This window comes from Dermacentor andersoni, chromosome 3, assembly GCF_023375885.2.
Source record: "Dermacentor andersoni chromosome 3, qqDerAnde1_hic_scaffold, whole genome shotgun sequence".
NCBI lineage: Eukaryota > Metazoa > Arthropoda > Arachnida > Ixodida > Ixodidae > Dermacentor > Dermacentor andersoni.
In genome coordinates this window covers 154940935-155013023 of record NC_092816.1, presented here as the reverse complement: position 1 = coordinate 155013023, position 72089 = coordinate 154940935, and the positions used below count along the sequence as shown (strand labels likewise).

The window sequence follows — 72089 nt, the reverse complement described above, 5'->3', positions numbered from 1 at the left end:
AGCAGTTTCTAATTCAGAATAGCAATCATGAAGTTCGGCTTGGTCGCAACCGTATTGCGTTACTGCAACTACTTTCAATCCTAATCCTTAACTGAAAGTATCTAAGAACTACGCAGAAGCCTAAATGCATTATTATATTATTAGAGGGAAAACAGCAAGAGGACTACATTTGGAGAGATACTATACGCACGGTAGAAGCTGCAGACAATATTGCTAATCGACCGACGATACTCGGAGGCTATACATGACATCAGTAGCTCAACATCTTTGTCAAACATCGCCCTAACAGTCATGCAACGATAATTTTTCAATAAGCCTGGTAGCTCAACGTGGCCGAAAGCTCATTTGGTCCTTCCATAGAACTTCCGCTTGAGCATAGCTTGCCGGTTCACTATATTGTTACGCGAGAAGACGCAGACGCGACTCTACATGCAAGTAGATTCACAGATCTATACGCTACTGTTTGGCAAAAAGGCAACAGCGCGCGCTAACCGCTAATCGTCGTCGTCGTCTGCGCACCACGGACCTTTGACGTCTTTGGACATCAGGAATACTGGCCTGTAGCAATAGGAACGGCTTTTGAGTGTGATAAATTTTCGAAGCTATTTGTGATAGGCCTGTTTCCTTGGAAGTCGCTGCACGGTGGCGGTGAAGCCGGTAGTGCAGCACCACGGCGCGGTGACGCAGCTTCATTTCGCATGCACAGTTCTCGCGCGACGCCTGCTGCTGCGATGAATGTTGCTTCGCGAGAAGCGCGCACCAGCGGTGCCGTTCGCCGCTCTCCACCAGTGGTGCTGGAACTACACCCTTAGCTGGGTAACCCTTAGTATAGGTGCACAAATTCGCATTTATAAGGTACATTGTAACTAATATATTATAAGTTACATTGTAACTAATACAAAATATAAGGTACATTGTAACCAATATAAAATAAAAGTTACATCGTTACCCTTGAAAAATATGCACCTTTAGAGGTTACGCTGTACACACTTAGCTGGGTAACCCTTAGTATAGGTGCACAAATTCGCATTTATAAGGTACATTGTAACTAATATATTATAAGTTACATTGTAACTAATACAAAATATAAGGTACGTTGTAACCATTATATTACAAGGTACATTGTAACCAATATAAAATAAAAGGTACATTGTTGCCCTTGAAAAATATGCAGCTTTAGAGGTTACGCTGTAGTCCTTTATTTTCTTAAAGCAAATGTAACCTCTAAAGATGTGTTAAATTTAGGGGTTACTTCAGTAACTTATACGGATATTTTCTTCTTGATTGCATTCTATTTTTACAGCCAAACTAGAAAATTTGCACTGTTCCACTACAAGATATTGCCATATCGAATTGGGGCGATATTGTCATGCCTGCCAGCTGGCTATGTTCTCACCTCAGATTATAGTTATGCTGGTGTTTAAACTGTGGGACTACAAAAGAAGAGACTTTCACTGTCAATGCATTTCATTAAAGCTTTAAAGAGAGCATGTAATTTGCTCGGGTTGGTATCGACCCAAACATTTTTCTTTCAGTCCCTTAATTCAAACTTCTACATGACAATCTGTGGCGAGGAGAAATCAGAGGCAACTGACAGGCATCGCAATGTTGGCCCCATTCGAGATGCAGAACATGTTCGATCATGACGCCATGGTAGATTTTATAGATTAGCTATAACAATACAGCGCAATCACAATAAAGACATCTGAATAAATAGCCGAAGTAACCCCTAAATTTAACATAGCCTTTGGGGATCAGTTCCTGCTTGACTGCCAATATAACTTAGCTGTAAGTTTCTAACATATACTGCCTCTGAGTTAATGTCCCTCTAAAATATGTGGAAGCCAAAAATACCTTCAGTTCCTAGAGTTTTACATACTTGTGCAGAAAAGCCACTATTTATTAAAAATCCATCTTCCAAAGGCACAAAATTACTTGAAGTACACTCAATGAAGAAAAACACTTGGGGAAGCGACATATGCATGAGTATTGTAGATTGGCCATAATAATTAAGTTCAGGTGAGCAAAAGCATACTGCAAAGCGCTGCTGGCAATAATATTGTGACAATGAGTTGTTTTAATGTAGCTGAAGGCAATGTCATTATTTCACTTCCTAATTATGCACCTAGCCTTTGTAATAAGCTGTTCCGTTTAATATTCTGTGAATGTTCTCGAAAAATAAGTTGGAGTACTCTCTCAGGTACGAAATTCTTTATTACAAGTTTATTGTTCAACAAGGTCTGATACAAAGATACCATCCATGAGACCTCCCATATACAGTCATTGAAGCACAACTGTGTGAAATGACAAACATCAGAATTGATGCTATTTAATAACTGCAATACTAGATTTCTGCACAGGCACAGAGATATATACCGATCTGCTCATTGAGCAAAGGGCAAATAGAGTGCATTACATTTTGCAAAACAACCATCTACGTGGGTGAGTTAAATGCTTAAGCTATGTTTATAAGAAATTCTGAGGCCTATGAATACACAAATGAAATAAAATTAACCAGCCTTCACCACAAGGGAGAGGAACAAATGACTAGAGCAAGTAAATGCACTGCTTGTGACTAGAAGTAAACAATGTATGACGTGAAAAAAACAGCTGCTTATGGTGTAAGCCTCTCCCACCTTTGGAGCTAACCAACCGCATTGAAGTAAATCGCACACTATGTTTTTTTTTTTTTCTTTCACTTCAGAGTGAAAAACATGGAAAGCAGCGCGAACAGCACTACTCCCTAGATTGCATTTTTACTGCTTAGGAGCGCAAAGAGACGTTTCAGACGGGTAGAAAGCAGTCCTTTCACTAGCTTGTCTCCTGGCAGCACAATCTTTTTGCACGAGAGCAAGCATTTGGTAAAATGCAAATGGATATTCTAGGTTCTTAACATAATATGCCAAAAGGCAAAAAATAAGTGCCCGTTGTATTTCAGACGTGGAGACAGTGATGACTTCGGCTTGGCTGCCAGCAAAAATACATATCTTGTCAGGAGCGCTGTAAATGTGAGGTGCTGTTACTTGGAGCTCATCAGCTGGCAATGCCATCTATGAAAAGAAATTAAAGATGACATAAACCACTGCCCGAAATTTATTTATGTAGTTTAGAGCACGGCATGCATGTCGCATTTTCCCACATAATAAAACAAAGAGATGTACGAACAAGGGCAAAAGGAGAGAAGTCAGCTAGGAAAGCTGGCACTAGTAAACCGGGCAGGTGTGTTACTCACAGTCAACATGGATTGACTGTGCCTTAGTAGTTTGGATTTCCTAACTCACTGAAAACAACTAACGCTCAAAACTCGCATCTCTAGCCTAGTGTAGGTTGAGCCAGTTCCCCCTGCGTTGTTTTCTTTATTGTTCGCATCTCTTACCAAAGTTTTTCGTGGAAGAAATATCTCCACAAAAAGAATGAATAAATTGCCCTCCTATCTGTTTAAAAAATTTTATTCAGACCAGGATATAAGCAGAACTTATTTATCGTCTGACATCTGTAGCCCATTATATTAATGCTCGTAAATGAAAGGCAAGAAGAGGTCGCACAACAAGCAAGACAATGCACAAGATCTTCTCCCACGGCATAGATGTAAACCACATATCGGCACCATCAATGGCATATTAACCAATATATATATATATATATATATATATCGGGCTGGTACTGGTAGTATAAAAAAGAAAAAAGATGGTACGCCACACACTGTTATTGCACAGTACATTTTCCGAACGTTTCGCTTGGACAAAGGCTAGTCCACCAGTCAAAATGTACGTCGCACTTTTTTTTTCTTTATACGCACTCATGTTCACTATACTGACGTCACTACATATAAACGATCTGTCCAGACCAACATTACTTGCAAGAAAACCTAAGCAACAACTATTACTATTAGAGCCAATTAGATCAATTTCATTTTATACACATTAGGACACATGATTGTATATGAAAGCTGATGAGAATCGTCGTAAAAAAGCAGGGCTGTTCAAGCAGCAGTACTTTCATATAGAATTCAAATATAATAGAAAGATGAGCCCTGAATATAGAATCAAATCTATTATATATGCATGAACTAAAGTACAGTGCGTAAATTGAGATTTTCTGTCATTTGGTTTCAAAGTTGTTGCAGTTGTCAGGATGACAAGCAACTTCAGAGAGAGGCACTAACTCAAATTCCTTTCATTTCTCAGGACACCTGCACTGTACCAGCATACCTCAGCTTATTCTGGAATATTGTGGTCACTTTGGTCTACATCTGCATTCTTTTCAGCAAAGATGCATCCCAACGACACTACACTAGCGGTAAATATCCCTGAACGGCAAACCGGCCTCCAATGACGTAGAACGTCTACCGCGCGAGAGGTGTCTAATGTAGACGGAAATTCGGCCGGCGCACCGCCCGCCACCAAAGCCACCTTGCCGCCTCACGTCCGACGGGCCAATCGACGACCGCGAAGCTGCGCGCCTCCGCCACCGGCAACGCAAACATCGGCTGCAGCTTCTGTTCCACGCAAATCCCCGCAAAATAATTTCCACTACATAAAGTGATGCGTACATTGTACATGTTACGCAAAACAATATCCACTGTCAAACGTTAAACACGAACGAGAGCACGGATACCTATCCAGCTCCGCTGCACTGCATGGCTCCCGACGGCAGACGACGGGCGCGGCTGTGCTCGCATCACTGCCAACGGCGCCGCTAATATTAGCGTATTTTCTGCATTGTGTATAATCATTGCGAAGAGCGACAGCAACGGAATGAAATATTGCGGCTTGTGAGCGTCGGTGATTCATTCCGAAGCGCCATAAGCCTTCGCTTCGACGTGAACCGGAAAAGGCCTAGCGACGATATCGGCGCCGCCGGTATCGATGAGGGGCGGTAAGGCTGCCGACGTTGCCAGAACGACCACTCCTCGGTCGCTACTTCGCTGTACGGATGCGACACGAATGGGTCCCGGCAACAACATATTATCACATCCTATCTACGGCAAGTAAATCTCGCCGTTCGCGAGGAAAGCCGCCGTCGAACGACGGCCCGCGAACGGCGCGCGGCGGCCTGCCGTGCCGGTAACGTGGACGTGTGTCGTTTTTGAGCGTGGAAGAAACACGGATGCATTTCCGCGCATATCGCTGCTTACCCTTTTGCTTTCTCTCTCTCTTTTTTTTCTGCACTTCCCTGACCTATAATGAAAGAAAAGCTGCAGCCTAGCTATATGCTGAATACAGACAAACCAGTACAATGCAAGTACACTTACCAAGTTCGTCTATTTTCCCATGCGATCCGGGGCTGCCGTCGCAGTAGTCACAGCGAAGGTTCGCCGAAATGAGGACACTGAAGCGCTCACAGTCACAAAATGGCTCTTTGCAGCGGCCGCGCATTATCCCAAACAAGTCTCTGTTCGTCACTGCCATTGCCACTGACTAAATTGGCGCCGAGACTATACGCGGCGTGCACGCCGATGGCCGCGCCACTGGTGGCGGCCTTGCGCAGAACGCATGGGAGAGGAGCGAGCCGCGCGCCGTAGCACGCCGTAGTTTGTTGCGTCGCTGATAGTGCTTCTCCGTCTTATTTGTGTTTTCAGAGCAAAATAAGCAACACCCTTCGCATGTGTGGGATGGCCAAAGCTTCCGAAGAATGTCGAAGAAGAATTGTTGCAGGGTGGGGGGGCTCAAATACCGGCGAAAACGTGCCGGTGATACGGTTCTAATTATTCCCCGCAAAGCCTCATCAGCAGGAGCAACGGTGGCAATGGATCGTAGCTTCGGCGCGAAATTTCTTGTTCTCATCCTTTCCTTTGTCGCTTCGGTGTTTTTTTCTTTTTTATTATTACTTTTTTACTCAATTGTAGTTAGACGGGTAAGCGACGAAGTTCGTCTGCACTGCAACCTGCGGTTGAAAGGCATTTCGCTAAAGTTCGGAATGCCGTTTGCCGCTTATATTGTTTTCCGCTTCTTTACCGCGTTGGGCTAGCTAGGCAGCACGACTGCATGAGCGCATTGTTTTGCATGTTAAAGCTACAGAAGTTTGCAAGAACTGAAATTGTTATTTTTATGTGGCCCGGTAAATCCTCGCACCAGCTGTCTCGCACTTCATGTTTTTACATTTATTTTATGCGTGGCTTCGCCCATGTTTAACTGTTGCTAGTTGCTTCATGCATAACTCTTGATTCGTTTGAGCTGCGAGGTTTTCACCCTGCCTCGTTTGTAAAGGGTATAAATCACGCTGTGTCTTATCGGAATGACACCAAGGAAGTGCTTCTTTAACAGCTTTATTCATTTCGCCCGAGGGCACCTTAGATATTGTGGTTTTTTGGGAAATGTGTTTAGAAAATAGGTAGCTCAGGGCGAGGATTGCTAATAGTTACTGCATATGGTATTTTTGTTCTATTTTTCGCTGATCCATTTTTCGCTGAGTAGTTCGCGTCACATCATCATACCTTGATGCTGCCTGAGCAGACTTAACACGCCGAGTGATTTGTTTGTTTCACAACGTAGTCGCTTCTTGCAAGTGAATTTTGCACTCAGCTGAATTATTTCTTATTATGATTACGCCGCATAGGACTAAACCCGGCCTTGCCGCCAGCGCTGTATCTAATTTGACTGGCGCTGCTCTGCCTTTAAATATATCATGTGGCCATTCTCTCTAGTAACATTTAAAAAAAGTACTGCAATGTTAGTCACACTATAGCTTTGTACGTTTCCAAGCAGTTCCCTTAGGGAATTTAAAATTGCAAAAACTGCAGCGCGAACGGCAGTTCATCGGCGGTACAGCGCTAACACGCGCTTTTATTAACCCGTGCGTTTGGTGGCTTCGTTGACTATAGTGTACGCGTTTCTATCAATAAATTCGCAATTATTCTACTTCAGGCGACTTTCACTACACTTATTCGGCGGCGTCACATGTATTCATCGGCAGAAAAATCACAACGGTATATGCAGACATCGCACCGTGCGGATTTGTTATCTAAGTCTGCACTAACGACGGGTGCTTATTATTGAGGTACAGAAGCAGCATTACGGCAAGGGTAGAATTAAAGAAAAAAAAAACGGTCGAGACATCGCATTAGTCAACAAAATTTGTCGGCTAGTTTACATGAGCTCCACTTCATGTAAATGGTCTTCATGGCGTTTGTCTGCGGGACGCACCTGGCGCGTATGTGGACCATGTTGCCCCAAACACCGGTAACACCTTGTTCATACCCGCTCCCACAGAGGTCTGCGTCTTCCCTACAGCTGTCACCGCAGAAGAAGCAGTCTGGCGCCCGAACAAAGGAGAAATTGCAGCCGCGAACTTCAGTCACCCTTGCTGCAAAGCGTTGTCGTCTGCTACTGCTCCCACGCGTATTGTTGGAAGCGCCCGCTAGGTGGCTATCAGTGGCGCCTCTATAGGCGGTGCACGCGGCCTATAGCAACAAAACACACATACACAACTCACAACGCCATGTTTGCAACTACTTCCCGTCATGCAATGCTAAAAATATATACGGAAACGCGGAGAGATGACATAAGAACATGGCCGCTACTTCTGTACTGAAGTACAGTAACTGAAGCACGATTCGGACATTCTGATCCGGCTGCACATATTCAAACGAAAACATGTTCGTTGAGAGTAAAACGAAAACACAAACTTATGGACATAGTGCGCTCTTGGAAACAATGCTCCTGCATTGAACAGAATTATTCTTTATAGCTATCATGGTGGTAGAACTTCAGCCAACTGTACTTTTCATATGTCTACACGGCTCCAGGGTAATGGAGTGGCTGTATGCGGCTTTTCCGTGCTGGGTTTGCTGCGCTGACATGCATTGGCGCGTTGCATCAACCGTGTTGCTGATGTACAATATAGGGAAATGTGGCGTGTTGCAGACGTTGACTCGTACCGTTGCTGAGTGCACAAAAAATAATGGGAGAAACGTGCCAAGCGTTTTAATGATTGCATTTTGTTTGCTCCGAATTCGCACCTCGGCTGCAGAGATTCTTTGCTAAAATGCTCATTTGATATATCTTCCGTTGGGGCAACACTCATTAATTTCTTTGGACGCTTTCTAGGCAACGACGCATTGCGCTGGATGGCTGTAATATGAGGAAAATGTTCGTACATCAGTCTGCGATTGAGCTTGCTCCATGAATGCACCCAACCAAATTCGCACTGAGTAAACACGGCAAAAGGCCCTTCCAGGTTCCTACCATATAATAATAATAATAACCATGCTTCTTTTTTCTCGCCTCATGAAGAAGGCAGAAGTGCGAGAGGAGCATTATTTTATGATGTTATAAGCTAAACGTATGTCAAAAGGGCTCCCCAATCCGTGAATGTGAGACCCATGTGTCGGCAGCGGCATGCGACGGCAACGAGATAGATTTGTGCAGGACACATGTAGGGTCTGTGAAAAGCGCTAATTGTATATAATATTTGCTCAGTCGATGGTTGTACTTCCGGCAAGAATCGTCATTAGTCTTGCAGAGCGTTCTTTTCCCGTGGCCTACTTCCGATATGCGGCTCTGCCGGTTCGATGAGTAATTTGCTCTCAGTCAAAATTTGCGACTGAACACCCGCACAAGTGCTCATCAAGTGGATCAACCATGTGTGCACGCAGGTAACTTATCCTTCGCTTTGTTAATGTGTAAATTGCGAACTTCCCCTCCCTATATAATGTCTGCGTGGGGTCTCGGTTAAAGGTTACTAAAATTCTATAGGTTACAATATAGAGGTTACATGCTGGCAGCAGATCAATGTAACTAATAAGCAGCACCCGTCTCACTCAGTTTCGTCATTGTAACCCTTAGCATGAGCAATATAATGAAAACATCAAAAGGACGGTCGAAGTAACCGTTATTTTATTCGTTACTCACGTTTATAGGTATACTTATAGGTTACCAAGATTAGAGTGTGCTCTCGATTCATGTTTCGACACGTTTGAGGTGTATCTTTCGTCGTTCTTCACGAGCGATGCCAATTCTCTATTTTTGTTTATGGCGAAAGAAAACACTCTGCTTATTGACGTTTCCTTTAATTTCATTCCCTGTTCGAACGCAGTTCTCGAACCACACGTGTCCAGAACTGTAGCCGAGGTATTCGTGTCACCGAATTTTGGCATTAAGCGGCTCTCTCAGCGGCTCAAGCGTGTTCACGAATGCCGCCTGGCACCCGCCAACTTCTTGGACATGCGGATGCTAAGGTCCGGTTAACCAGTCATTATTGTCTTTCAATCAATGTCTCTAGTCGCTTGTTACGCTCAAGGCTGTCAAGCCGAAGGATTGCGGCCCTTTGAATCTAATAGAACTGGGGTGACTTCTGAAGGAAGGAGCGCAAAACCAAACCATGACCTCGATAACGACGTGCCAAAAGTAGAAAAAGACCTGAGTGTCTTGCCAAAAAGAAGTATGCACTGCAATTTTGTCCGCATATCCAAACTCACGTTATCTCGACCACGTAGAAGACGCAAAAATTAGGAAAACAATAGCACGTGCGAATCAGGGCGAATCAACACCACGTACACGCGATTTCGCGTCATGCGATTGGAAGTAACGCGTAACGAGTAACGCGTGGGAACGCTGGTGTGGCGGTGCGCGGACGCGTGATCATGCGGCTCTGTTCATATTTCGCGCGTTTTATTTATAACGCAGAAGAAATAATGACGCCAGACATAGCACACTGAAATCAACCAAATCGGATGTTTTTAAACGCAATTGTTATTTTTCTATGAAAATTTGCGAACTCAATTCACGAATTAAAAAGTTCGTTATTTATTCTCATACAATTATCGATATTTCACTTATGAAAAAAAAAAACTCCTCGTGCAGTACATCACTGCTGACAGAATACCATTGGTTACATCGCCGTATATTCGTTGGAAGCAATGGAGCGCCATGGTCAAAAGCGAAAGTTTGATTCTGATAGCCGATCATCCATTATGCGCGAGACATTTCGTAACACTTCAGCTTCTAGCTCAGTTTGCGTGGCGTGCATTAGCCAACGTAGGATCTCCGGATCGTTAATATGGTGTCACTACAATATTTATCCGCACTGCGGCAAAGCTAGATTACGATTAGCAAGGAGTCTAGGTCGAGCGCGTAGTAAGCACCTCATAGCACGTCACATTCAAATTTATTTTCATCTCAAGGAATTCAGCCACCTGCAGTGTAGATAGACTATCACACGTTCCCATACTGAAGGCAGCGCTGTTACAGATGAGTTAATTTCAGTGTAGCTGCCATAATCGCGCCTAAACATGCTAAGGAATTTCCGCGTCCGAAATAAAATATACACAGTTTGTACAGAGTTGGAGCGATCGGACGGCCGCGGCCAGAAGCGCTGATTGGGCGGGAGTACACAGCCGGCGTCGTCGTATTGCAGGTACCTCTCCGGTTCCATCAAGCAGCCAAGGCGACCCGCTTCTACCGCCGCTCGCAGCGACACATACATCAGCTGAAGCTTGCTTTTCACATGAAATAGTACTTAACAGAACAATAGTATTTAGAATGTGCGCGTGTTTCATAAAGCAGCTACCAGTACTACCATTACACTAATCCACAAATGGGGAAACTTTAATAATGGAAAAATTATAGGCGCAATAACTTACTTCCAGCATTATATAAAATATTCCCCAAGATAATTTTCAATAGCGTAAGGGCAACACTGGACTTCAATCAACCAAGAGGACAGGCTAGCTTCAGGAAGGGACACACTACAGTGGATCCCATCCATGTCAACAATCAAGGAGTCGAGAAATCCCCTGAGTCTCTCTCTATGGCTTTCATAGATTACGGAAAGGAATTTGATTCAATAGACATACCAGGAGTCACAGAGGCATTACGTAATCAAGGAGTACAGTATGCTCACGTAAATATCCGTTAATATCTTGGAAAATATCTGCAGAGATTCCACAGGTACTTTAATTCTGCACAATAAAAGTATGAATATACCAATAGAGAAGGGGGTCAGACAAGGAGACACAATCTCTCCAATGCTATTCACTGCGTGCTTGAAGAAGTATTCAAGCAATTAAACTGGGAAGGCTTTGGGGTGAGGAACAATGGCGAATATCTCAGCAACCTTGTGTTTGCAGATTATATTGACCTGTTCTACAACACTGGGGGCATGTTACAACAAATGATTGAGAACCTTAACAAAGAGAGCGTAAGAATCCAGTTGAATATTATTATGCAGAAGACAAGGATAATGATCAATAGCGAGGTAAGAGAAAAGGAGTTCCGGATCGCCAGTCAGCCTCTTGAGTGTGTCTCTCACGTGTTGACCTGTGCACCATGGGGCTCGGGCTCGTAGCGGGGGTAAGGAGAGCCTGCTCGTGCGGTGACTGTGGCTGCGCCCGTAGAGTTGCTGGCGTCGCTTCCTTCGTTGTGCACGTTGGGCTGTGAAATTCCGTAGGCGAACCCCAAGCAGCTTCGCCTCTTTTCGATGGCATGACCACAGACGTTGCCCTATTTTCCGATTGCGAAACCACCGGGCACGTGTCTTGCTCGTTGAAAGGTTTCGCTGTTCGCCTAAGGTATCGACGGTTTCTTCGAAGCAATCTTTCCTCTTCTGTGCGAACCAAGTACGAGCGTGGGCACACCAGCTTAAACACCCTGCCTTTGACGCGCCGGCTGCGGTTAATCATAGCTCGAACAATATCACCTTCTGGATGTGGTCGCAGCCGCTGGCCTCTTTGCAGGTTCTGGTTATGTTTGACGCGCTGCAACTCGGGAGAAAGTAGAGCGTCAGGGATTCGTGTACGAAGGCTTTGGCGCATCAACAGCTCCGCTGGCGACCTGCCGTCTTCCAGTGTTGAAGTTCTGTAGTCTAATAGTCCAAGCCAGGGACTGTTTTATTTTCTGGCAGTAAAAACAAGTTAATAAATTACTTTGGTGCCTATTAGCCTTTAATATCTGTATAAGTAGGCTTCTTTTTATTGAGTTATGTAATTTTTCTATTGCTATCTGCTGTATGAACACTAGCATGATAAGGTTTATTGTTTTTGTTTTCTTTTTGTTCTTTCTCTCTCACCCTCCTTTTTTGCCATGTGTTGGTTGCTGCTGCTGCTGTCACGAGAAGGTTTAAGGCTAGTCAAGTTCCTCTTTCACAACTTTTTTCCTTATATCCTCCATAAACTTGTATATTTATGAAAATAAAGTTCATTCATTTCACTGATTCATTCATTTCATTCAGTCGTATAACATCCGTCTGCCTATATAAATGGTTTATTCTCAGCCACCTCTTTCTGAGGTATGAGCGAGGCAGCTGATGGAAGTCCTTCGTCTGCCGCTGCTGCTAAGCGAGCTGTCCGAGCCCAGGCCCAACCCCGTCCCCACCAGAATCCAGAGGTGTGCTGCGCCGAACAAGATAGTGGTGCAGAAAGTCGAGCATGTATCCGTGTATTTCTCCGACCACAAAGCTTCCTTCGTGACAATGAAGAAGTGGGAGTGGAGTGTTTCTTGAAGAGGGAATGTGTGTCATGAATAAAAAGTTGTTTGTAACTGCGCATACAAGTCTTGCTAGAATTATTTGCTTCAATATACCAAAAAGCCGAATCAGATGAATAGCTGCGCTCACTCAAATTTCGCATTACCAAGTAACATAATCGTCGGCAATTTTTTCGTGAATGTCGTTGTAGTCAACGCATTATGCAAGAGTGCGCGCACTAAAGTAGCAGCGTCGAAACGTCTCGCACGTTGTCGGATGGCCGAAGCAAAAATATATTTTCCCCCGCGAACAAATTTCTCTCGTTTCTCCGCGACCGGACCTCCGCGACCAGCGAGAGCCATGGATCAGGAGCGTGCGCCGCGTGAAGTCAGCGTTTTTGGGCATCGTAGCGCCTTCATACGCGCGCAGCTAGAACGTTCTTACAAGTTGCTTGATTACATTACAGCCCTAATGGAACTGAATGGAAGCCAACGACGCGCGAAAAAATTGTGGCGTGCACTCCTTTGGCGATGATAGTTCGACGATCCCTACGGCTGCGTCGTATGGGCCAACAGCTTTCCCCGCTGGCCTATATACTCCAAGGTCAATGCTGCCTCCAGGGACAGAAAGTCGCACAATCAACGCACGAGCCGCTTAGGTTTGTGGTGCAAACGAAAGGAAATTTATATCTCGCTTCTAACAGCATAGAGTATCACCGCGAAATCGTTTGATACACCTTTTCGAGAAGGAAAAGCGCTCACAGAATGGCAACTGTTCTGGCCATATGCGAGGTAAGCGATTTCCTGAGCGTGTACATATTTTTTCGTCCATGTCGTGTCCAGCACACACGTCATTCATGCTCATGTCTTGGTGCGTCATTAATGTCACGTGATGAATGCATGCCATTCGTGCCATCTTGCCGTGCCATTAGCCATATGTACGCATGTCGCTCATGCCATGCCATGCGTGCTTGTCATTCATATGACGACATAAATGACATGACGTGTATGCTATGTCATTCAGGTTGTGTACCTCGTAATCTTTTAGAAATCGTTGTAGGCGCAAGAAAATAAGACACGGACAACCGGATAAAGGACGCGAACAGGCGCACTTTGAGACTTTCAAGTTTCGTGTGCGCAAACCACGAACACTATTGGGAGAAGCGTAGACGCTGCAGCCATTCAGACAGACCCCGCACTTGGCGCCGGAATACCCAACGAACAATCTTGGACGCGCGCTGGGCATGTCCCAAAGATGGTCTCACGAATCCAAATGGTTTCGCCACTTCCCAGGGCACAAAGCCGATATTGCCGCGACCCCATCTGTGCCCAACCACGCTGACGATAAAGACGACGACCTCGTCTGTGCAAGCGAGGCGCTAGAGAAGAAGTCTGGAGTGAGCGCTTGCCCGAACTCTATCGAATAAATACCGCTCTCCGCTCTTGTCTCCAGTGAGCCGTCACACTGGTGGACGTGCTGGGTATCACATCATCACCTAATGATAGGGACGACTCCTGCGAGTAGCCCTGCGTCCAGCCCTTCAAGGCATCATCCACGCGTCGAGACACCTGTGCACCGCGCAAGCTGCCGCCTGCAAGGTCTGTGCCCGGAATTCGGCTTCTTGCAAGGAACTTTGCCAGCGACCTCACCGACTCAGGAAATGGCGCTTGCAAGTCCAACACAGGTGACCATTCAAAACAGTCTAGTTCCCCACTAGCTTCCACGGTGACACGTATGAAGACGCCGAAGACTGGCTGGACCAGTACGAACGCATAGCTAAGGTCAATCAGTGGCGTCCGGGCCAGAAGCTTTCCAATGTGTACTCCGCTCTTGAAGGTAGCGCAAGGACGTGGTTCCAAAACCGCGAGGCACATTTGACAACGTGGGACGAATTTTGCCGTCGGCTACTTGACACCTTCGGAAGCACTGATCGCCGCGATAATGCACAACGCCTTCTCGAGTTGCGCATTCAGAGGCCCAACGAAAGTGTTTCGATGTTTGCCGAGGACATGTCTCGTTTGTTTCGCCGCGCGGATCCCAACATGACTGATTCGAAAAAGCTGAGCCATCTCATGCGCGGCGTCAAAGAACAGCTATTCGCTGGTCTTGTACGTAACCCGCCTACAACAGTACAAGAGTTCATTAAGGAAGCCACAGCAATCGAGCGGGCGCTGCAGCAGCGTTGCCGGCAATACGAACGCCTGACTAACGATGCGCCTGCAGGAGCCGCAGTACTGACAGTGACAGACGAGACCTCGTTGCGTGAACTAATAAGATGCATTGTGCGCGAGGAGATTGCGAAGCAAACTGCGACACCGAAGGAGTTCACTGTTGCTTCGGTAGCTGAAGTTGTCCGCCAAGAAAACCGGCAAGCATTTGCATCACCTGAGCCACTCCCTGAACCTTGTCCCGAGCCACGCTTCGAGCCGCGCGCATACAGCTACGCAGACGCTGTTCGTTGCCCGCTTTCTACCGCGCCAGTATAGCAGTACCACCAGCGGCCACCCATTGCTGCCTGGATACAGAGGGAGCATTTCAGGCAACCCCAGCTTCCCAGGACCGACGTATGGCGCACCGCTGATCGCCGACCATTGTGTTTTCAACGTAGCGAACCAGGGCATATTTATCGTTTTGCCCTCATCGCCAGGGTGGCACCCAGGAAATGTCACCTGCCACACCGCGACAATTTCCAGAGAGATATCGACGCTTCGACGACAGTGTCACTCGGGAACAAGGCAGCTCAGCTAATCTCCGGTCGCACTCGCCGTCTCCGTTGCGTTGTTCTTCGCCGAACCGTCGCAGTTTCGCCGACGTGGTCAGAGGCCGCTCTCCAAGCCCACGGCGGGGAAACTGAAATCGGCGACCTCCGGGGGGAAGGTTGCAAGTCGTCGAACCGCCGAAAGACCTCCAACATTACAGAGAAACGAGCAGAGCAATCCGTAGAAACGGAACGCCGACGAATTTGTGAGTGCCGACCTACTCTTAACGATTGATGGGCACGACGTGACAGCTTTAGTTGATACTGGCGCAGACTTTTCGATAATGAGTGAGCAGTTGGCAGACCGGCTTAACAAAGTCAAAATGCAATGGACGGGCCCTTATATTCGAAATGCCGGGGGCCAGATAATGACACCTATAGGAAAATGTACTGCATGACTCCAGATAGGAAATGCAGCTTTTGTCGCCATTTTTATTATTTTAAAAGAGTGCTGCAGATCCCTCATCCTTCGAATGGACTTCTTGCGCGAGCACTGCGCCGTGGTTAACATACGGGACGGCGAGATAACCTTGTCAACTAGTACAGACACGAGCAAAGACGAAGAGCGCCAACGTACATCGTTACGCCTCGCCGACGACGACGTCTGCATACCACCACTATCATGCAGTCTTGTCTCCGTCAGTTGCGGAGAACAATTTAACAAGGACGGTGTAGCCGAACAACTAACTGCACTTCTGTTCCATCAAGGCGTTGCCATAGCTCGCGGTATGGTTAGCCTAATCGGTGGTCGCACAGAGGTACTTCTGACAAATTTTGCCAATGAACGCCGGCACATCAGTAAAGGCACCGCTGTGGCGTACTTTGATGAAATTGACCACGTTCAACACTGCTTTGCTGTCAAAAAGGAATCGACCACCGATACGATGCCACATGCACCCGTCGTCGATGTTGACCCAGGTTTAGCGCCGCAACAGAAACAAAGTCTCAGGGAACTGCTTGATGATTTCAAGGACTGCTTCTCTACAACCTCCCGAGTACGTCAGACTCCACTGACGAAACACCGCATCATTACGGAGGAAGCAGCAATACCCATCCGACAGCATCCGTATCGCGTGGCTGAGAAAGAGCGGGAAGCAATACAGCAGCAAGTCAAGAAAATGCTAGAAGATGATGTCATCCAGCCGTCAAAAAGCCCTTGCGCATCGCCCGTGGTACTCGTAAAGAAGAAGGATGGTAGCCTGCGGTTTTGTATTGATTATCGCAAGCTCAATCGGGTTACAAAAATGATGTGTATCCCTTACCACGCATCGACGATTCCCTCGAAAGGCTACGGCATGCACGGTACTTCTCATCGATGAACTTAAAAAGTGGATACTGGCAAATAGAGGTCGATGAGTGGGATCGCGAAAAGACGGCTTTTGTAACACCTGATGGGCTCTATGAATTCAAAGTTCTCCCGTTTGGTTTGTGTTCCGCCCCAGCCACGTTCCAAAGACTAATGGATACTGTTCTCTCAGACCTTAAGTGGAAGACTTGCTTAGCCTACCTAGATGATGTCATTGTTTATTCTGCCACATTTGATGAACATCTCAGACGGCTACGGTCGGTTCTTCAAGCCATGCGGTCCGCTGGGCTTACCTTAAAACCTGAAAAGTGCCACTTTGGCTATGAAGGACTACAGTTTTTGGGCCACGTAGTAAGTCACACAGTTGTCAGACCTGATCCTGAGAAATTCGCAGCCGTCGCAAAATTTTCAAGGCCTAGAGACAAAAAGGCAGTCAGACGCTTCCTGGGCCTATGCGCATATTACCGGCGATTTATTGCGGGTTTTGCACGCATCGCCTCACCGCTTACCTGCTTAACCAGAGAAGATGTCACGTTTGTGTGGGGCGAGGAGCAGGAGGCGGCATTTAACGAGTTGCGGCACCGCCTACAAACTCCGCCTGTTCTTGCCCACTTTGACGTGGATGCGTCGACAATGATCCACACCGATGCCAGCAACGTAGGTCTAGGCGCCGTCCTTGCTCAACGGCAAGACGGCGCTGAGCGAGTCATCGCTTACGCGAGTAGAACATTGTCACGTGCCGAGTCGAACTACTCCACCACCGAGAAGGAATGCTTGGCTGTAGTATGGGCAGTTACCAAGTTCCGCCCGTACATATAAGGCCGCCCATTTCAAGTTATAAGTGACCACCATTCTCTCTGTTGGTTGACCAACGTGAAAGATCCATCTGCACGTTTGGCACGCTGGAGCCTACGGCTTCAAGAGTACGACATGACAGTGGCCTATAAATCGGGAAGGCAGCACTTAGACGCTGACTGCCTTTCCAGATCGCCGATCGAGTCGTCAGGCGGAGACGATGACGAATCCGCAGGTTTTTTGGGAGTTGTTCATGCGGCCACCATCTCTCAACAACAGCAACAGGACCAGGAGCTCGCGTCACTTATTGATTTCTTAGAAGGCCGCACCACAAACAAGCCCAGATTGTTCTCAAGGCACGTGTCATCATTCTGCCTACGCAACAGTGTTCTTTTTAAGAGGAACTCCTCTCCAACAGGGAAGAGATATCTGCTAGTCGTCCCTAAACCTCTCCACAATGAAATTTTGCAGGCCTGTCACGACGAAGCTACCTCAGGTCACTTAGGCTACACAAGAACATTAGCACGGATCAAAGAGAAGTATTACTGGCCACAGCTCGCAGCACAGGTGAAGCACTACGTTCGAACGTACCTTGACTGTCAGCGACGAAAAGTGCCACCAAAGAAACCTGCCGGATTATTACATCCCGTTCCAGTACCGGAAACACCGTTTGCACAAATTGGGATGGACCTTTTGGGCCCATTCCCCATATCTTCTGCCGGAAATAAATGTATCATAGTTGCGACAGATTACCTCACGCGATATGCTGAAACCAAGGCACTCCCTAGCAGCACAGCAGCTGAGGCCGCACATTTCTTCATCGAAAACGTCGTCCTGAGGCACGGTGCTCCAGCGGTCATCGTAACCGACAGGGGAACCGCGTTCACGGCTGAACTTTTGCGAACTGTACTCGCCCTCAGTGGTACGGCACAAAGAAGGACGACAGCCTTTCACCCGCAAAGCAATGGACTTACGGAGCGCCTCAACAAGACTCTCGCAGACATGCTGTGCACGTATGTCGATGTGGAACACGAGAACTGGGACCAAATATTACCCTATGTAATGTTTGCTTATAATACGGCTAGGCAAGAAACATCAAGAATGACTGCATTCAGTCTCCTCCAAGGTCGAGAAGTAACTACAATGCTGGATCATATGCTTCCTCATGATTCCAGCGATTCCGAGACTGACGCCGCAGATTTTACAGAGCGCGCCGAAGAAGCAAGACGGCTCGCGCGCGTTCGCATAGCCAGCCAGCAAGACCGTGATGCCCGACGTTACAATCAACACCATCGATGTGCCGTCTACCAGCCCGGCCAGAGAGTCAAGGTTTGGGCTCCAGTACGCCGCCGAGGCCACGCGGAGAAACGTCTGCGCCGATACTTCGGGCCGTACAAGGTTCTACGACGCCTTAGCGACGTCACCTATGAAGTCGTTCCTGACAGCCCATCTTGCTCGAGGCGCCGTCACGACCTGCCTGAGACTGTCTACGTGGTGCGCATGAAACCTTATTTTTTTGAATGACATGGACACTCTGTGGTTTGCTGGACACCGGATACTACCCGCCGAGCATCTGGACGATGCTCCTTCTGGAAGGGGGCAAATGCCGCGACACCATCTGTGCCCAACCACGCTGACGATAAAGACGACGACCTCGTCTGTGCAGGCGAGGCGCTAGAGAAGAAGTCTGGACTGAGCGCTTGCCCTAACTCTCTCGAATAAGTACCGCTAGCCCTTTGTATAGCCCTTTGTCTGCATGGCGTAGTAGCGATGATGGTTACAATAACCGAACCATGCGGGAAGAGAGAAGAACCACAAAAAGAAGGGCCAGCTGTACACTAACGATAGTTTAGTAGCGTCTCTTTTCGGGCTAGTTGGTACATGGCTTTTAGAAATGGCTTTAGGGGCAAAATACGACAACGGCAACAGATTAAAAGACACGGACAGGTACTTGTGCCCCTGTCCGGGTATGTTCTTCGCTTGTGCGTGTCGTATTTTTTTCCTCTTAAGTCATTTCTAAATGGCATATACAAACTAGCCCGACAGTAGACGCTACAAAACTAGACGTGATAGTCATATCTGCATTTCATGTCATTCATAGTGTCAAGCTACGCATGTCAATAATGTCATGACATGGCATTCATGTTACGTCATGACATTCCTGACATTACATGGAAATTCACGCGTGTTACGGAAACGGTGGATTGCGATGCTCAAGTATTGGGGGTAACGTAAAAATGGCGTCGCTTGCGTAAAGTTCGCTTCTCTGCAGATTCATTACCATTTGACATCATTTTAGACTCCGTGATGGCGTTTGGCGAGTAGCGGCGCTAGGAAAACTTAGGCGCAACTATGCACCCTTTGTGCGCTTATACAGGGACACAAAGTGTTCTTAGTTAACAGTTGAGTAAGCAGTCTTAAGTTGTCCCAGTTGCTTGCCTATTCTCTTTCCCATGAGCGCAAGCGCAGCAGGAGCGTATGTTCTAGACCCGTCTCACAACCCCATTGGTTACGCGTCATTCTTGCTCTCTTGCGTTCGCATTGTCTCCTTGTAAGCAATGTTTGTTTCATAAGAATGGTCTTGCGTAAACCTACTTCCTTCAAGTCTACCGTGCTCCTGACATCATAGTCTCTGCTTGTAAATATCAAAATAGTTTTATTTCAAAGCGCTCGGCTCACCGGCACGGGCGGGTCGTAGACGGTGCACTGGCTGAAGCTCCCGTCGGCCTCGACGGGTATGGCCACGTTCCTCCACTCGTGCGGCGACATGTGGAGCAGTTCTTCGGGAGGCTTGCACCAGTGGTCCACGTCCCGTCCAATGAGCCGCAATGCGAGCGTATGGAAAAACAGCACCACCATGGACAGGATGGTAGCGGCCAGCACCCGCTTCTGCACGATGCCGTAGCCCAGGATGACGTAGACGTTGTGCTGGACGGCCTCCGTGCTGTCCGAGGCGACAAAACCACTCAGAAGGTCGCTCCGATCCACAGGAATTTGGACGCTTCTCCGGCCCTGGTGGAATGCGGGCGAGGGCGTTCTGGTCGAGTACTCGTCCACCGCGTTCGGATCCACGGGAAATTGGACGCTCCCCCGGCCCTGTCTGAACGCGGGCGAGGGCGTTCTCGTCGAGTACTCGTCCACCGTGTTCGGATCCATGGGAATTTGGACGCTTCTCCGGCCCTGGTTGAATGCGGGTGAGGGCGTTCTCGTCGAGTACTTGTCCACCGTGTTCGGATCCACGGAAACTTGGACGCTTCTCCGGCCCTGGTCGAATGCGGGCGAGGGTGTTCTCGTCGAGTAATTGTCCACCGTGTTCGGATCCACGGGAAATTGGACGCTCCTCCGGCCCTGGTTGAATGCGGGCGAGGGCGTTCTCGTCGAATACTCTTCCACCTTGTTCGGATCCACGGGAAATTGGACGCTCCTCCGGCCCTGGTTGAATGCGGGCGAGGGCGTTCTCGTCGAGTACTTGTCCACCGTCTTCGGATCCACGGGAAATTCGACACTCCTCCGTTCCTGGTTGAATGCGGGCGAGGGCGTTCTGGTCGAGTGCTCTTCCAGCGTGTTCGAATCCACGGGAAATTGGACGCTCCTCCGGCCCTGGCTGAATGCGGGATAGGGCGTTATGGTCGAGTACTCGTCCACCGCGTTCGGATCCATGGGAATTTGGACGCTTCTCCGGCCCTGGTTGAATGCGGGCGAGGGCGTTCTCGTCGAGTACTTGTCCACCGTGTTCGGATCCACGGAAACTTGGACGCTTCTCCGGCCCTGGTCGAATGCGGGCGAGGGTGTTCTCGTCGAGTAATTGTCCACCGTGTTCGGATCCACGGGAAATTGGACGCTCCTCCGGCCCTGGTTGAATGCGGGCGAGGGCGTTCTCGTCGAATACTCTTCCACCTTGTTCGGATCCACGGGAAATTGGACGCTCCTCCGGCCCTGGTTGAATGCGGGCGAGGGCGTTCTCGTCGAGTACTTGTCCACCGTCTTCGGATCCACGGGAAATTCGACACTCCTCCGTCCCTGGTTGAATGCGGGCGAGGGCGTTCTGGTCGAGTGCTCTTCCAGCGTGTTCGAATCCACGGGAAATTGGACGCTCCTCCGGCCCTGGCTGAACGCGGGAGAGGGCGTTATGGTCGAGTACTCGTCCACCGCGTTCGGATCCACGGGAAATTCGGCACTCCTCCGGCCCTGGTTGAATGCGGGCGAGGGCGTTCTCGTCGAGTACTTGTCCACCGTGTTCGGATCCACGGGAAATTCGAGGCTCCTCCGGCCCTGGTTGAATGCGGGCGAGTGCGTTCTCGTCGAGTACTTGTCCACCGTGTTCGGATTCACGGGAACTTGGACACTCCTCCGGCGCTGGTTGAATGTGGGCGAGGGCGTTCTCGTCGAGTACTTGTCCACCGTGTTCGGATCCACGGGAAATTCGACACTCCTCCGTCCCTGGTTGAATGCGGGCGAAGGCGTTCTCGTCGAGTACTTGTCCAGCGTGTTCGAATCTACGGGAATTTGAACGTTCGCACCTATCCCGCCGGAACTGTACGTGCGCGAGGGCGTTCTCGTTGAGTACTTTTCCCCCGTAGGCTCCGGTGGTGTCACAGGCGAGGCCTCACGAGATGTACCTTGGCCGCAATACGCCCTGACTTTCTCACGCGGCGGCGATTCCTTCGAGCTCATTCCTGCAGGGTAACACAAGCGAATAAATACGAAAGAGATATCTTTCTTTAAGGCTGGTCGTTGATCAGCGTTCCAAGTAGCTACGCTTAGCCAATTGAAGAGCCCCTGCGCGCGCTTCTGATGATGATGATGATGGGCTCATGTTATGGCTGATACCCACACTGGTGGAGTGGCCAAGAATTCCGTGCAGAAACGATTACTTATTTCCCTGAAGTGTTACATATTCGATGAAAAACTCTGTTTACGGCTACATCTATTTCTTCTTCTCCCACAAAATATGATAAACAGAGATTTGCATGCAACAAAATAAAAAAATGAGCACTGCGCATATTTTGGAACCGATTATATGTTAATCCAAACTGATGATCAGCTGACGTGCGCAATCGTGGTACTTGTCCATCACTTAGGAGAAAAAGGCCATGATATCTCTTTTCAGTGGATACCAGGTCATTCCGGTATCATAGGAAATGATGAGGCAGATAAGGCAGCTCGGATGTCAAACCAAAAATACCGCTGCGTCCCCATTCCTCTCTCATGGACCGACGCCGCGAGACAACTTCGCAGTCTAGCTCGCACGATTCCCTTAGCAGCGTGGAATACCGTACATACAAGGCGCACAAGACTGCATAGACTAAATCCGTCACTTCACCTCAGCCCTCCGGCAGGTCTGTACCGAGGCGAAGCGTCTTTTCTGTGTCGGTTGTAGGTTGGAGTTGCCATCATGAATGCCTGCCTACTCAGCACTAACTGGAATGGCTCAACATGTAACATTTGCGGAGGTGAGGAGAACATTGACCACTTATTGTGCCATTGTCCTCAACTTCAAGCACAAAGACAATCTTTGTCCAACGCATTGAGGGAATTCGATTATCGTCCTCTGAGTGAACAGACAGTACTAGAGCACCATCCCCCCCGATCATCGGCTCAGAAGGCAGCGAAGGCCCTTTTGTGCCTTCTCAGAACGGCTAGCTTGCGAGAGCCGCTTTGACTCAAGTAATGTCCGTAGACGTATCTATACCTTCTCTCTCCCTTCTTTCTCTTCCCCTTCTCCCTTACCGCAGCATAGGGTAGCTAACCAGACTCTTGACTGGTTAACATCCCTGTCTTTCTGTATTCCTCTCTCTTTTTCGGTCACTGTGAAGACAGTGTAAAGAGGTTGGGTACTCTCTAAGAAAAGAAGAACGAAATGGGGTATTCAAGTTACTCGTTTTGAGGAGTAACTGACAGGCCCCAACCAGTCGTCCTTTTGGAAGGGTAACTGCCAGGGGATCATCTGTTACTCCACATGCGATTGCTCCTTCAGTTAATTTTTTCGATGCTCCTCAAGAGAGAACGGTCACTCGTTCGCGTGCTCCTTGATGACGGAAATAGCGAAATCAGCCATTTAAACGCTGATAAAAAAATTATTGAGCTCAAAAATATAGAATGCACCACAGTAGGATTCTAACTCACAAGTCAATTACTCTGACTACTATACCATGGCAGCTTCTTTTTTTTTCTTTTTTGCCGGTTTGGCGAACGAACAAGGGAGAACACTGTACATTAAATGTATATAAAGCACCCACCGCCATTGTGGGGAGCCCCCATTAAAAAGGCTTCAAGTTGCCAAGTTCATCCATCGTACTTATCCACTATAGACGTCAGACACTGGAGTTTTGCAAGACGCGTAGCGCCACCTGCCGGTGCGAAGAGGCAGTAATCGAGTAGCGCGAAGCCCGACTCCCTTGTTAAGTAGCCTATGCAGCTAGAGACTGCGAACAACGGTTTAACTATATTTTGGTCCACATTGCGAGTGTTTTTCGCATTTAACACCCAGACAGAGAGCTATGAATTTATCCGCTAGTCGGACGCGCCGTGAAATAGGTGTTTTGTCACTTCTGTGGCCGAACTGCCAAGTGCTTGCTGGCTGATGGAGGAAACGGCAGCAACCTCGATAGCTCCGCGCGCTGCGAAGAAACGCCGCAATCGACGCTACGGTTGTGTTGTAAACTACCATGAACGTGAAGGACTGAATAACAACGTTCAGTTTTACCGATTTCCATCGCAATCGTATGAAGGGGAAAGGCGAGAGCGCTGGATACGGGCCTGTCAACGTATTGGGTAATCGATTTACTTGCATTCCCCACAACACAGCGGCTCGCATGAGAAAGTCCGATAATATTGTTCTGCTGTAATTGTGCTGCGTAGCCCTGACGCAGGACCGCGGCAACCAAGCGGAAACTCGAGAATCTGCAGCCGCCACTTCGTTGGCAACAGAAAAAACAACGTTGCGATCCATCCTGTGTATGCGCCATCGATATTTCCACCTGCTAACAGACGTCCGCCTCCGCTTGACTCAACAAGTGGAGCGGATAGATTTGGCTGGTCAGTTCAACCAAACATTTTGGTTCGTTTATGAATTCAAAATCCTGTTCTAGAGCATCGCTGTATCCCGAGCTCATTTCTAGTTTCGGTATTTAGTATGTCCTGCGCCCATACAACAAGCACGTTTCGCAATGTGCTGAGCCTGCCCGACTGCGTCTTTCACATGTGAGCAATAAAGTTGCTGTAGGAGCACTGGATGAGTAATTGCGAAGTAACGCACGCGTGTAAGAAAACGTCGCGTTTATTTACATATGTATGCGCACTTGTGTTGCTTGAAGCATAATCGAAAAGTTCAAAGGTACTGCGCGATGGTGTAGCTGCTGCGAGACAGAAATACGCGGCGCGCTGGCACTGTAGGAAGCTTACTTTCGCTATGTTCCCACGCTGTTTGCTGCCTTGGAAAACGTTATCTGTTTGCTGCCCTGAAAAGGCTATGGAAGTATTTACTCTCTGTATATAATTGCGAGAAAATACATTACGATAAAATACATAATAATATAGGAGATACTTAAGTCTTGTGTTCAGGACATTTTCAATATCAACCAACTTGAAATGCTTAGATTTTTATGCTGATATGCCTATAAAAAACATGATACGCTCTGTACTTGCGAGTTGCAGCACGCCGAAAAAACACATGAGACTTCTTTTATATTGTACACGTACTTCGCCCTGCTGAGCTTCCTCCCTTTCCGAAGCGTGGATGGGCGGAAGAAGCTTTGCAGGTCCTTGATTGTCAGGAAACCGTGTCTCAACACAACCGAAAAAGGAGGCTCCATTTTGGCCTATGCACCTTCGCTTGCGGACAGCTCTTTTTTCACTACTCAGTTCGTACCAAGGCTGCGATGGGGGCGCTGGTGACGAGTTTTTTTCCGCAACGCCGCCTGGACAGAGTCTGAGGTGTATGGAAGCTCACTTTGACTCTTGAGTTCATCTCCATCATATAAAATGCTCTCAGTAAAGTATTGCCTCGTAGTGCGGGCCTCTATATAAGCGTCCCGGACTGACATACGCACTTCCCATAGACTGTGCAGGCGCAGTAACATCACCATATCCAAGGGTATGCTTACAATGTGTGAGACAGGTAAAAACCGGATGCCTCGATGTAACAACGGGAGGTCCTCTTATAAGGTTCATTGCAGGATGTCACACAGCAGTACGGCGTCCCGGCATTCGAGGAAGATAGGTAAATGGTCTCGGGCATTTCGCACAAAAGACAGTGAAAAGACCACAGAAAAAATAAGCATTTTTCTTCAATCCAGGGCGTAACTGGCAACGTACTGCAGTGAAGCTGGAAAAAGAAAGTTTTTGCTTAGGAACAAATCGGCATCCTTTTAACTCTTTTGAAAACGCCACCTCCTGGACCTGCACCGTATATGGTCCAGTAGAAAGGCACTGGTAGCAACACATCGCATACATCTGTGTACAGTCTTCTTCTGTTAACTCTAGGCAAGTTCTCCCGATGAAGACGAGTTTTCAGACGGTGGAAAGCTTAAACTTCACTTAAGAAATCGCGAACACTTGTACATCTTACATATTTCGTCGACACAAGAAAATTAGGTAACACCGCACTTAGCCTTACTTGTACTACAGTTCGCAAAAAGGGATCACTTTGATTCTGTTTCAGGATCTTCCGTTTGGGAGATTAGTACAACATGCGCTATCCTATAAGATGGAGGAAGACGCTTTTCGTGGTATGCCTGCATGATTACGCGGTGCAGATCGACCACTAAATCTTTTTAACACCTTATAAAAAGGCGCTCCTATTGTATATGACCCACACTCTAAAAAGAGAGAGTTCAGGGAACTCTTGAGGGAGTATCTGCTTGTCCCATATTTCACTCCCTCTTTGTGAGTAGATTGACCCCCTTTGAGAGTAATATAACTCCCGCTGACAATTTTATTACTCTACATCAAGGGAGCGCTAGTGCTCTTCCATAGAATGCCAGTATTCTCCCCACAAGAGTAATAGTACTCCCCCAAAGTGCTTCTACTCCTCCAAACGAAATGTTTCTACTCCGCCAAACAGGGCTTGTACTCCTAACCGAGGGATTGTACTCCTTCAGAAAAGAGGGCTAGTATTCTTCCTAATAATGGGAAAACGCGCACGCTGTAGAGCCAAGGTCACGTTAGAAAATATTCGCAGTACTTACATTTGGGGAATATTTATTTTCTTCATAAGCAGCTCCTGCACTTATGCTTGGTGAATTGGATGTAATCTGTATTCGCCGAGCTACTCAAATGAAACATATCTGTCTTCTAAAAGGTCAAAATCTTTACTGATAAGTCACAAGACAGACTGAATAATAATTTGATAGACATACTGACACACACATAAAATGAGATTACAATGATGCCCATGAACTTTGCAACGCATATTGTAATAAAACATAGTATATTCTATAAAGTTTCATCAGTATTACAGTGTAAAAATATATCTTATTTTCTATTTCCTCCATGTTTTCAGAAATAAAGAATACAATGGAAAGTTAAACATACAACTAACGTGCGCAAACTCACGAAATATTCACACAACGATCGAATGAAGATATGCGCCACATTAAAGGCCAGCAAACGCGTTTCAGGCGCAGAACGCATGCGCTTATATGGCAGAGGCTACCCGATGAGCTGCCAAGCATGGGGCTGGCAACGTAGATAAACTGTGCAGGAAACGTCTTTATGCCATATTCTAAGACTAGAGCTCATTTGATAGCGTCCTGTACGACGTATGGATGTTCCTGACTGAGAGTACAGTGCATTTAGAAATGTGTTGTGTATTCTCATATGAGGGCGTAGGTCTAGCTTTGGTTATAAATATTTCACATAAAGTTATTCATGTATGGGCTACATCCTATTGTTTGTAAGTGTGTGTTGTCGTGGTTCTGCAGCAATATCCGGCCCAGTCTCAAAGCTGTACAGAGGCGTATCACATTTCCTATTCGGTCGGTGTCCTCACAAAAGTAGTCCTGTTGGGATTGATCCGTTAGATTGTCTCACAAATAAATAAAATTAAATTTATGATATCACCGGTGTGTAGCAAATGAGTATGAAACTGCAAGGAGCATTCGCAATAAAATCTTGAGCATCAAATTTCTTGTCATATATGGTCGCTTTTCATGCCGCATTGCGGAATGGACGGTATACTTCTTAGGAGCAACTTGCGCTTTTACATGATCAACTATTGTGACTAGTTGAATATGCAATCCAACTTAGGTATACCATGGCATGGGATGTGAACCGAAAATCAGATGTGATGAATATCATGCATCAAAGGTGACATAAGCATAAGTGCAGGCAGGGCAGTGCACGAAAAAGAAACAAAGAAGTAAATCATCAATTGGGAAAGGCACCATCCTGTTTTACATATCCCTTCCATACACGTGGATTTTGCATGTGGCTATGCATATACTTGCACAATGAACCAACTACATGAAACTAAAGCTACTACTGAAGTCCTACTGAAATGGTTAAGGTAGGCTAAATTGAGAAAAATTATCGCGCTTCACAGAATCTTATCTTCGTCTCAAAACAAGTATATATGTGTCTTGGAAGAATAATAAAGAGGCTCACTGTGCACTCTATCTTAGGTCAAGAAATTCGCTGTGTGGAAAAATTCTTTAATGTTATTTTGCCTTATAAAATTATGTCTGCAGAAGCCATCAAAGTAAGGGGCTTTTGCTTGATTATCACTAGATGTTCGCATCTGCCAATCGATGAACAAGTGTTGCACTCAGATGCTCTCAGTTCTTTGCATTGAACACATCCCTGCCTCCACTAGCATACTTGGTTGGCAAGTAGATTGAGCCACCTTAACCAAATTCTCAAATACCTGCCAGAACCACTCATGACTTTTTCACAGAATGAGAAAGCACAATTTTACATGTGCCAAATTAATTTTTCAATTTCAAGCGAGTCTGTGGCTTCCAATTAAGACGTAAGATGCGCACTACGGTGTACACAGTTAAAGGAGTACTGACACAAATTTCCGATCTTGTTTTTTCTGCTGCAATAAGTAGCTAATGACCCAGTAGTCACCGCACGACATAGCATTGGCTTCAGAGTGCGGCAGGTAATTATTTGGAGTTTTGTTTGTAGCGATCAGTTCAAGTTTCGGTTTGGGCGAGAGCAATGAAATAGGCCAAAGAAGGAAGGTCACCACAGCTGGACACGTGATCGCATGAAACTGCGACGTGCGCGCACAGCCCGCTCGCCGGCGCGAGAGCGGCGTGTTGCTTTTTCGTCTGCTAGGCCTGCACGTGCTTTGCGATTGGATTGGACAAACTTTGTTAGAGGTGCTGCTTTGCGATATCCGCGCCATCATCGTCGTCCAGCGGCGACTATTTCCTGCTTGTGGTAGTCGCCGCCGAATTAGGCGTGGCCAACCACATTTGATTGGGTCCTCTACAAAGCAGTGACTCGGAAAGTGCGGCTGGCAACAGCTATCACTATGCGTATACACACCGGTACAAGTAGTACGAGCCATTCGTCGAGGGCGCTTTGGGAATTAAGTATATTACGGAGCAGGACCCAAGGCGAGGTAAACGTCGACACAGCATCAGGCTTGTGGGTACGTAGCCTTGATGGAAGATCATCGGACTGCTCTAAGCTCGGCCGTTTTTGTTTATACCAGGCACGCTGGAAATTAAAAGAGCAAATCTGGCTGCTCTTCAGCTGGGTCCATCCTAAGCGTCCAGCAACGACCACTTCCGCGCCCTTCTGCTTACACTTCTGCCGCTTATCGATGCTGAGCACGCCAAGCGAGCTGGCGATCGCTGGGAAACGGTATAAACGTAGCTCGCTAGCCGTCAGATCCCTGGCCGGCGGCCCTTGCCACCCGTCCGCAGCTGGTAATAAAGCATCCATATTCTTCAACACGATCAACGTCTGCACATTTATGTCGCTCACAAGTGATAAAACAATTAGTCTTTCCGTGACCTTGGTAGCGATCAGAAAACACGTTAGCCAGGCGAGCCGCTTAGCAGAGACTATTGCAGGGGCTGCGGCGCTGACCGCTTGCTAGTCAAAATCACGCCAAAGATTTACTATATCGCGCAACGTTATATAACGTGGTAACTTTCGAGGTCACTTTATGAGTTATTTTGTGTTAAAAAAGAACTTTTAGCCGATTTTTGTGCCACCGTCAGCTGCGAAAGTGGTGCGCGCCACGCGCAGGGGAAAAAAAAGACCATCGGAGCGACGAGAAACTTGGTCGCAAGGCCCACCCAGACGGCAGCGCAAACTCGTGACGTAGCCTTTTCTCGGTTGTTTATATTACATTTTTGTTGTCGATATCGCAAGGTGCTGCGTTTTGCGGCTGGCTGCGCGCATGTACTTTAAAATTTATTTTAAATATATTCTAGGCTGTATGCTCCATTGATATTTTGCAGACGATGTGTGTGTGCCCACATAAATCGATCTGACACGTTCACTCGACGTCGAAATTTTGTATCAGTAGTCCTTTAAAGGCCTTGCTCCTAGCTCCCGCTTCCGGAGCCACGAGCAGTTGTAATGAACTGGTTTCGTGAGCTTGCGCGAAACGATGACGTCTTAAACCTGGTGTACTCTGCCCAAATGCTTTCTGGAACCTAAGAGGGTTCCATAGTTCTAAAATTAGGTGTAAAAAATAGATAAATGGGAAGACATCAAAACCTGTCTGCTTAATTTCAGCGTTTAAAATACAGAATGACAGTGGTTTGTACTCCACCCTTGCATTTACGTGCAGTTAAATTGTCAGCAGCTAACCAAGCATGAGTTGTTGCTTTCTATAGTGAACACAGGCACAGTGCTCATTGCAAGGCTGTATTATGTCATTAAACATATGTGTAATGTTATTGTACCACTATCTTTTTTGTTACATGCATAAATCTGTTGAGAGGCAAGACAAAAACCAGTCACTGCTCACAAAACTAATCAGCTTTTCTTCAATACACATTACCCGCCGTGGTTGCTCAGTGGCAATGTTGTTCGGCTGCTGAGGACAAGGTCGCGGGACCGTATCCCTGCCACGGCGGCCGCATTTCGATGGTGGCGAAATGCGAAAACACCCGTGTACTTAGATTTAAGTGCAGGTTAAAGAACCCTTAGTGCACTCTTCAAGAATGTGTGCTAGAGTGCCTTCTGATCGTCTGCAAAACGAGCATGAAGTGTCATGCTCTGTTGGGAACATCTTGTGCAATAGCATGGGATGCGCTAGCGACCCCGCTTGGGTGCATCGCACGATCGTTTGCTGCATTCGGCTGAGTTGTGGATGCGGACAGGGAAACCTACATCTGCCGCTTCTGTACATTTGCGTGATTTCTTTGTAACTTGTCACGTGGTGCGGTAGCTCTGGCTCGTCTTCGGCCCGGATTGATAGTTCTCGGGCATAGTGGTTGGAGAGTGCGTTGCCTTCCACTTGCGAGTGAGCCGGGACCCACACGAGCTCAACGGCCCGTCCCGGTGATTTGCATTTGGTGATGATTGCTAGTGCCGCGGGAGAGAAGTTCAACTTGCGGTAGCTTGCGTAGGCGGTCTGGGAGTCTGTGACCACGGTCCTCACTCGCAGTTGTGCGAGGGCGGGGGCCACGGCGACTTCTTCTGCTTCGGATGTATTCGTTGTCCGTATCGACGCACCTGTGACCGCCTGCAACGGCGGTCGTCACCACCATCGATAAACTGGTCAGATATATAAGCACAGCATTTCAATACATGAACAAAAACTTCTCAGTCTTATTCAGCCTAAAATATGAATTCTTCATGCCTTTTCAGTAAATTCAGGGTAACGCGACCAACTGCACCTTTGCAGCATGCAGCTGAATGCCTGCGGCAAAGTTTCTAACTAGCACTGGCGCTGCACGTAACTTCAGTGGTGGCAGATTACCTATGGGCGAAAGACACCGTCTAGCGCGGGACTTGTTATAATGAAAGCATGCCGCCAGTAAAACCACGCGTTCCTTTTAGTGACTCCTTATTTCAACAGCGTTCCGTACACGGTAGACTACCAAACTGAATAAATTGAAACACACAAAACGCACGCTAAGCACGCTCCGCATAGGCTCGGTATCATGGGCTGGTGAACAAACCATTCTGTGCGTACCCTCGCCTGAGGTCTTATTACACATACCATGGTTCTGTCAGCGTTTGCGATGTACGAAGGTCTTACGCATAGCGTAAAGTGATAAAGTCACGTGCAGTTATCACGAGGACTGGCTTTTTCGATTGAAATCGAGCGACACAGCGCGCTTGCCTAGCCCGTTGTCAATCGCGTCAGCTAAAGGTTGCGACGAATTCCTGGTGATAGCATGTCATAAACGCAGAATGTGCACGTAAGTTAGAATTCACTTACCGTAGAGGATTGGTTTTAATATCCAAGGAATGACGAACTACTGTCCTGTTTTGCCGGCGACAGGAGGTGGCTGACACACGGTCTCCCTTGGATGGCCTTCGTTCCGTCTCGCTGGACGGAGCACTTTTCTCTGGTGCTGTGCTGTTCCGCGATGTGGTGCGCGCGCGCGGTGAGGCAACTCCTAGTGAAAAAGTTGAGCGCTGGCTCCGCTTTTCTTTGCACTGTGGCTGCCTGCTGTCTCAGGAGCAAAACGGTGTGCTCTTTGCTCAGCGTGCGTGAGTGATACATAGCAGTGTTCGGGGTCAGCCTCCTACAGTTGAAGCAGGAGCTTACGCTACGTTTTGTTCTATACTGCCGCAAGAGTAGAACGGGCATTCTACTCTCTCTCAGAAGGGCAGAGTGAAAATAACATAACGCTCTCCTCTTTGACGGAGCGAAAAATGGATTTCATTCCACTCGATATTTTGAGAGAGTGAAACAATGCTTGAAGAGTAAATCGGCCCCTTTACTCCTGCGATACTCTCCCTAGTTTTTAAAGTGAGGCGTCTTGGCCATTTCGAATTCACCGATCACTCTCTTTTACTCTCGCAACGTAATAGGCGCTTCAAGTGAGTCAGCGGCTTCATGCTTTCACTTCGGCAAAAAGTCGAAGGAAATCACCGTCAAATCCTTCATCCACCATTGGTTTCCGTCCCAGTAGTTCATGGTAAAAGTCTACAAAATCCTGTGAATTAAAGTCGTATTGCAATTAAAACGTATTGCAAGTTATTCATTCGCCAGGATCTACATTCAACGCTTTCACCAATTTTTTTAAACCTTCGTATGGTCTTCCGCTTTTGAGTCCGTGAGGCGGGATAATATTTTCAGGACAATTAGTGAGGGTGGGCTGAGCTTAGCACATCTTTATGTGCGGCCAATAGTGTCTCGTTTGTTTTGTTTTCACGATACATCACATCCTATAACTCGGTCATTCATGCAAGTCGACGTTGTTATTGCTTTACCCGATATATTTGTTCCTTCAATTTTCCTTTTCTTTTTTTTTGCTTGTGAGGGCTCATGCATGAAGTTCACTTGGCGGTTCATTTCCTGACAGTTCGTTTTTCCACTGAGTGCTTGTACTCCGTGCCGCGTAAAATGTTAAACAAAGATTTACTGTCCATGTTATTTCCATCCCCCATTGTAACGATCACTATACATTGAATGGCCCGGCCACGGTGTACTAAAGAAAGTTAATAAGATGCATGCGGGCCTTCAAAAAAGAGCGCTTCTTGCTCTGAAAATGTTTTTAGAGGACACCAGGATTTTGGGAAAATATTAGGTATCAGATGATCCGAATACGCTAAATGAGTAACACAAGCGTTGTCTGTGGTTCATAATTGGTTTATGTGGTGATCACAACTTTTACGCAATATGTATAATTCTGTTCTGTACTTGCAGTGCATTACATGTGTTGTGTGTTTTGGCTGTACAAAATATCTGGCTTTATATATGCGCACGTGGACAGAACTAATGCACAGAACTTTGCGACTGATGTACTGTTGGACTGTATATTTTTTATTCATCCAGTGTTCTACTGAGTGCCATATTTCCTGTCGCTATTCTCCCTTTTTACGCAAATTTGTTTCCTTTGACAAGGGACAAGGAGTAGCCGGTGCCACCATAAAGGCGCCAACCTCTCCTAATATTCACTTCAATAAAAAAGAAGATGTATGTAGCCATATGCTGTAAAACATTCTTTTATAATCTTCATGCGAAACCATACCACATAAAACATTGTTACAGAAAACCGGCATCTTTGTTTCTTCTGCTAACTGTCGTTGTTGTGATGTGTTAGAGACAATTGAAGTTTTTTTGGTAATTTGCAAAGACGACAACCTATTTTGGAATGCCCTCCAACGGAGTTTAAAGGAAGACTGAAATAAATGCTCATAATGTAACTATGGCTTCTCAGTTAACGAGGCAGCATACTGATACCAGGTTAAGCACCTGAACGCAGGTGCGGCAATGCAAAAGAGACTCGGCATTTTGTGTATGCTTTGGGATGAGAGCCTAACGTTGCGCGTGCTTGCAACCACAAGCGACGGCCAAAAGCAAGCCGTCAATTTATCATTGGGATCTGAAAAATTATTAGCGTTAGGATTGCACAACACCCTCAGCGAACTGACATCAGCCCATTACATCTCGCAACAACAGACTTGCGCGGACTCACACGGGCCGGCAGGGCCTACAAACCTTGGGGTTCCCAGCAATGACAACACGAACCCAAGAAACCTGCTTAATACTTCGTCACGTCCAGGACAGGTTTCACGTTGCCCCGCTACCACGCAACATGGACCCTAACCTACACTCCGGCAGGAAGAGAGCAAGGGCCCAGTACATGGAGAAAGCGTTCAGGTTCAATACCACGGCCCGTTTTACGGACGCCGCCATGTATGGGGCGAACAACAAGGGCGCAGTTCCAGTTACATGCGACCACCGAGGCCACGTTACCTCCGCTGCATCGACCCGCCCCTGCGCGATTACGGAAGCCGAAGAGCTGGCCATCGCGTTAGCCATCCGCGAGGGCCTACACGCAAACCAACCACTGACGATCCTCACGGATTCCCAGCAGGCCTGCCGCTATTTCCTGCAGGGAAAAATTGGAAGACCTGCTGCCCAAGTCCTAGCCGGAATACTCAAGGAGGACCCTGAGGACTTCACCACCCAAACCATCATCTGGATACCGGGCCACACTGGCATCACGGGCAACCTGCAGGCCGATAGAGCAGCTCGAGGATTCGTACATAACCGAGCGCTCAACACGCCGGCTGCAGAAGACCTGGACCCTGTCGACCTCGAGTATTCAGCCATCGTGAACTACCACAGAGGGCGTCGCATGCGATATCCACCGCCCCATCGAAACCTAAAGACAGAAGATGCCGCTGCCTGGCGTAGGCTCCAGACAGGCACTTACACGAACCTACACATATTACATCGGATACACCCCACAGCCTACAGGGACGAATGCCCTTGGTGTGGGGCCACACCAACCCTATACCACATTACGTGGGAGTGCACACTACACAACATAGGACACCCAGACACGAACACCACGAGGGAGCAATGGGAGGCACTGCTGTCCAGCTCGGCCCTCGATGACCAGCTCAAGCTGATACAGAGAGCTGAGAAGATGGCAAGAGCCAGCGGAGACCTGTACTAAGGGCCCCGACCATTAGCGGTTTTTCTGATTATACTTTTAATAAAGTCTATCTATCTATCTATCTATCTATCTATCTATCTATCTATCTATCTATCTATCTATCTATCTATCTATCTATCTATCTATCTATCTATCTATCTATTTATCTATCTATCTATCTATCTATCTATCATCGGGATCAATTAAACTAAGATACGTTACGCGATGTACCTGTAGCGAGTGCAGAGGGCCACGCAAGACGGCAGGGAAGGCCGATTTCTATGTCGCTCAACGTACCCCGTTTGAGCTACACATCCCTTCACTTAAGCTTGTAATATCCGTGGAACGGAAGGAATTTAGGTGCTATTGACCAAGAACGCCGGGCAGTTCATCAATGACTGGCGCGTTAAATGTGCATCACTCAGTTAAGGTGTGCACATTAAGTGCATGGCCCTTCACACTCCACGTTTAATATTTCACGCAATTTTCTCCCGAAGTGGCAAAGTGCTGCTACGCATGCAGTTCAATAGACCGTGCACGAACTTCAATAATTCGCGATTTACTGACATTACCGTTTTTACCGTATCACTCAACGACAAAGAGGAAAAGACGAGCAACTGCATGAGGAGTAACTGTTGCCGTTCGTCCTTCCGTTCCTCTCTTCCCGACCAGGGGCTAAACACGTACGTTCGAAAATTTCCACATGCACGCACACTCCTGCAGTTAGTCCCTTGAGGGACAAAAACGCCCTCTTTAGGACTAACTGTCCAGTTACTCCCGCTTTCCCCGGCTTTTTTTTTTTTTTGCAGTGTACAGGTATACAACCTACAAATAGACAGACACAAAGATGGAGAAATACTCTAAGAATGCTTCTCGCATCAAAATAAAAAAATTCAGTGCCATTTCACCTTTTGAAGGTGGATGACCGGCAAAGCTGTGTATAGTAGGACAATATTGGTTTAATATATGGTGATTACTGTATTGATGGGATAAGTGTACATATACGTGTTTTCGTTATTGCACCGTATTTTATTTTTATTTTCTTACTATAGTGATTGTCGCTTTACAGTCACTATGGTAGATGGCCATGGGCTGAACGACGATGCTGGAACAATTTTTAGTGAATGTCAAGTCTATACATGACCGAGGACGCGTAGTTGGTACAGTGACGTGTGTATAGCTGAATGCCGAACCCATTCTCGGGGTATTCGGTTTCCAAACGGGCACCGCAGCATACGCTTGGCGTTGACGGCCCGCTCCTAGTCGGTGGTCTCCGTCCGCCGCCTTCGCGCCCGTTCCCGCTTCTGTTCGCGAACGCGATCTTCACGGGCACGCTGCTGTTCTTCGCCGGACAGAAGCGGGCTACGCGACGGTCCAGGCCCGTTGACCGACGCGCGCTCGGCGCTATCGGCTTCCCGCCGCCTTTGTGCCCATTCCCGCTCGGCTCATCCCGTCCCTCTTGGTGGACACCCCGCTCTTCCTCGGTGGGCACAGTACGCGCCCTACCCACGGTACGGCCAGACCGCAACTGCTGATAACGTCGGTACGCGATGTTAATAATAATAATAATATATGGGGTTTTACGTGCCAAAACCACTTTCTGATTATGAGGCACGCCGTAGTGGAGGACTCCGGAAATTTCGACCACCTGGGGTTCTTTAACGTGCACCTAAATCTAAGTACACGGGTGTTTTCGCATTTCGCCCCCATCGAAATGCGGCCGCCGTGGCCGGGATTCGATCCCGCGACCTCGTGCTCAGCAGCCCAACACCATAGCCACTGAGCAACCGCGGCGGGTGCGCGATGTTGACCTCACAGTAAACAGGTGCGCACATAATGTCGGACTGTAAACGCGCCTTTAGCGTTTATAGTCCGACGTTATCGGCGCGGCCGTGAGATCGCTCGATGCAGAGCGCGTCGATTTCATGGTCCTTGCGAACCTCTTCCACGCACGCAGATAGAACGGAAACCTAGCGATATAAAACTTCGCTGTAAGAAAACTCGGCAGAACCCATCTCAAGACGACTGTCGATGGTAATGCATTTAGCATTGATTCAATTTAGCCACACAACGTATCGCCACCGCCGAAACGAGTTTTCCGTGACGCGTGTAATGGAGCTGACTGCTATTGTATCCTCAGCGTCGCTTTCAAAGTGCCTGACCATTAGCGCCAGCACGCGCTCAATGTTGCACGGCATTCGGTGCCGTTGTATGCCTCGCAATGTACCCCTTACTCTATGCTGGTCGAGTACAGCACGGAATTGTTGGTTGGTCCCGATTGGTGCGCGGCTCGTTCATACAGGTCCGTCAGGCGAACAGCTTCGCAGTAAACGTTTGAATTCATAGGAATAAACTGGCTCTCCCGTAATCGGGAGTAAAGCAGACTGGCAACCCGTAAAGCAGACTGGTTGGAGATGATACATGTCACATTCTTTAAATGGGTGTAGTGCATGTGCTCAACGGCACGCCCCACCACACCACCCCACACCGCACCACCCACGCCATACTGTGTACTGGTCCACATGGATGCTGTCCATCTAGAGGAAGAAAGCAGGCTGAAGGCCGCACGCCTGACAGCAAAAGACGTCAGGGAGGTTGAGCGCACTGGTCAGCTAGAAGAAGAATGAATTGAATTCTAGTGTTTCACGTGCCAAAAGCACGATTTGGTTACGAGGCACGCCGTAGCGGGAGGCTCCGGGTTAATTTTGACAACCAAGAGATCTTTAACGCGTACCCAAAGCACGGAACACGCGCGTAATTCATTTCGCCTCCATCAAAATGCGGCCGCCGTGGCCAGGATTTGATCCCGCGACTTTGCGCTTAGCATCGCAACGCCACAACCGCTAAGGCAAAGCGGCGGGTAGAAGCCGCGCGATTGGCCGCTGTGGCCACTTTGCGTCTAATCGCGGGCATCTCTCACGCTCGGAAAAACACTTATGTAGCACGTATTGAGCAACGGAAAGCTGCATCGGTTGTTTTTCATGTCGCTCTACATTTTCTAATTAACATTCGTCGTCAAATTAAAATATTTCAGAGGTTGACTAATCAGGTACAACTAATTATGTAGTTAGACAGAATGGAAAAAATAATCTCAGTATCTCCAGGTGACGGCAAACATCGCCTTGGTTCTGTCCAGCTAACGTGGCGTTTGCATATCTTTAACTCTTGGTGCGTGATAGTTGGGATACCCTGTATACACACTGCCACGTACTGAGTGACTCAAGTTCTTCTGACGGTAGATTTCCAACCCTGCTCTATCAGCACATATCAGCCTGATGCGCTAATCATTCGACCGCAATCTACCCAGCGACCCAGGAGGAGAAATGGCTAGTGGTTGATTGATTGGTTAGTTGGATGAATCCTGGGGTTCTGCGTGCCAAAACAACGATTTGATTATGAGCGACGCCGTAGTGAGGAACTGCGGATTAATTTTCACCATCACAGGATCTTTAACGTTCCCACAATGCACGGGACGCGCCTAGTGTTTAAAGCCGTGTGGGCGTGGGGAAGGGGTCCGAACCCTCCACTCCCCCCCGCCCACTTCATTTTTTGAGGAAGGGCTTGGCCTCCCCTCGGCAGGCCAACTGTAACACTGCGGCACCCATTCTACATGCCCTGAAGGCGATTTTATTACCAGTATTACCTTGTGCGGGGCAATTCTAGCTCCGCAATTTTGTTTTTGCTCACGCCACATCAATCGGTTGAAGTGGCGCGAGCAAAAACAGGAAAGCACGTATTGTCGTACTGCTCTATGCATTTCCCCTTTGCGCTGCACATGAAGGTCATCGCCCTTGTTCGACTAAGATTCTTAGCACACCATACCGTTTCTTGAGCCACCTGAGCGTGACGCTACTTGCTCGCGTATTAGTGAAGGTTCAGCTTGATTTCTTTATGTTTACAGATAATTTCCATTCGTTTAGCTGTGCTTTACGAGTGCTATGTTATAGCATAAGTCGCACACATTGTCTCTCTGTTTAGGTGAGTCGGTGTGAAACCATGAATTATGTTATTGTAGCGCCTGAGGTTGGGCCAGTTAAGTGAGGCAACTAATGTTCTGTGTTGCAACCAGACATATTCGTTTCGAGTTTGACCGTTTACCTCCACAGTTACTTATGTAAAAGGATTTCCAAATCGCCAACTTTCTCTACCTACTTGATTCTTTAGTGCTTGAAGAACTTTGCCATCGTTTAATATACAGTAACGTGATCCTTAATATGGTAGTCTAAATGGTATGGTACGGTATGAAGAACTTTATTTAGGTCCTGAGGGATCAGTCCGGGACTGATGCGGGCGGCTCCCACGTCGGTACGGAGAGGCCGAGCCCCTCTGCCGTCACACGGGCCCTCTGGAAAGCCCTGAGTTGGTCCGCCAGCACTTCACTGCGCAGCACCCGCTGCCACCGATCAACCTCGTTATTTTTGCTTGTCGCGCGAATTTAGTGTGCCTCAGCTAACGTTAGGTAAGCGGTTAAAGGCTGGTGACCGAACAACGAAGGTAGCATTGTCAGACTTTGACTGTGGTTTTAATTATTTGACGGGCCTCACTGCCAGATACAAAGCTTCACTGATTAACTTTAGCTAGAGTTTGAACATATGCAAATACCACGTAGCTGGACAGAACGAAGGTAATGTTGTAATGCCCGTGCTATACGGGTCGCTAGCCTGCGGTCTGAGCCTGGAGCGTATTATTAGGCACCGGAGCTTATATAAATTATATCTGCCATTGTAACTTCGACAAATTCCGAAGTCTAATTTCTCGTAACTCGTACGGTGGGCGCAGTGGAGAAACTTATTCTGCAAGTTATTTCTCGATAATTTCGAGCGAATTTCAACCACCTCGTTGAGGAATGTACGACGAAATGTGATCACACAGCCGGCAGGGGACTATTTCATGATGCGTAATAATCTAAATTGTGCACGTATTTTAGGCAGTTGTAATAAAATATAGGTGTTATCGTTTTCATGTTCGACTACCGCTAGGCACACGGTTCGTTTATATACCAGTACCATAGAATTTTCGAACAAATCAATGCGCCGGTAAGTAATCGGGAAACTTGCCACATCTTGGCGCGGATAAGCCACACGTCGTGTCATTCTTACATGTCTCCCAATAGATGAACATGAGTCACGTTCTGACCTTCCTCGATTTCAGCTTTGACATGCCTGGTCAAATACGTTCTTTCACTCATTTGAAAGGTCATTTCGCCCTGCAATTCCACTATCTGTACAAGGGTACTTTTTGCATGAAATCGATATGAAAGCGGCTGTACAACATACATTTACGAGTAATGCCTCGGCCACGAGTCGGCCACGGTCATAGTCGCCTCTACCCAAAGCTCTTACCTTATTTCCTTTCATTGCGCTTAGCACGCTCAATGCCGCATCAATCTATTACGAACGCTGTTACCTGCGGGCTCCGCTTTCCCTCGTGATCTATTCGCCTTGCGTTGCATTGCGCGCTCACACCTTGCGACGCCGACCTAGGCCAGCTAGCGAGAGACCGCTCAAGTTGTGTTCTTATGAACACTGCAGTGTAATGCTCGCCAACCCGATCATGGTATCGGCTTGTATTGTTTCAGCTTTTGCGGTCGACGACAAAGGGGACCGGTTCGGCAAGAACGTGCGCCCGGCAGCAGTGTCGGCGCCTAGGTTAACGGATGACCGCGTCTATGCTCGATTAGCAACACAGACAGTACAAACAACGCAGTTGTCAAACATTCAGAAGCAAACACTTCTCCGCAAGTTTGTCAGAATACTGCAGGCAGTCACAAGTTTTTGAGCGACCAAGACCGCAACCCCGCTGTCATTAGCAAACAGATGCCGCGGGTGCACACAAACGTGATTCGAGGAGGCCCTTGGGTACTGCAGGAGGATGCGACAGCTGTACCGAGTGCTGTTCGAAAAAAAAAACCGCACGTGATGTCTGCGCACTCCGAACACTATATAGTGGCTTTATCTTTCTGCGTCACATGACCGCAATTGACGGTTCCGTCAACAAAGTACAAGTTTCGCCTCAGCAATCTGAAACGCAACTCCCTATGAACTCCAACTACAGTAAACCCTTAACGAAATTCACTAAAAGCATAAGGATAGCATCGTCACATGCTTGCAAACACGATTGAAAGCTACAGATAAATCACTGTTCGCGGTACACAAGACAGGGGCATCCTGGTGGTAAAAAAATACGGTCAGCGGGAAGTAGGGCCGCGGGAGGGTGAGAAAGCGGCTCCGCTGCTTCTGGCGCTCTTTTTGGCCTTTGAGTGTTTTACATTCTTGGTGGAAGAAACGTATTTGGAACTTTCGCCAACCTCTGCCATCCGGGACACCGTGTCAGGCGGAGCTTGTAAGTCTGGTGAAGTCGCGCCGCATGTCGAACTGCGTTGCGATTTGCGACGTTTGGCCTTCTTGGCGACAGCCTCTGTGCCTTGGCCCAAGGATGCCTTCAGCGCCTCCTTCCGCTGCTCTTCGGTCATAGCAGCTGGCTCCAGTGTCGGTGACTGTGTCTTCTTGTGCACAAATATTTCGGGCAGCCACTGGATGGCCATCCCGCTGGCGAACACGAGCAGGGTCATGATGATGTCGAACACCAGTGTTTCGTCGGAAAACATCGAGTTCAGGAAAGTGGCCAGCAGCGCCCCAGCACGCCCGACCGAGTACGACACGCAGAGGCCTCTGCTTCGTATCGAGGTGGGGAACACTTCCGTCGTGTAGCTGCAGTTGACGGCCATGGCGACCGCAGCGCTGCTGTCCACCACGAGCCTCGCAAGTACGATCCAGGGGAAGGTCACGTTCAAATGATGGAGTGCGGAATGAAGGGTGATAGACACGCAGAGCAGCGCCAGCACCATGGACAAGGTGACTCGTTGGCCCCACTTTGTGATGCCGTTGTAGACTACGACGAGGAGGATCACCTGCAGCATGAGTGCCGACACGGCCCATAGGCTATCGAGCGCCGTCTCGCGGAGCCCCGTTCCGTAGAAAGCAAAACTGGCGCCGAACCAGGAAATGAGCACGGACGCTGCGCGGCGGCTACGCGTGGATACGCTGGCCGAGATGGTGGTGGTCGTCGGGGACGCCGCCTCTCGCTTCTCCAGTTGCTGCTTGAGCGCCTTGAACGTGCCCTTCGCCTTGGCCAGGTCGATGCCGTTCTGCGCGGCCGCGTACAGTACGACGCGCTCGGCTAGCCGAACTCTGTGCGTGTCGACGAGCCAGACCGGAGACTCCTCGACCATGTAGCAACAGGCAGCCGCCATCGCCGACACCGTCGCGAGAAACGCTTGTGATAGCCACCAGCGCGGACTGGCCATCGACACGATGGACATCAGCGGCAACACCAGAGCCGGACCGACGCTCGCAGCCAGGAGGCTGTAGAGGGCGCGGTGTTCGTTGCCCGTCACCTCGTAGAGCACGATGAAGACCAGCATGTAGGTGGCGCTGGACGTGCCGGCAACGAGACAGCGTATCACAAGGAACACGGAAAATACCTGCGACGAGCCGGTGGCCAGGCATGCGAACAGCATGGTGAATGAGCAGGCAAGAATAGTGGGTCTGCGCCCGTGGCGGTCGGACAGGACGCCGGCCAGTGGCACAAACACCATCGAGCCGATCATGTACGCCGATGAGGACAGCGCGTACAGCCAGTGGCGGCCGCACACCAGGTCCCAGGCGCTGACGATGCTGTCTTCCTGTCGGTCGGCAGCGTATTCCCACTGGTTGCAAGACACGACTCTGCGCTCGCTTGCGTTTTCACCCTTCGAATAAAACATGGAAAAAGCATAGGTGGCTCAGTTGAGGATCCGACTACCGAATTGGCGCCAACTGGCGCACGTCAATAATTGTGTAACTGACTCGGAAGGGTTTCGACACGAGCTAGTTGTTACGGATCATTCTTTTTAACCAGCGCTGGTCCTGTGCTCTTCCTTGTGTAAATGACACCTGAGCTAAAACACGCAGGTTGTTAGCACCTAACTGATAGGCGAGACGCTGACCCCAATGAACTCGGGGTCCCATGCTTACTCATAAAGTTATTTTGTTCTGAAATGACGTTGCTTTTGATTTTCGTTCTTTATTTTTAAGTCGGCTGACAGCATATCTTAAGCAGTGCTGCTAAGAGTGCTCTGTCGTTCTAGACTATTCCACAATTAATCTATACCTATGCACGTTTATCTTCGCATATATATATATATGGAGACGGCGTCAGCCGGTAAACCGATGAAAGCTTGCACGGAATTAGAATCGCAATATTTAGCTGTCGATAGTCCTCACAGTGATCCCTCAATTGTCTCTAGGAGTTTTAATGAAGACCGTCGAATAATCTGAGAAGTCATAGCGCTGGCTACAGCTGCGCCTGCAAACTCGACTGAATTTGAATCCAGCTTGCTTATATGATACGATAAGATGTTGCTTGACGAGGACAGCTACTGATACTGAAGGTGTCCGACACCAGCTCTAACACCATTGTTACGAAAAAAGCAAGATAGTTCCGGCCGCGCACTTAAGGGGAACCGCCTACTTACTGCTTTCCGTGTTTCGTAACGCCTCAGCCGTCCCAAAGCTATAGGCGTTTTGCTAATAAACAGTCGGAACACTAAAAACATCAAGAACGTGCAAGTCTGATAATGACACTTCAAAGCGTATGTTATCATTGGAACAGAACTATCATGGCCAGACAATAGTAACGGAAAACATTTTGAACCTTGTTTATAACTATACTGGTGCGACCACAAGTTAGTCTACTATGCGGCGGTGTTGTTGGAACACATTAGTGTTTGATTCGGGACCCCAAAGAAAATCTGTCATATGCATGTACGTCACGCAGTCATCGTCGCGCAAGTCCGCGAGATGGCGGTACTTTGTCGCTTTGTGCCAACCTAATGGTTACGAAAGTAGGCATCAAAAGGTTGCAGCGGAGTGCTTTACTAAAGTGGTCGTGCTCTTGACATATATATATGGAGGAATGATGATATTTAGGTGTCGTTTGTTTTATCGCTGAACAATTTTGTAGACTATATGGTCGGCTAGCTGCTTGGACATATATAAGGGTAATAAATACGGCAGTACTTATAAGTGTTTTGCGTGTATTTCAGTCGGCGTCCACATGCAACCAAATTCCAGGTGAGTTTTGGAAGGTGATCCACCGCTAGGTGGTGCTGCGGCGGCTAACATCGTTTAAACAGTATTACAGATATCTACAGAAATGAAAAGAAAGGGCTTGCCCCCTCTAATTTTTCAGGGTCTCATTTTCACAATGTAAATAAAGTCGCAGCTGTTAACCTAATGTATACGTAACATTAACCCGCTGTTATTACTTAGTGGATTCGGCGTTACGCTGCTAAGCACTAGGTCGCGGGATCGAATCCCGACCGCGGCGGCCACATTTCGATGGGGGGCGAGATGCAACAACGCCAGCGCGCGTTAAGGTACCCCAAGTGGTCTAAAGTAATGCCAAGTTCCCCGCTACCGCCTGCGGCATAGTCATATCTTCGTTTCGGCACGTGAAACTCCGGAATCCATTTTTCTTATCCTATAACGTTCGCATGGGTGAGGAGGTTATGAATATTTGTCGTTCCACGTAAACTTTACATCAATCAAGAAAAATTTAAAGTGAACCATGTGTGATTTCGACGTCACATGCCTTGTTATAAGCATATGGCGTGGCGCCGGGTTCTGGAGTTCTGCATTGAGCATATTTGCCTCCTTACCTTTTACTAACACTGACTCTGCATTCAAACACTATGAAAAATGATCGAAACATTGAATGCCCCGCGGCTTTTGCCATTACTTAGCATTAATACTGCTGGTCGGAGTGAAGCTACTAAATCTCCTTTAAGATATTAACGTGTTTGGAAGGCGCTTGCGCTTCGCATATGCGCGTTAGCTCGATTGCGTGATGCAATTTACACATAGCCGCTCACGCCATGCAGCTGTACAGCATCTTTCGCAAGCCGGACAAGAACTGCTGAGATGGATTTTTTTTTTTACTTTAGACGTACACCTCTGCCCACAAAAGCTTGAAGACTGTGAGAAATCTGCGAAACGCCTAAAATACTTCGCCACGTAAGCGGGGGTGCACTAGGTGTAGTTCCCACAATACACCAAACGTTTCTTTTTCCGTTGTTGTTGTTGTTGTTTTACGTCAATAGCATTTCTTAATAAGCCTTTGTCAGGTAATAGAAATTTACTCATTCAAAGGGATTACTCGAAAAGGCTAACATTGACTTGCGCACGAAATCGAAATGCGTTATGGACTAATTTACAAAGTTTTGTTATTCAACGTTCTAACTAATTACTTCGCGTACATATTGCAGTTTATGAATTCGAGGCCGAGAGTTATCAACTTACGTTGAGTTTGAAATATTTTTCGAAATTGTTATCAGGTTTGAGGTTACTGTTGTTGATGTACTGTTGTTCCGCTTACTTTGTTAACAAAGGCCTTTTTTTTATGCATTAAGGCTCTACAGTAATTCGAACAACAGTGCATTTTGCCGCACACTTTGGAGGCGCATATCCCGAATCTGGTATCCTCAGAATTCCGTCCAAGTGATGTTCCTTGCGAACTGACCAGCTAGAATTCGTAAATCTCAATATGTGCTGTAATATAATTAGTTGAAAAGGTAATTAGTAACACTGTGGTAATCATTTGATTACGCATTTCAATGTCACGTGAAAATTAGTCCGCCTCTTTTAGTAGTCCAGCTCGAGGAGTAGAATTCTGCTACGTGCCAAAGGTGACTAAAAAAATAAACAAATTAACAAAAAGAACGCTTCATGGAACGAGCATAACGGGCGCTTGCGCGTCTTAAGCTACACGAAGCATGCTCAGGGGACGAAGTGGAAGATTTTTAGCTGCTTCAAAGTTCCAAACGAGTCCCTGAGCCAGTACACATCCCCATGTCGCACTATTTATAACCAAGGCCATAGACCCATCTGCCACATTCTGCTCTTGTGAGGAGCGACACCGACGCTCCGAAGCTCCGAATGGTGAAAACATGTGCTTTCACACTCACCAAAGATTTGGCACTCTTTGTGTGCGATAAGAGAACGACGAAATTATCCGGGAAAGTATGTAAGATCATTGACGCATTCACTGACTTGTTAGTAATGACAAGGAACCTTTGGTCAGCAGCCGCTTACAAAACCAGATAGTGTGTTGTATGTTCAGTCTTGTTTCTCAATGCTGGCGCCACCGCATATCCAAAGACTATAAAGTATAATGGCCAGGCCTCGTTTAACAGGAAGCTCTAGCTAGAGGGCTCCTGTCTGAATACATAGGAAAGGAGAAATCGTTTTTCTCTGCAATTAAGCTGCATCGAAATCGATTGGATTTGTTGCACTTCGAATAAAATATCAAAAATTCGACGACTGTAGGAAACGGAATTTTAATTTTAGCCACGAAATTCAGGGACAGTAGGAAGCGGAACTTTAATTTTACCTACAGCTCATCTCAACAACGAAAAACTATATAAAAATTCTATAAATAGCGTTTAATAATGACTCTAAAGCGCTCAAAATCAATATATTACACATGTCAGGGAAATGTATTGGATTTAGCAACACCCTTGTATAGACTGTGGCCAAACCACGTAAACTGCAGACTAATGCACCAAATATATATGCTTTAGAATGCAGTTTACGGAAAAGCAGTATCTGTTTTGTGGAGAGTTAGGGAGTTGTAAACTTCGCTATCCCAATTTTTTCCAAACATACCATTGTCTGGCAATTTTCGTAAAAAGTTCAAACTGAAAATCAGACTTCCGCTTCCTACAGTCATTAGAATTTAATTTTCTCTCTCGCTTGCAACAAATTACATTAATATCCGTAAAGGGTTATCTCAGAAAACCCTTTCTGCATTTTACATGTATTTGAGTAGGCAGCACCAGAGTTTGGTCCGAGCTAAAGCTTCCCGTTAAGCCGGGTGACATATTCCATAGACCTTCTAGGAAAAGTTAGTTCAGAAAATTCTGGCTGCAGTGTCGAGGGAAGCTGCCAGCTGGGTGGTTTAGGCAACATAGCAATTAGGGTTAGTGAATGGTTTTGGCTAAACATGTTCCTTCCGGCTTGGTTACCTCGCAAATGTATTATTTTTCACCAGAATATCGCGTTTTAAGTGCTAACAACTCGCAGTGAGGGCAGTCTAATTTGTCTAACGTTTGCGCAGTCTGATTGCTTTCTGCATTTAGAAGAATGGGAGTGGATGAAAATTTAGGCAACTAAAGGCTAGTAAACAGCCTTAAATAAGCTAAGAATATCGTCTTTGACACCAGCACGAATATTCGACAAATCTAAATCACTGTAGCGAAGAAGACTGGCGCAAGTCTTGAAGAGGGCGGCATGGGCGCATTGCGGGTCTGAATGGATAGCGGAGCATACATCTGCGCGCATATGGCGGGGGACGACTAATAACCATTTGCGGCCATCGGAAGCGTAATTTCGACGATAGAGAACACCATCCCGTAACTCAAAATGAGAAGCTTGGCGGCGGATAGCGCGTGAAGGGCGTGTTGTTGAAGTGTCCGAAATGCAATCCATGGGCCCTATAACGTAAAACTATTCCAACATGTTTCTATTCCAATCTCCTGACGTCAAATTTGCGTAACCGCCGACGCAAGCACCGGGCGGTCACCCCCAGGTTTGTCTGAACAGACCAATCAAACGCTCTCCTCGCTCATAGGAGGTCACTTTTGTTTGCTTGAAAAACGAATAACGTTACCTAAACTGAGCGGCTTGTCGTATCTAATTGGCTGACAAGAGGCGAGGAGAACGCTCGAGTGGAGAGGGATTCACTGGGGCAGAGCCAGTGCACTGAAAATCGATAACCGGATGAAGAGGGTGGTGCCGGCGTGCGCGATTGGTCGGCTTTCCCTTACTTAGCTTGTGGTGGCTGGTCGAAAATCACGGCGGCATGCAACGGAAGCTTAAGAATGACGCTAAAACTGACGGTAAACTGACGCTAAACTGGCAAAGAAGAGTTGGCAGAATGAGGTGGTAAACGTCGTGCCGAAAGGGCTCGAAAACGTACATGGCCACGCAAGAAGTGTTATTATACGCAAATACACCCATGCTCTTCGGCAGGTGCGAGTAGCCAGATCGGCGGCAGCCATCTTTTATTCCTTTCGGAACCGGGCAGCCTGTGGCTATTCCGAAGAAAATTCACTTTTTTTCGGCATATTAATGCATCTTTATCGCGTACACGTCACTTTGACGCGGTGAGTTTGTGCGGTTTTGTGACGTCGCGTGACAGGCATGTGAAGTGGGTGCAGCCCGAAAGCTTTTTACCAATAGCCGACGGCTAATGGCGAAAAGGGGTCGAATCAGAAATAACTTTTTCTTTTTTCTGTCAAATCATGCATAATTAGTGTGTACACATCATATCAGATGGGAAGGTATCGCGGTTTTCGTGACGTCGCGTGACAGACAGGTGAAGTGGGCGTGGTCGAAAAAAGTTTTCGACCAATGATGGAGGGCTGATAGCAGAATTGGAATAGAAAAGTTTGGAATAGTTTTACGTTATAGAGTCCCATAAGTGTCGCAATCCAGGGATATTTGCGCTGCTCCACAGCCATGTTGACGTGCACAGGCGACGAAAACACCGATTCGATGACTGAAATGCAAGTCATGTCACTTCGTGTGGGCAACCGAGAGAGGGCATCCGCGTCGGTGTGTTTACGGCCAGACTGGTAAATGACGCGTATGTTGAAGTCTTGCAACCGTGGAGCCCATCGCGCAAGGCGGCCAGACGGATCGTTTTAGAGCCGTTAACCAACGTAGAGCATGGTTATCTGTACCGACGTCGAAGGTGCGGCCGTACAGGTAGGGTCGGAATCTTCCAAGGGCCCAGATGATAGCCAGGCACACCTTTTCGGTGACGGAGTAGTAGTTGCATTTCGCTTTCGTTAGTGTTCGGCTTGCGTAGGCTACTATATTCATCATGCCCACGGCACCAAGTCCTATGCCCTGGCGTCGGTGTGGACTTGCGTGGGGGCCTTGGGGTCGAAATGGCGCAGTACGGGAGGCGAAGTGAGCAAACGCCGCATTGTTTCAAAAGCATCGTCGCAAGCTGTGGCCCAAGTAGAAAGTCGTGTGTCGCCGCGAAGCAGCCAAATCAAGGGAGCAATGATACAAGCGAACTTCCGGATAAAACGACGAAAGTAGGAGCAGAGCCCGATAAAGCTCCGAAGTTCTTTCAGGGACGTGGGTTTCGGGAATTCGGCGACGGCGCGAAGTTTGGAAGCATCAGGTAGTATGCCATCTTTCGATACGACGTGTCCAAGTATCGCAAGCTGCTTGGCTCCAAAGCCACATTTATTCAAGTTAAGCTGGAGGCCTGCCTCGGTGATGCACTGCAGGATTTGTTCGAGACGGTACAGATGTGTGAGAAAATCTGGAAATATGACGACGACATCGTCAAGGTAACATAAGCATGTCTTCCATTTTAGCCCATGAAGGAGATTGTCCATCATTCGTTCGAATGTTGCAGGGGCGTTGCAAAGCCCAAACGGCATAAAGTTGAATTCATATAGGCTGTCTGGGGTCACGAAGGCTGTCTTCGGGTGATCGGCAGGATTCATAGGCACTTGCCAATAGCCTGAGCGTAAATCCAGCGAAGAAAAATACTCTGTGCCTTGCAAACAATCCAGAGCATCGTCGATGTGCGGTAGAGGGTAGACGTCTCTGCGAGTTATGTTAAGACGGTGGTAGTCGACGCAAAATCGAATTGAGCCATCTTTTTTCTTAATCAGGACTGCAGGTGACGCCCAGGGGCTATTCGAGGGTTGAACCACTCCACGCTCAAGCATTTCGCTTACTTGATTTTCAATAACACGGCGCTCCGCGGGTGATACACGATAAGGGCTCTGGCGCAGTGGTGCGTGGGTGCCGGTGTCGATCTCGTGACGCACAGTCGATGTGCGGCCTAGTGGAGCTTGTTGACAGTCGAACGTAGATTAGTATTTCCGTAGAAGGCTGGGAAGCTGCGAACGCTGCGTAGGGCTCAGGAGGGCATCTACTGAGCTATGGAAGACGTCTTGCGTAGGCTGCGAACAAGGCAAGCTATAATTCAACGAGTTCACGTCTGAACAGGTGTTGTCAAGAGGTGCGTCAAAGATGGTCACTGAGTGGGCAGGCTGAAGACGCCCAACGCACTCACGACGACGTAAGACGAGGGGCGTGGCCTTAGTGTTGGAAACGAGCAGTCGCGTGCAGCCACCGCTGACAGGACATCGAAGGGTAGGGAACACCGTCGGCGAACAAAAATATCCGATGGGATAAACAGGGCAGTAGTGTCAGTGGTGAAAGTAGAGCAGGCATTCGCAATCACAGAAGAGTGCGGAGGGATCGTGGTGTCTTCTGTAACGGCCAGTTTGTCACCAAAATCGTCAAAGCCATGTAAACGGGCATCGGGAAGCGGAGAAAATTCAACTTCGGCGCGAGAACAATCAATGATGGCCTGATGGTCGGAAAGGAAGTGCCAGCCCAAGATGACGTCGTATGAACAGGATGAGAGGACGACGAACTCGACTGTATACGTGTGTCCTTGAATGACGATGCGGGCGTTACGTAACAGGGGTAATGCACTGGGAACTTGGAGTGACAGCGCAGAAAATGGCGTCATTACTTTTCGAAGCTTGCGGCAAAGTTACGTAACTGCTGAAATGGCGGCGCCTGTGTCGACTAATGCCAGTGTGACGACTCCTTCTACAGATACTTCGATTACGTTCGTTAGAAGAAAGCGAGGCTTTGTGTGGTTCGACTGGAACGCATTTGTAGCGAATAAGACTGGCGCGCCCTATGGACGCACTATCATCATCAGCCCGCCGACAAAGAGGGGCTCGCGCTCTCGGTGTCTGACGCTCGACTGAGACGGTCGCGTTCCTGACTGCTCAATAAACCGCATTACATAACAATTCCATGGCAGCTGAAAAATCGCAGCTACCAGAGTTCACTCTACGTAGTTTAGTAGGAAAATATGACAAAGGAGTGTAGCCAAGGGAGATACTGAGCACGTGAATCCCCTCTTCCCCGATCTGGCATGAACCGCCATGCGACAACTGCCTATTGTTAAGAACGGCCCTGCTGACGTGCAAGTGTTGCCAGCCAGTTTCGACAACGGGCGTCAACGCTTCCTGGAGCGCCGCCGCAAACCTCTAGCCATGGTGTCACTAAGTCGCCATTGTGACTGAATGCGTTCGGCGGGCCAACTATTGTTACCGAACCCACCAACGCCATCCTGTTCTGCTATGAGTGGGGGAGTTGCCGCGGGAACGTCGACGAAGGCCCCTTCCCACGCGCCGATCAAGACGTAGGGCAATGGCTACTCAGCTCCGAGTTCTACGAAGCCCGTCTGACGTCGGCTCCAGAGCGTGCACCTGTGTGTGTGTGTGTGCGTGCGTGCGTGCGTGCGTGCGTGTGCGTGTGCGTGTGCGTGTGTGTGTGTGTGTGTGTGTGTGTGTGTGTGTGTGTGTGTGTGTGTGTGTGTGTGTGTGTGTGTGTGTGTAAGCCGTCCCTGGGAGAGGCGGCGTGTTTACAATGACTGGACGAACGTTTACGTCCGAGTGCTTATAAGCCGCTGTTGTGCGGATGCTCGACACACTTTCTTAAGCAGTCATGTTGGACAGAGACACTCTCTCAAGCAGTCGCGTTAGACTGACGTACTTTCTCTCGAAGTCATGCTAGACTGATGAACTGCAGTACATACCGTATTTTCCGGTGTATAAGACGCGGTTTTTTTCCAAAAATCTTGCTGGTGCGTCCTATACAAGGGTGCGTCTTATATGCGAATTTTTCGTTTTTTTTTGCGGGTTCAGAAATTACTCAGGTTCATGCTCAAGCTTTTTTCACCGAAAAAATATCACTACCAATGATGCGGTAGTAGCACGGTTAATACTTCAATACGGGGACCGCCGTGCGCAACTTTTTTTAGGTGAACTTTATCATGAAACGGCGGGGATGACGACTTCCAGAATCGCAAACACGCGGTCGTTTCGGAGGCGCAAGCAAAAGTAATGTGAAATTCCCAAAGATGGCGACAGTCGCGCTTCTCGACATTGTCAAGACAAGCCAAGCCGGCGTTCTTTTTTAGTCATTCTTTGCAACTTCGCAACCGTGTACGTATTACGTCAGTGTTGGTGACTTCGGCGTGTGTTTTCCACTACCTACACCTGTCGTGCTCGGTCTTACTACAGTATGCCACCGAAGTTGCGCAAGAGCTACACCGCAAAGTTCAAATTATCTGCGGTCGAGTATGCTACCGAAAACGGAAATCGGGCTGCGGGCCGCCATTTCGACGTCACCGAGAAGATGATTCGCACGTGGCGACAGTCGTCCGCCAAACTGCAGGCGATGAAGAGCGGAAAGAAGGCTGACCGCGGGAAGAAGGCGCGGTGGCCTGAACTTGAAGACCGGCTCCTCAAGTGGGCTCTTGAACAACGGGCTCAAGGTAGGGCTCTGTCAACCGTGCAGTTGCGCTTGAAAGCACGCACTTTGGCGAGTGAAATCGGTGCCGCTGATTTTGTTGGTGGGCCGTCATGGTGCTATAGATTTATGCAGCGCAAAGCCTTGTCAATAAGAGCGCGAACGACAATGTCTCAACAACTACCAGACGATTTCGGAGAGAAAGTGGAGAAGTTCCATGAATTTGTGAAGAAGGAAGTCGAAAAGAACAACATCATCGACAGCCACATCGTAAACATGGACGAAGTGCCTCTAACATTTGACATCCCTATGTCAAAAAGTGTCGCTCAGAAAGGTGATAAGACTGTCACAGTACGAACAACTGGGCACGAAAAGTCTCACTTCACTGTCGTACTTGCGTGCTGTGCTGACGGAACAAAGCTGCCGCCGATGATAATTTTTAAAAGGAAAACGATGCCAAAAGAAAGCTTTCCGCCTGGTGTTATTGTCACAACTAACCAGAAGGGCTGGATGGATGAGCAAATGATGGGAGTTTGGCTCGAAAAGTGCTTTTCGAAGCGCCCGGATGGATTTTTTCACTCCCGGAAAGGCCTGGTTATGGATAGCATGCGGGCGCACATTACTGACTTGACACTGAGGCAAATCAAGGCGAAGAACTGTACCCCTACAATAATACCCGGTGGTTTGACGAAGGTTCTACAGCCTTTGGATATTTCCGTCAACCGCAGCTTTAAAGCTATTTTGCGACGTATTTGGGAGGCGTGGATGACGGAAGGCGAGCACAGCTACACCGCAACTGGACGCATGAGGCGCGCTTCTTACAGCGAAGTTGCGAAGTGGGTCCATGAGGCCTGGAGTGCTGTTAGAGTGGCAACCATAACTGCAGGGTTCCGGAAGGCTGGCCTGCTAGCTTCATCGCCAACCGAGCACGACGACAATCAGACCAGAGAATGCTTCAGCCGCGTTGCCTCCAGAAATGGGCGAGCTTTTTGAGAGCGCATCCGAAGATGAAGACTTCGATGGTTTTAAGTAAAAATAAAATGTTGTTATGGACATATGGGAGAGTTCTTTCGTCGTATTTTTCTTTCTTTTTTGCTAAAACGTGGGCGGGTATGGCGTGAGTGTTGCCTTTTGCGATCACTTAGCGTTGCTTAAGAACTTCTCACAGGCCGCCGCGGTGGCTCAGTGGTTGAGTGGTGATGGTCGATCAAGCGTGTTTAATTAACCCTGACTAGCCTAAGTGGGTAAATTGGGCTGCGTCTTATACACGGGTGCGTCTTATATACCAACTTTTTCAATGAGAGCCTTCGTATATGGCGAGTGCGTCTTATACAAGGGTGCGTCTTATACACCGGAAAATACGGTACTGTAAATAAATCCGTATTCCTCGTTCTCGATGACAAGCAGTCCTTCCCTTCATCAACTTCCTCAGCGTGGATAAGTTGGACGACGGCATGGGCCAGCTACCTTCCAATTCATGCCGGACTCCTCCAATCTTGACAACGGGTTACGAGCGATGGTATTGAGCCCCCAATCCTGACAATATGCGCCGCCCGCCTTTAAAAAACGTATTATTTGCTACGCCACGGTTTATGACCTACTTTGTTGTCAACCGTTAACATGCGTGCCCAGGCACGTACCCAAGGGGGGTCCCGGGGGGGCCCGTGCCCTCCCCGAAATTAAGCGGCATAGCCCCCACTCCCCGCCCACGCCACCACTCCTCACAAACATTCGTAAAGCGCCGGCAAATCAATCTATTCGGCGGTCAACAATTTCCTGCCTTTTACAGCGAAAGCTGCAGTATATGACTAACCTTCTGTAGTTTTTTTGGCGTCCGTCAACAGAAAAAATCATCATGTGGGCCGATCCGGGGGATAGTGCACCAAGGGTCCAAGCTCAATGGCACATACCCCAGTGGGCTCGGGAACTTATAACGCGCCCTTCGAAATCTTCGGCATGGCCTCACGCATGGTGATCTGTGCTTAACGCCTGCTTCAGCTCCGCCGCGGGCCGGCCCGGCATTGCACTACCTTCGGGATGGAGTCACATATGCGGAGCGCTGAACACCTGCGTCACCTCCGCCGCAGGTGGGGAGTAGAAAAAAACGCGGCCGGAAGTGGAGAATTCCGTGTGTTTTGAATGGCGCTTCAGCAGTTATCAGTGGAGTGGCCTGACGTAGCCACTTCTCTGCTGTAGTTATGTGGGTGTTTTTCTACCCTTCCGCGGTGGGCATAGTACGTCTAGAACCGCAGCGTCCTGTGCTCTACGCGGTTGTACGGGACTGGTGACCACGCATCGTTACGCACCTTCCCGAATAACAACACGAGTCGTATTTGGCACTTAAATTGGTAGAGCAGTAAACGAGGGGTACAGAAGAACTCTGATTGTTTCGAAAACATATATATACATTTCTCTATAGTTCTTCCAGAGCTAATTCAAAATACGCTACTAGAAATCTTTATTTTACACTTTCGCTTGTTTACATGTTCTTGGCAGTGTTCTTCCTGCGCTTCTGTCATGCGCGAGTCCATTTGATGTGGTTACAATTGTTTGCCAAGTGAAGGAGAGGTGTATCTCACAGGCGTACCTATGACGTACACCTTATTTCAATTCTCTTGTGCGCGTTCACGCGTCTTTATGGCGCATAGTGGGCATTATTCACATTCGTACTAGTAAAGGTACCTCCCCGCCCCTTATTTGCATAGAAAAGTTACCTTAAGTTGGGCCCCCCCGGAAAAAAATCCTGGGTACGTGCCTGTGCGTGGCCATACATCTAACTACATCCGAGTCAATAAGAGTAATAAGCAAATTCTCACCAGCACCGGTGGGTCGTAGACGGTGCACTGGCTGAGGCTGCCGTCGGCCAGGACGGGTATGGCCACGTTTTTCCACTCCTGGACGGGCACGTGCAGAAATTCGTCGGGCGGGCGACACCAGTGCTGCACGGGACGACCGATGAGTCGGTACGCGAACGCGTGCAGCACAAGCACCGTCAGGCAAAGCACGGCGCAAAGCAGCACCCTCCTCTGGAACTTGCCGTGGCCCAGAATGACGTAGACGTTCTCCTGGATGATGGCCCTCGCGTCGGAGGAAGTCACGAAGCCACCCAGGATGCTCCGTGGCTGCGAGGCTGCCTCACCTGTGCCGACCTTCGCTCCCGATTCCATGGCGTCGACGGCGGCGACGGAAGAAGCGCCGGCGCTGCTGGCGTTGTAGACGTAAGCAGGGGGCGGACCTGGGCGCGGGGTACGTGGCAGCGAAGGCAGCCCTTCTGCTAAAAATCTTGTCGCTGGTGTAACCGCAGCCGAAAGCTATGGAGACGAAGGATGGGAGCCGTCAGCGCGCGTCACGACAACGGCAGCGTTCCCGTTTTTTCACCTTCAACGATATACTGCAACGAGGTCTTGAACAGCAGCGAAGATTTCGTTCGCGTCTTCTTTAAAGCTCGTGAATGCGCGCGCACTGTGAACGTGACAGTTGGCGCATCCCAAGCTTCCTCGTCGCCTTTAAACAATTAGGCACGGATTTTCTTTTTCTCGAAGGATTTCTTGCGGGGCATACTGAGAGATGTCAAGGTTAATTCGCGACATTTCGTATAGGCATGTCGACAGTGCATTTGCGAAGAAGTGTTTCTTATGTTGTTGTTCTCCTATGCTGTAACTCCTGACACTGCGGCTCATATGGTAAGGGTGTCACATTTTTAAAGCGACTGGTCTTCTCTGGATTTATCGGCCGTTTTTATGGGCAGTGGTTGGTCGTAGACCGTCGGTTGTTTACCATTGATGCAAAGGTCCCGTGCTCGCTATCAGATTAAAAAAAAAAACATCAATGCGAATGCAGGGACACTAGCCCTAGTGGCCTTCTAGCGGACTCTCGCGGGAATGCACGAATTATAGTGCAGCCTCCGAGACTGGCATGCGCAATGTCCGCCTTTCGGTGCTCGTATAAAGTGAGGATTGCGATTCAGGTCATGCCTTAGCTAGTGATGGGCATGTTTCCAAGGCATTACTTTACTGATGTAGGCAAACTATCGTACCTTGCCTGCTTTGAATATTTCAAGCATTTGGCTTGGCATTGCTACATTTTCGCCGCAATCAGATCAGTTGTCCTTGTCGAGTGTGGCCTCCATTTTGTCAGCGTTCTTCGGCCGCCGACATTTTGATCTATTTTGCTGATGGGCAGGTAACGGAAGATATTCCGCACATTTTCACAAAATATGACGCTCTTACGGCCAGTAGGTTTCGGCGACTTTCGTATAACGTAATGTGTAGCATTCTGCTAAGCTGCGTTAAGGCGGTGTAAGAATTGTACACCCTAGTCAGTAAAAGGGCAGGGATGCACTAACTACCCCTCAAAGGAACCACGCGCCACCGATTCGCCTCGTCTGTCCTAGGGAGGTATTCTGTAAGAGTCCACCTCGTGGACATGTCCAGTTCGCCTGCTATTGAAGTGCTCATTGGCTGTGGCGCCTGGTTGCTGCTGACGCGCAGCCCAGCCCAGCCAATCAGAACTTCAACAGCAGGCGAAATGGACGTGTTCACTAGGAGGACTCTTACAGAATACCTCCTCTGGTCTCGCTCTAGCCATGTCGCTCTTGCAACAGCGCTTCTTTCGTGGCATATAAAATACGAAATCAACACTCGGACAACCTACGTAACAAAAAAGTTTCTGCACAAAACAAATCATAATACGTTGGGCCAATCATACTTTTCTTCCTTTGCGTCGTCTAGTTAGGTTGGTGGGAAATCGAGAAACCGCTATTGGTGAGGTAAATATCAGTGCAAATGATTTGCAGCAGTGAAATATTGTTCTTTTTTTTTTGTTCGCATAAATATCGCGCTATTAAATGTGACGGGCTTGTGCTAGAAAGTGGCAAATTACTACTCCGATAAAAATGTTAACTACGACAGGAGCTAAGAGGTTAGAAAGTGTACTTACTCTGCACCTCTTTTCCACATGCAATCACTCTCGAGCCGCCTTCTTGTTCTAATTTCAATATTTCGCGATCAAGATCAACACCGTCCTCCACCGTCATTGGTGATCGAACTGATGGCCCTGCCGCAATATGCTTCTGGGAACCAAACACGCTAACCACTGAGCTATCGCGCAACTTTTACTTCTTTCATGTATGGAAATACTGTCAATAACGTAGGCAATTCTAGCCTGGAATGTTCTGTGGAGTTCTGTGCACATCACAGTCTCGAAGAGTGCTAGTGTCCCTGCGTATATTTCGGAGCCCACGTCAGGCCACGTCATTACACTGTAGCAAACGAATACGAGGTTGTACGCTTTGCATCCCCAAATGTTTCAGTTCTTTCCTAGTTAGTATCAAATGCCTTTTTTTTATTGAAGTGAATATTAGGAGATGTTGGCGCCTTTATGGTGGCACCGGCTACTCCTTGTCACTTGGCAAACGAAACAAATTTGCGTACAAAGGAAGAATAGCGACACAATATGTAACACTCAGTAGAACACCGGATCAATAAAAAATATACAGTCCAGCAGTACATGAGTCGTAAAGTTCTGTGCACTAGTTCAGTCCACGTGCGTATATATAAAGTCAGATGTTTTGAACAGCCAAAACACACAATACATGTAATACACTGCATGTAAAGAACACAATTATACATGTTGCGTAAAAGACGCGATCACTCCATAATCCAATTATGAACCACGAACAACGTTTATGTAACTCATTAACGTATTCGGATCATCTGATACTTAATATTTTCCCAAAATGTTGGTCTCCTCTAAAAACTTTTTCAGAGCAAGAAGTGCTCTTTTTTGAAGGCCCGCAGTTGGCCATGGGCCAAGTATCTTTTTAAGAGTGAATGGTCTTCGGTCTAATATAAACAAATTAGCTTGCAGTACCGTTCTTTGTGTATCGTATTTCGTGCATTCGAGAAGAAGATGATGCACATCTTCGTCTGGATGGCCACAAGAACATTGCGGACTAGAGATACGTTTTATCCTGTACAAAATCAAATTCCTTCTTTTCTCCCGATCCGAGTCTTGACCACTCCCCCATAGTGGATATGAGCCATCAGTAGAGGGCGAACAAGCAAGCAAGCAAGCAAGCAAACAAACAAACAAACAAACAAGGGAGAGAGATCTAAATGCTTGCATATTAACTGCCTTTTGTCAAGTTTGGTACCCTACGTGTGGGGAGGAGAGAGGAAGTGGAAGGGAGAGAAAGAAACACGACTTCAGGCTAACAACATGTACTAAACGAGAAAGAGCATATGTAGAGTCAGGCACTCAAGTAAGTTGCCTTCAGTAAGAGAAGTGCTCGTGTGCAATGCGCGGTGAAGCGAGGCTTCGAATACTGTAGCTTTGGTAAAAGATCGATCGTCTAGTCAGCTCAAGGCACGCCGGTGAGTCTGACGTTGTTTGTTGGTGAGGGAACGGGGCAGAGGAGGCCATCGATGGCCTCTTCACATATGCATGAGCGCTAATAGGCGAGTCAGCCTTTCCGCTGCGATAGATGCACCACTCTGCGAATGCTACTCCTACCCACAGCCGGCACATCAGTGTTGGGCCAGATCTAGAGAGAATTGGTGGTAGCTGCAATGTTTATGACATATAAAAACTGCATAAGCTACGGTTAGAGTTCTTCAGTTCATTATTGTGAGTCAATGCGTAACAATACGCGCAACATGGCGAACTTATAAAGCAATTTAATGCGAGCAGATAATATTACCATCGAGTGAACGGTTGAAGACAGCGCAACGCAGTCTCTGCATCTCCATCTTCTCTTTGTGTGCTTTGGCTAAAATGTTTTTTCTGAGTTCCTTTACCAACATGCCCAACACACAGCTGTTTACCAACTTGTCCAACGCAAAGCTGTGCGGAAGATGGCGAAGCTCCTGGAGCGGGCAGTCTTTAGTATTGTACAAGAATTTTCGCGCGGGCGCTTCAGCATGGGCACAACAGGCAGCCTACTGATGTTGAAGAAACTGAACCAGGAGCCATGAGCCATTCCTGGAGTTTCCTTTTTTCTGGAAACTCTAGCTTTGACGTTGAAGGAAGTATTAGTGGATCTTGAATCTTCGTGTGCCCGTAGAAAAAGTGATCGTGACACGATAGCGTGCTGGGGCAAAGTCTTCAAGAAGTATGCTGCTAAGGCCGTGTACTGCGGGCGCCAACGATTTACGCAAGTGTTTTCTCTCTTTCTCAGTCGATATTAACAGCTTCTTTGCCATCAGCTGGGGTCCCTGCATTACCTTCCTGAGGGTTCTTCCCACTTGAGCACAGCGTGCCCCTCACGACAACTCATGAAAATATGAGCCACGAAGAAAACTTTCTTTGAAGGTATACGTGCGTGCGGCGTGCCCGCGTGTTTTGCTAACGTCACTCAAGCACAATGGCGCCAGTGAGATCGACTATATCCTCTAACAACAAATATCCTAAGCAGCATTCAAGCTGACGACAGGTGGTCAGGCTTTCGTAAGGGCGTCCTTTCTGCCGACACCATTCATCCCCGAGTTTGGCGGCGACAGCTTTATATATATGAACCTGTTTGCCTCCTTCCTAGTGGTCATACAAAGGCAAAATTCAAAACATCTTGATTCACATAGTTCTTTTTTTGTCTCTTCGAGGCTTTTCAGGGGTTGTGTAGTGACAAGCTGTCAAATGACGTTCTCTTGTCGACCGATTGTCGCCCCACGACCTATTGGGGCAACACAAGTTATGATTCGCGTTTACATTAAAACAAGTCGTTTCGCATATCTTACCTGGTCGGCCAGTACCATTGCTTCTTTTGCTGCTCATGCCATACGCGGCTGCGGAAGCGGTATACTACGACAGCCTGCGGTTCAGAAGGGACGTTGTCGTCTGCGGCACACGTGATCTGTTACCTTCGTGACTAGCTGAATGCTAAGGCCACCGAGGACCATAACGCATGCACGCTTGCGAAGTTTTGGCTCTGCGTTCACTATCCATAGGAGTCAGAAGAAGGCGAACCGTTCACAAATCAAGCGGTCGTATGCAAATACGGGGATTCGCCTCGAGGGACAGACGGCGCGGCAACGCCGTGAATCAAGGCGCACGCCTTCAAAAGGCACTCCTTCGCTCCTCCTCCCCTCCTTACCTCCTCCCGTTTGAAGGCCGGAAATTGAAGATGACTGCGAAGACGGCTGACTCTGGGTCTGCACAGATATTCTGAATTCTATTCCAAGTTGCGATGCTCTCCACACTCCGACTGTCAGAAGTCGGCAGTCTGATTGGCCCTGAGATCGTTAGGTGAGCTACTGGCGAGACACATGAAGCAGAAAAGTAAACCAGCGACTGCCTCAAATGTTAATGTCTCAAAGAGAAGTTGTGGTGTGTCTTTTCATGCGTAGATGGCGCAAAGATCTGCTACAACACGAAGGTTTGTCCGAGAATGCAACCAGCATTTTCATTTTGTGAGCAGTGCCTTCCCTACAGCTGTGTGCTCAGAACGCTGGATCTACATGGCTATCTCCATCTCCATAGAGGTAGAGTTGTCGCGGTGTCGCACGCTACACTTACCCTCGGAAGCTACCGCGTCGAGAGTTCAAGAAACTGTTCGGAGTTGACTTGAGCGTGACTGAACTGTAGCGATGATGAGCCAGACATCGCTGCTGGTAGCCATCATGTTGGTCGCCTCTGCTGCCGGCATTGAGACCGGAAACAAGACAGTAATTCGTGAGTCGGTGAATTTTTCTTTCGACGCCTGTGTTTCTTGGCGCTATGAAGTAAAAATGAAAGCACCATTGCTATCTGGCCTACTTGGACGGTTCTAAAGGTTCGTGCCACTGTACTACAATATTCGTGCAGAGACCAGCATATATATCTTAATATGACAGCGTTTGACTCTTGGTGCCCCAAATAGCATGGAACTTTGTACGTGCTCATTGTTGTGGCCCCTGTTGCGACAATATTTCGCGACATTTTTTTTTTGCGGAATTCGGGTGCTCCATAAATTATTCACTGCCTATGAATGCGAATACCAGATGGCGCATTATAAAGTATGACAGACACCTTGCGAATTTGAAATGTTGAACGCCTCTCGCGAATGAGTTATCAAGTGCACTGCCGGTAGCTGTGATTGGTATTACATGTTAAATGACCGAATCCAATCTCTTGGCCTTCTTCTTCGGGTGGTCGGCCTTGCCAATCGTCTGTGGAGGCCTCTTTCCTCCTCTTCTCATATTCCTCTCACCGCTCAGCCGTGCAGTGCCATTGACATCCCCTCCCACCGAGAGACAATTACGGCACTGCCCTTACTCTTCAACTTTCGTCCTATAAAGGTGACACACAACATAATTTTGCCTCCAGGAAACGAAGGTTCCAGTTGTTTCCGCGTTTAGATATACGAAAGTCCACTTAAAACTACCGCGAAAACTGGCCTGCAAGGTTTATATATCTCGTGTGATTACGGCACGTGATCGTCTCATGACACTCCTAACAAAACTGGTGCGCCGTCTTGGATAATCATGACCGTCATCGCTTCCGATAAGCGTAGTGCCACAGCCGAGAGACCATATACGTATGACCAGATTCCAGGAAACGATTGGGCATAGCAAGTAAATGCTGTTGCATTTAAAGACAGACGCGTGCCAATAAATAAATGCCACATCTATAATTCAATGCTTGCGTATGGAAGGAGTGCGAATTGGAGTCTGCGAGAAAAGAGGTGTGGCGGCGTTGGGTGCATACGGCGTGTTTACGCCAATATTGTGCATCATGCATGAACACGAGCACATGGTCACCCACAGCACTTCATTTAAGTTATATATCTGGCATTCATAGACGTATAAAGCTCCCAGACTATCGTTTCTTCAGTATATAGAACCTCAAACTTAATACATGAGTAGTTTATTATATATTACGTGCTAACAACGCGAACGCTGCTGGCGCTCGTGGTTTATACACTTTGCGTGACAACATTCTAGTGAACAAGCTGTAAGAAGAAAAAAACACAAACATAAATAGCTTTTTATTTTCGTGATTGGTGTAGGTTTACTTTAGAAATTTGAAGACAATTATATCTGAAGACAGCTCTGTTCAGGTTTATTCTTCTAGACCACTTGGATACATTATCTCATCAAATTTTGGACTAGTACTTCACATTCAGAAACGGGAGTCTCTACACAAAGACGCACCCTTCGTGTGCGTTTTTCATTGTGGATGAAAAAGTTTTTTTTTTATCACTCTTGTTTTCGACAGCCCGGGCCAGGAGCTCAACGCAATTTTACCGAAGCGCAGCTAGCAGCAGCAACAGATGTCTAGATTCATGCGCTATACGCCATCAGCTAAATACCGTGGTGGGTTCGTCTTTTTGTGATTGTGACTGACAAATTTCATCACGAATGTCCCGTAAAAAGAGCGATAAAATAGAAGTGGGTGAACCGGTTAAATTTTTCTTTAAGCCCAACCCGATAAAAGCGACAGACAATGAAACTGAAGGAAAGCACATGGCAAATTTCCTATCGTATTAATTGAAATTTAGAAATAATAACTTGAGGAAAGAGGAAAATGGAAGAAATAACAAGCGCTCTATTAGAAGCAAAACAAACGGGAGCTGTCTTCCATGACGATTGTTTTCACTTTTCTGACACTAACGCATGTCACAATCACGAAAATAAAAAGGTAAAAGATAGGCTTGTTAAAGGGAAGCTGAAGAGTTTTTAGAACTGGAAGAGTTACCGTGGTTTCGAAGGCTGCCACAGTATAATTCAACTCCTGAAGTTATTTCCTCGATTGTACACGTAGCAGCGCTGCAATCGGCGTTTAAATTTTCAGTGAAGCTCCTCCCCCCTTCGCGCGCCAAGCGCAGCGGCAACGGACGGGGCGCGAGGATGACGTCAATACAGGTTTCACGTGAGTGCTCTATTCGAATCACACACCCCGTCGATACCTAAGATGACGTCACGATCGTCTTCGCCAGCAGAGCCCGTCAAGAGACGCGAGGCGCCTCCCACAGACGCTGCGGCTTGTTTTTGCTAAATAAAGTGAGTAGCGGTAGTTTCTGGCCTGTTAAACAATGATTTTTGTATTCAGGGAGTGAAAAATTGTAATAATTCGCTGAAAGTTCACTTTTTTTTATAAAGTGTTCAGCTACCCTTTAAGTATGTGTTCGTTGACAGTATTTGTTCGCAAAAGAGTTGGGTTCACCAAGGAATACAGACCAGCTGGACAGGCAGCATTTGCGTTGTAAGCGCCACGTTTTGTTAAAACTACTGGCACTTTAACTTTAGACGCATTACATATATGTGCGAACCATTATTATCACCCAACATCTGCACTAACAACCGAGGTAATCAACCAGGCTAAGATCCCCAGCTTCTTCTTCAAGTCAGCATCAACTTGTGCGTTGAACGTCATCCATAGCGCCGTCTTCTTCTTCAGTATAATGCAGAAGAAACGTTAAACTTTTGTCATATTTAAAACTAATTATGTGCTTCCCATACAGAGAACGACATAGGGCAGTGTGCTGTACTTTAATTCAAGCACATTTTCTAGGAATGACGGCAGTTCCATCCTAGTCGAAACTGACTTCGCGGCTTCATTTCGTAGACCGGTGGACGCTTTCCTTCTTTGCCAAGCGACGACATTCATTTCGTTGTTGATAAAAAATATAAAACAAACAATCGATCACAGGTTCATATTTCAAAACAAAGGTAGGGAACTTCATGGCATTAGGATACAGATCACCAAAAACAGCGGCATGACTAGTCATAATGGCCTAAGAGTAAAGCTGAGTGAAAAGAATTTCTGTTAATTAGTTCTTATTGCTATCATTTGCGACATGATCTTGCGTAGTAGCGTTCAGTAGAATGGCGGAGTGTAAAAAAAAACACATTTACCCTGCACGTTAAATGACCCCATACAGTCGAAATTATCCCGGTACCCCCGACAGTATAAGACACAACCCGTGTATTGCCCTCGAACGATAAAGCCCATAATTTCACTGCATGTCATACTGATTTTCGTCGTGGCTGCTACTAGTATACGTAGTATTACTAGCTTCCATAGTATTCTGAGCATGAAAGTGATGGTTACCTTGTCATGGCGAAGCCCTATCGCTTGCGCACTGAGCTGAAGCGCGGCTTACAGAGCAACTCCACTGATTTATTTCTATGTGCGATCTGAACGAAATTTGCATCGTAAATTCTCCGCGGCACCTTGATCACGTGCTCCAAACGGCGGTACTTCGCGTAGTGTACCTTTGGCGCAAATTAATCTTAAAGGTCGGCGTGCCCAATTTCAATCATTGTCTTCGAACAAATGGCTCCGACTCGCCACCCGATGCCCGCCGCTTGTGATACCGGCACAACAGCGGCAGCGCTAGTGCCGTCATCTTGACAGTTCAGTTTGAAATGTATGTGCGGCACTCTTGTTGTCAATGAGTGAAGACAGAATTATAGGCAAGTGTCCTGGTTTTCGATAGTAAGCATTGTTGGAAGTTAGCGCTGCGTGTGTGGGCCGATGTGTCTTCTTTTGTCCTCTCTTTGATTCGCACTACCGTAAACCTATTCATGATGCATTACGAACAAGCCCACATTGCAACCCTCGTGAAAATGCGGAGATTCGTACATGCAAACGCTCTGGAGTCGCAGATTGAGTGAAGCCGTCAAACACATGGGAATACAAAAGCATTCCATTTATTTCTGTCGATGTTGAACGGTCGTTCTAACTTTCGGGCCTACAAGCTTATTCTGAATGAGAAAAGGCACATTCTTCGTTTCCCAAACCTAGAAATTGGAGCCATGTGTTACTTTTCTTACTACGTTTTAGAAAGATTTTCAAACAAACGTCCTTCAACTCTTTTTACTACAACATTTGATGACTTCAACCTATTAGGCATGGATTCTAGCTTCCCCCATTAACTGTATATCAGCCTTTTTTGCGCATTTTGCTTTTCGTTGTTGCTCTATTTGATGTGTCACTGTAAGCAGAAAATTTTCACTATTAATTGCACTCTACCTCCTCATTGCGGCTGAATAATTGTAATAAGCCTGTTGGCTGCAGTATTCGGATTGACAAAAAAGTGGCCTCTCGTCTGCCCAGCGAAGCCCTGCGCAGCAATGGCTTGCACAATGTTTGTTGCCTTTCTGACCTCAATAACGAACACTACACGTCCATTTTTATCCATAAAAATTGGCTACACATTTTCAGTACATAAGAGGTCGTTGTTTGTGAGCATTTTGTAGTGCCTGTTTCGGCATCTATGGTGCCTAATTGAGGCTTCAATTAAGTGATTGTTTTAGGCGCCCAACGCTCATATTGTTAGTGCCTAAAATACAGCCTTCTCGTCATAAGCGACTTACGCGATGGCGTAAAGGTTTTACTGTGACACCCATAAAGTAATATGCACTTATTTTATCCCCTAGGTGGTTTGTTGGGCACGAGAACATTCATAATTCATATTATAGTTCAACACATATTACAGAAAGCTGTTGATGGCTAGGGTTCCGTGAAATCTTTAAGTGTGCGAGCAAAAACTATCATCATCACCAAATACTCGTGCCTCTGCTCGCGCGTTCGTCGTCGTCTTCCTCAACTGGCTTCGTTGCCACTCATCATGCCAGCGTTCCCATACTGCCCGTCCCTTCAGTGCGGTGATTTCGGTCTCAAATTCCTTGCCTCGATATAACGCGAAATGAAAACACGAATGTATATCACGAATATGTATAGCCAATGTATAACACGAATGAGCCCGAATGTTTAAAAATAAATGTGTGTGCCTGCCTTTCGTCACGATGACCGCCGATCAAGACAATAAACGTGTTTATACTTTTGTTAAAAATGCTGTGTCAACTCCTTATCGTGTGCTACACAGCTTCGCTCGTCATACACCTTCACAGAGTGGAATGGCTCATGATTTTTGCTTTTTGTTTAGGCGTAGCTGCTATACAGCGCTCCTGTTGGAGACCCGCGTCCTGGGCGGACATTACCACGTACAACAAGAAAAGCGGATCTCTGAGCAACCCTGTCCAGTTTTCTTTTTCATGTGATGTTTTCTTCCTCATCTAAACGCATTTCTAAGATTTTATCGGGATTCTTACATCTAACTATCAAGGCATGACAGGAAAAAAAAAGATAAATGCAGAAGAAGCAGTTCCATTTTGCATATTGACAAGAATCCTGGACCAAAAGACAGGAGAATAGGTGAGCAACAACCCTGCGGCGATTCGCATTTTTCATGAGCGAGTAGGTGCATTGGGCAAGAAACTCAAACGTAGGTTTTTGTGAGGCACAATCCCGCTGTGCGGATTGAGCATACATAGACTGCCACATTAGTCGTCACACTTCGCCTCCACTTATGCTAAAAATACGCTGGAAACGTAGTTTTTCAAAAGCGATGTAGAGGAATTTCGTTAACCATGAGAATGCTAGAATTGGGCCTACAAAAATACGTACCAGTTGACAAAAGCGTAGTCGCGAAGGTTGGGTCCGACGCACATATGAAAATGTGACATATCACAGTCATCTTCGAAGACGATCGCTAAGGCACGGACCGAAAGAAAGGGAGGCAAAAAAAACAAGCCCGGCACTGACTCGGAAGTGAAACTTTTATTGAAGAAACATGCGTATATAAAACCCTGCCGCATTTCATGACAGACAGCCTTACACAAAACCAGACCAAGTACAAGAATATTTCACCTTTTCACCGTAGATGACTGTACACGAGACGCAAGAGCCTTTCTCGCAGCAGCCTTGCGCCCAATGGGGTCGCCGAACAGTTCCCGTAGCTTCTCTTTGAAATTGTCCCAACTGGTTATCTCGTCGTCAGGCGTTTGGTGCCACACGCGTGGGGTGCCGCCGAGATAAAAGATTACATTGGCGAGCATAATCGTTGGGTCCCACCTGTTATTAGCACTGGCGTGTTCATAGAGTTTGATCCAGTCGTCAACATCCTGGCCCTCCAGGCCAGAGAACACACCTGGGTCGCGATGTGGGGCGACCGTGACGATTGGAGCAGTGGGACATGCCGAAGCCGTTGCAGAGGTGGGCGCGTCACCGGGAGGCATGGTGACAAGCTCGGTGTGCCGACCACTTCTGAGTTCCGTGGTGAGGACGGGGATCGCTCACCTCCACCAGAATGTTGCGTGTGGAAAGACACAGACAGAAGAGGCTATTTACAGGCTATTTACACTGGAGCCAGGCAGCCAGGCTGACACTCGCTCGCGCCAAGCGCGCCGACCAACTTCGTCGTCGTTCTCGCGGCGGCTCATTTCTTGAGCATCGCTTGAGCATATCGTAATAACATTAACACACGCGCGCGCAGACACGGACACCATCCTCGTAATGTAGTATATTGGTTCCTCAAAGTTTGCTGAGATTACAGCACATAATTATCGTGCAGGGTGCTTCTGGGGAAAGTGCAGCGTCATCTACGGCCCATGGAAGAAGTGCATGCCGAATCAGCAGTGCGACGGGAGCGACCTTCGCTGCGAACGACAATGCATTCTGGAGCACACCGGTGAGGGGATTCTGGGCTGAAGCATCCATCCCTCCCTTTTACCAGTGTCCAGTTCTTCACGATAAGAAGCGCACCATTTCGTTAATTTAGGGGACACTGAAGAGAGTCAGTTAAGTGAGATAATTTTGGTGGATTAAGCTTCGGTGTAACCAAATGAGTCAGTCATAATTTATGAGGAGGTTTGGTAAAGCAGTAACTTGAGGTGCGGGGGCTAGAAACAAAAACTACTGGTGACGCCCCCTTGAAGTTCAGGCGTCATCTTAACTAGATATATTGATTTACCTAAGGCTATTTGTTGTTCATGAATAGTGTAAACATCCGTTCCAACCGAAACCATGCAAGAGCGGACATCATTTGAGAACTGCGGCCGCACGACACCGGCTGAAATGCGTGGAATTAAAGGGAAACCCCTGATGGCATGCTCACATCGCTGACTGTGGCCGCGGTTTGTCCACGGAATTCAATACGGACACTTTCGTTCTCATCTTTGGGACAAATTATGGGACAGTTCTAACTTAGCGCACGCAACAGCCTTGCGTACGTAAGACAGTTGCCTGTGCACTATGCGCATGAGTGGAACGCAACCGCAACGTCACGCGTTCCGTCCGTTGCCACGGATTTCTTGCTTGTGTGCGGGTTTTTCGGGCGCCCTGCTCCCAGTGAAAATGTCAGAGAAATTGCAAAATGACGGGTGGTAGGGTTGGTGATGCGAGACGTGCCGGTGACTCTGCAATTCTTTCAAACATCTAACAGAGCTGCGCGAGACGGCGCATAGAAACACACTAAATCAGCACAAGAATTTTTTGAGAGCTGACGACGTTCCGACGCATATGGAGAGAGCCACTAAACTGAACATACTTCCACACACAGCCCCATTGCACGTTGCGTACGCAACTGCGCACGTTAAAAGCTATCTATAATAAAGGTGCATGTTTATGAAACGTTACCGCGCTTAGAGTGCAGTGTCGCGTGCCTGACTACGGGCGTCTTATTGATCCCTATGGCGCAGGTTGCCCGCCGAAGCACACACAGGGCTCGTGCCACAAGGATCTGTTCGTGTGGAAGTGCTCGCTGCACTATACTTGCCCTCAAGGAAGGGGCTCGGCCCACTGCCTCAAGACTTGCCTGCCACGCGATGCCCGCCGTCGCTACGGGCCACATAAGAACTTCCTCAGCTACCTCCCCTTTGTCGGCGAGCTATTCCAATAAAAAATCACGCAGAAACCCCTCCGGGAGTTGTCTAAGTATGCGTAAGCATTGCGCCACTTGCTCATCTCCACGCAGCCCGGCGTCATTATCAATGGTATGAAACTTTATCCGACCATATAAACCCTAATCAACCCTTATCGGTTGTTATCAGCCTTATCGGACTAGATCCGACCCTTATCAAGCCTTATCGGTTGTTACCAACCTTATCGAACACGATCCGAGCCTTCTCAACACTTATCAGTCATTAACAACATTATTGCAATTGATCCTATCTTTATCTGACCTTATTTGTGCTTATCAACCTATCCGACTCCTCTCGGTCCTTATCAGCTTTATTGGAGTTGATACGACCCTAATTACCCCTTATCGCTATTTATTTACCTTAGCAGTCTTGATCCGGTCATTATAAGCCTCTATAACTCTTTCGCACCTTATACATCCACGTCGAGCCATTATCAACCGTGATAAGACCCATCTAGCCCCCTCATCACTCCTTATCATTCTATTGAACTCATGGACAGCTCATTGACAACCGAATTTCATTTCATTTCGAATTTATACCGATTCTTCTAACCTGACGGTCGGACTGACGGATGCACAGGTTTTCTCGTTGGGTCATGACCAGGAATTAGGATGGATGGATGTCATGAGCGTCCCCTTTGGAAGAGGGCGGTGGGTTGCGCCACGAAGTTCTTGCTATTATTCTGCCTAATGGCTCACCTATGTTAAAACTGGAAAAAAGAAAAAGAGCCCCACGGGGAATTATAAGATAATTTCTTGACCCCTATTGTGAACTTTGTTTCTGTATGTCTCCGTTTTTTGTCGTCTCCTTACTTCAGCCAATCTTCCTATCACCTCTTAATAATCTCCCACTGTGGACGTGTTTACTTTCCCCCTGCTCTCGCTGAGCCCATGGGCTTCAAGGAGGCCAGAGATGCCTAAATCAGCTGCTGAGCAGATGTCTTCAAATTCTAATAAAACATGCTCCATCGTTTCCCTAGCTTTACCGCAGCAAGCACATGCTTCTTCTCCCTTCTTATATGTCACTCTATAAGTGCGTGTTCTAAGGCATCCTGATCTCACTTCGAAAAGTAATGAGCTTCCCTTTGAGTTATCGCAAATTGTTTTTTTTTTCCTGATTTCATTTTTCCCTCTTAAGTAGTTACTCATAGCAGGTGTGTTAAACTTCGTAAAGTAGCGACACTCTCCTCCTCGTTCCTCCTCTCTTTCACATTACGTCCTCGGCCGTGGCGCCGCCTACACTGCTCGAACGTAGCAACGGCGCCAACATGCGCTCCTTGCCACTCCGTAGACACTTCTGGAGCAAAAATGGCGCTGATGCACGGCGCAAGGGCCCACGTGATGCTATTAGGCCAATAGCGACGCGGCGTCGGCCTCGGCCAGAGCGCGCGAGGAGGAGGCGGCATTCTTCAAAGCGTGGCACTACTTTACGAAGTTTAAGGGGTTTTAGGTGTATTTTTCGAACAGCGCCTCTAGCGACTGTCCCTGCAAACGTGCGCGTTTTCTATTGGAGAGTACCATTTTTCGCGAATAACTAATCATAGAAGCCATCTTTCAAAAAATTGCCCAGGAAGTCAGCTCTACACAACTAGGCAGACATCTCAAGCAAGCAGTAATATTACTTACGGCCTAAAGCCCGTTCCAAATTACGGGCGAAGTTTGAAGTATGGGAGTGTATGGAAATGTTCAAATTTTGGAGGCCTTCTTGGCAGTAAAAAGCAATTTGCGATGAAACTATTGCATCGATTGGTATATTACCGGGGATTTATCAAGTTCTATGAATTAGGTTACCGCTGATCGCAACAGCAGCTCTGGAAATGGCAAGAAGGTCGTTCCAAAATCTCAGTTTTCATAACAAGGGCGCAGAATTTATTGTGGTGGATGTACAAACTTGGCTTTTGCCTGCAACAGCGCACTGAAGCGATATCCGAGGGCTCTGGTTGACGGCAGATGAAAATCATTGATACTACGAGCGCTCGTTAGCAGGTGCGAAACCGTATGTAGCTTGCTTATTTCTTCTCCCTTTGTCGTTGCTTAGTGTAGCCGTTTTCAACCAGATGGCATATTACGAAATGCACGTCGCTTAGTTACGGTTCTCGTTTTGTTTCTTTATATCTGTACCAACTTTTTTTGTACAAGATGTAGTTGGTTGGTTTGGTGACGATGCGGACGTGCTTCCGAACTTCATTTGCACTTTAGGTATAACATATTTTAGAGAATAGATCCAGAAAACGTATTTTGAAAGTTCATTTCTATCCAAAGGTGAACATTTATGACGACATTATTGAGGAATACTTCTGCCTTTTGGCATGGGAAAGGAGTGTTTGGCGAGTCCTGTGCTGCTCGAAACGTACTAAAAAACAATAAATTAGCGTCCAGTGTGCGTGGTTCAAAGACGCAAAAGAAATAAAATCGAAAGCAGCCGCAGACGTAGTATTTGCACAAAGCAATATAGTTGAAGCTATTTGAAAGAGAACATTTGCATTATATCAAAAAAGGATTTTTGCGTGCCTTATCTTGCGCCCAAATGAAGGCTGCCCGAACTATTGCACAAGTTTGCTTGCTTAGTACGAACTGGTACCTCGAAGCCTAAAATTTCTATCCTCAATACGCAGTGCAGGTGCCTTATCATTTGAACTATTCCCATATAGCCTCACTATGTTTCAGAAACACTAAAGGTCTTCATATATCTTTATCACGACACATGCAGAGGAGTATTGGAAATTATGCGAAAAGGCACAGGGACGTGTTCATGTAGCCTGTCGTGTAAAAACCAAGAACGATTTCAACCGCAGACCCTTCTTTTGTTATGCCCACAAAGTTATGCAATAAGACCTTCTCCTCGGCTACAATCACCGCAGATGCCATAGTATTCTTCTGTTCAGTTCTTTATTCACTCTATTGCTGACTCATATCCCATCATTGTAATATAATTACTGGTGCAATACTTCCTTAATTATGGGAGAATACACCCGCCGTGGTTGCTCAGTGGCTATGGTGTTGGGCTGCTGAGCACGAGGTCGCGGGATCGAATCCCGGCCACGGCGGCCGCATTTCGATGGGGGCGAAAACACCCGTGTGCTTAGATTTAGGTACACGTTAAAGAACCCCAGGTGGTACAAATTTCCGGAGTCCCCCACTACGGCGTGCCTCATAATCAGAAAGTGGGTTTGGCACGTAATACCCCAGACAGACGACGAAC

General features: G+C 47.6%; 2 protein-coding genes across 2 annotated transcripts; one reads left to right on the top strand and one right to left on the bottom strand.

Annotated features, from left to right (window-relative positions):
- Window positions 1-40746: 40746 nt before the first annotated feature.
- On the bottom strand, window positions 40747-55373 carry LOC129382886 (solute carrier family 22 member 7-like). The gene is made up of 2 exons (XM_055067118.2): window positions 55023-55373; window positions 40747-42548 (listed from the first exon to the last, which is right to left on the bottom strand). Exons 1-2 carry the CDS (start codon window positions 55371-55373, stop codon window positions 40986-40988), a joined length of 1914 nt encoding a protein of 637 aa, XP_054923093.1. The 3' UTR covers window positions 40747-40985.
- A 4949-nt stretch (window positions 55374-60322) lies between these two features.
- On the top strand, window positions 60323-68887 carry LOC126524066 (uncharacterized). The gene is made up of 3 exons (XM_050172434.3): window positions 60323-60873; window positions 67541-67657; window positions 68667-68887. The coding sequence occupies exons 1-3, from the start codon at window positions 60789-60791 to the stop codon at window positions 68864-68866; spliced, it is 402 nt and encodes a 133-aa protein (XP_050028391.1). The 5' UTR covers window positions 60323-60788; the 3' UTR covers window positions 68867-68887.
- The last annotated feature ends 3202 nt before the right edge of the window (window positions 68888-72089 follow it).

Coding starts and splice junctions, on each gene's coding strand:
- LOC129382886 (XM_055067118.2), bottom strand. CDS start 55,373: ATGGAATCGGGAGCGAAGGTCGGCACAGGTGAGGCAGCCTCGCAGCCA. Junction 42,549..55,022: donor TCTACGACCCACCGGTGCTG/GTGAGAATTTGC, acceptor TTTTATTCGAAG/GGTGAAAACGCAAGCGAGCG.
- LOC126524066 (XM_050172434.3), top strand. CDS start 60,789: ATGATGAGCCAGACATCGCTGCTGGTAGCCATCATGTTGGTCGCCTCT. Junction 60,874..67,540: donor CGGAAACAAGACAGTAATTC/GTGAGTCGGTGA, acceptor ATTATCGTGCAG/GGTGCTTCTGGGGAAAGTGC. Junction 67,658..68,666: donor ATGCATTCTGGAGCACACCG/GTGAGGGGATTC, acceptor CCTATGGCGCAG/GTTGCCCGCCGAAGCACACA.